The 72089-nt window shown below is 39.0% G+C and overlaps 6 protein-coding genes and 1 pseudogene across 7 annotated transcripts in view; 4 read left to right on the plus strand and 3 right to left on the minus strand.

The window, feature by feature from the left end:
• Positions 1-20862: 20862 nt before the first annotated feature.
• On the minus strand, positions 20863-23979 carry K441DRAFT_691749 (uncharacterized protein; the record flags this gene model as incomplete). Its single annotated transcript, XM_067652503.1, has 1 exon — positions 20863-23979. One exon carries the CDS (start codon positions 23977-23979, stop codon positions 20863-20865), a length of 3117 nt encoding a protein of 1038 aa, XP_067510306.1.
• Positions 23980-24979: 1000 nt separating this feature from the next.
• K441DRAFT_683356 (uncharacterized protein) lies at positions 24980-26272 on the minus strand (the record flags this gene model as incomplete). The annotated part of the gene is made up of 3 exons (XM_067651682.1): positions 24980-25012; positions 25061-25577; positions 25662-26272. 3 exons carry the CDS (start codon positions 26270-26272, stop codon positions 24980-24982), a joined length of 1161 nt encoding a protein of 386 aa, XP_067510307.1.
• A 244-nt stretch (positions 26273-26516) lies between these two features.
• Positions 26517-27683, plus strand: K441DRAFT_4054 (uncharacterized protein). The gene is made up of 3 exons (XM_067641500.1): positions 26517-26778; positions 26828-26995; positions 27086-27683. Exons 1-3 carry the CDS (start codon positions 26580-26582, stop codon positions 27523-27525), a joined length of 807 nt encoding a protein of 268 aa, XP_067510308.1. The 5' UTR covers positions 26517-26579; the 3' UTR covers positions 27526-27683.
• Positions 27684-28435: 752 nt separating this feature from the next.
• K441DRAFT_710225 (uncharacterized protein) lies at positions 28436-29837 on the plus strand. Its single transcript, XM_067653884.1, has 4 exons — positions 28436-28674; positions 28733-29113; positions 29191-29575; positions 29624-29837. The coding sequence occupies exons 2-3, from the start codon at positions 28800-28802 to the stop codon at positions 29375-29377; spliced, it is 501 nt and encodes a 166-aa protein (XP_067510309.1). The 5' UTR covers positions 28436-28674; positions 28733-28799; the 3' UTR covers positions 29378-29575; positions 29624-29837.
• Positions 29838-30549: 712 nt separating this feature from the next.
• Positions 30550-30622, plus strand: K441DRAFT_t1 (annotated as a pseudogene). The gene has a single exon. The product of its transcript is annotated as a tRNA-OTHER (tRNA).
• Positions 30623-31057: 435 nt separating this feature from the next.
• Positions 31058-33670, minus strand: K441DRAFT_599758 (general substrate transporter). Its single transcript, XM_067645160.1, has 8 exons — positions 33251-33670; positions 32956-33204; positions 32755-32900; positions 32388-32701; positions 32117-32321; positions 31971-32066; positions 31702-31895; positions 31058-31615 (listed from the first exon to the last, which is right to left on the minus strand). The coding sequence occupies exons 1-8, from the start codon at positions 33456-33458 to the stop codon at positions 31252-31254; spliced, it is 1776 nt and encodes a 591-aa protein (XP_067510310.1). The 5' UTR covers positions 33459-33670; the 3' UTR covers positions 31058-31251.
• Positions 33671-70332: 36662 nt separating this feature from the next.
• K441DRAFT_710237 (uncharacterized protein) overlaps positions 70333-72089 on the plus strand; it is a gene marked incomplete at both ends in the record, with an annotated part of 5065 nt that continues 3308 nt past the window's right edge. The window contains 3 exons of the mRNA XM_067653885.1: positions 70333-71202; positions 71255-71381; positions 71436-71959. Coding sequence (XP_067510311.1) covers positions 70333-71202; positions 71255-71381; positions 71436-71959 — 1521 coding nt within the window. The remainder of the gene's footprint in view (positions 71203-71254; positions 71382-71435; positions 71960-72089) is intronic.

Genomic DNA, 72089 nt, shown 5'->3' on the forward strand with positions numbered 1-72089 from the left:
CGCGTGGGCCCAATAGGGATCTAAATTGGACGTTAAGCAATGAATTATTATTATATATTTTCTATTACTAGATATTAAAAATATTTCTTAAAAATTTAATATCTTATAGAAATTTGCTTTTACTAAAACTCTCTCTACTTTAATTTTTATTTAAAAAGTATAAAAAATTGTTATAAGGTTATAGACTTAAAAAAGAGTAAAAAAATGCAATTTCCCATACAAATTTGAAAAANTAAGGGTTTAAAGGGTTATAATAAACTTTCATACTTTTAAAATAAAATTTTAAATAAAAAAAGTTATAGTAAAAGTGAATATCTGTAATATATTAAATTTTTAAAAATTAATTTTAATATTTAGTAGTAGAAAATATAGATTATAGATTATAGATTTTAGTAAAGAATTAATAGAATTTCTAAAGGAGTTATAGGTTTTAAATTTCAAAAAAGGGTATAATAGCTAGATTTTATATATAATATAAACTTAAAATATTTTTTATAGCTTTAGAATTAATTATGTGGTTATTATATGGTAATTTAGCAAGGTGGGTTGTCTAAAAAAGGCGCTCGCACGGAGACTTTTGACGAGGGACTGTAACGTAATCCACCCCCAAGCTGGCCACCCAACCCAAAACGCGGCGCGTTACTTAGCTACTGCGTCAATGGCTACACCACAACAACAAGAAGCCCTTTTTCGAGAGGGCAGAATTAATCTAGCTATTTAGGCGCACAAGTAGGGCCAAATTCCAAGTTTCCGAGCAGCTATTACTACCTACGATGTGCCCTAAAGCACCGCCTAACTACGCGTTAAAGGCATCAAATTAAAACGCGATTCTATACCCAAAAATTAACTCCTTGCACTCGTACAAGAAGAGGCTCTTAAGTAGTAGATTTTATTAATAGATTAACGCGGTATACTGCCCTAGATTGCAACTATAGGGTAGATAGGTGCTATTCTAGCTACCTAAAACGTATTACTAGCTACTTTATAACCTATTAGTAAGAATTAGATATAGAAATATATTAACCACTATAATAGCCTAAAATTGTAGTTTAATTGCAAGTATAACTACTAGTATATTAAGTGCGAAGATCCTATACTTATTCGAGCTTAGTTTAAGCGCGTTTAAGATATAAAGATTTAATACGGCATTCTTAATAAAGATATTTAGAATTTTAATAAAATCGGCTTCTAAATAGGCGTTATTATAACTATAAAAGTTATTATAGGAACTAATAGGGCTAGCTAGCCTTAAATAATATAGCTAGGCAATTAAGAGTGGGTTATTGACCTAAGGTACGAGTGGTCTATATTTTTGGGTCCTAGAATTCAAACTTTGCTAAGCTAGCTTCTAATTGGTTAGAAACAAAACCACGCGCGGTAAGTTATGGCAGAATTTACGTAACAAACATTAAAATATTATAAACATTAAAATATCTTAGTATTACACCTTCCTTTTTGTTAATACTTCTATTAATACTGCTATATAGTAGATCCTACTGTAATTAAGTGTAGTAAGTGCCATATCTATAAGCCCCGCCTTAACTTTATTAAAGATGGCCCTTTAAAGAAGCTTTCAAAGCTATGCCAGTTATATCGGTCAAAGGCGCGTCTTCCCTATATATTACTTCTACTTTTACTTACTTTTTTAGATCTCCAAATATAATTTAAATAAGTAAAGAGCTCTTATAGAGCTAGGTTTTGCTACTAAGACTTATCCTATAAGGCGTTAGCGAACTACTCTACCTAAAAAAGATACCGAGAACACCTTCCTACCTTATGGCCAGAATAGCTAAGATACCCCTAAAATAGCTTAACGGCGGAAAATAATTAGGGTAATATAACGGGAGCACCGTATTCTTAATCGGCGGGGTAAAGTTTATTTACCTACTCCTCCGCTATATACTATAGATAAAGCTCTATACAGTAGAAGAGGCACTCTAGATGGCCTAAATACGTCCTTACAGGAACTAGCTCCTATGCCTACTCTACTACTAATACCTACTCCAACTACGGCCACACCACTACTTATTTTAGCTATTAATTGGGAGCAAATTAAGAAGTTTAGGAGTATACTATAGGCTAAATGTATAGAGACGTGCAGTTATTATAAGGAGTAGTAGTTCTAAATAGGCCTTGCTATAAAGGGTAATAATATAGGTATATATAAAGCCTATATTAAGGACGCTAATAATCTTAAAAATCTAACCCTTTCTCCCCTATTTAGTAAAGGTAATAGGCTTAATCTAGGGCCTATTCCTAGCTTCCTACCTATACTTATCGCAGTAAAGGAGCTTCTAATTGCGCGCGTATACGTTTATCTATAAGTCGTGCGTATACGCGGCCAGCAATATCGCTATACTGGCTATATCTGCTGCTTTAGCTAGAATATATTAAAGACTTAGAAGCAGCTACTACGGCTACCTACTAAACTTAATATACTAGTCGTAAGGCCTACGGTAGTAGATAGTGACAAATACCTAAGTTGGCGGTTTACTAAACGGTATACCGTAAGGCGCTCTACTATATTACTGTAGCTTTACTTTCTAAAGGCTAATTATCCTAATTATCGCGACGTTAAAATATATAGCACTTAGCTTACTAGCTTACCCAAAAATAGCTCTATATTAAATTAGCTACATTATATTAATAAGTTAGAGTCTAATTATAGTGGCCTAACAGCTTACCCTACTGCTCCTATATAACGTCCTTCTGCTATTAATCCTCTGCCTACTAAGCTTGGCAGTAATATACTAGACGGTAAATTTAATAACGATATACTAGATACTTTGGTTCCTAATCTAGTACCTAACCTTAATAAATTAGAGCTTTTGGGTCGCGAGGTTTAACACTAATAGGACCTATAAGTAGGCCTAGAGGTTCCCACTATATAATAGACACCTCTCTCTAAGCGATTAGCTAGCTTTATTATGCGCGGCGCCTTTCCTACTCTATTTCCTTATAGTAAAGCCGATTTTAATATGCTATAAAGCCGTATAGTTACCCTAGCTGCGTACGCTAAGCATATGCTTAAGTATTAAGACGGTCGGTTTAGCTGCCACCCCTTATTTCGCTACTATGTGTTTAATCAGATTATAAGAGAGTAAGCTCTTAACGCCACCCGCTTCCTTTACGGCTAATTAAATAAAAATAGTCTATTTTTAAATAAGCTTAGTAATCTTATAAATAGTAATAGGGGTAGCTAGTTGCTAAATAAGATTATACAGCATATATGGAACCTTGAGGGCACTAGACCTTACTAGAGGTAGAAGAGAAATAATCTTATAGCTTATATTAAGAATATTAAAAGTAGGTCTCTATTCTTTATACTTAGCGCTAAGCTAGGTATAGTAAGTGTGTCTCTATAGCCTAATAATTAAGTACTAGTCTATAAGTTCCTTTAGCGTCTATATAGTAGTAAAAACTAGTAGTACGGCTCGCTACAGGTCTAGGGTAAGCTTATTAAATAGGTCTAGCATTAAATCTTCCTAGGGAATTTAAGCCTAGCCGGCTAAGTGCAGAAAGCGGGTTTAAAAGGCTAAGAAAGTCTCTATCGTTTTTATATTTAGGCTTTTATAATTAAGTTAGGCGTTTTATACTTTAAAGGGGTCCTTATAAATAGAAGATAGGTAAATAATTATCTCTTTTTTAGAGAGGAAGGAATCTACTAAGTCCTATACATATTACGGACATAGGTGCGTCTATATATCCCCGCTGGTACAGCTAAAGACATAGGCTACTTTAGCCTAAGTAACAGGGAAGTAGTCTATATTAACTTTAAGCTTATTCTATAATTAAAGCTTCTAATTATTAAATATAGGGTTGGTTCTATCTATAAGCAATAAGGGGTCTATATCCTTCGCGGACCATAACATACTAATACTATATATTAGGCTAGGGCATTAAGGACTATAGCAAGTCTCTAGGTATTTAATAACTCTTTACTAGGTATAGGGGATTCTCTAGCTTTAAGCAGCTCTTAAAGTTATTTAATTTCGGTATTGTAACGGCGCTATTGCACGTTACCTACCAAATTCTGCCATATTCTGCCAACCTATAATTGGCTTGCCCAAAGCTAGCGCCTTGGCGGCTTGCCCTATATATTTGTTTACATTAGTTCTAGTAACCCCTTTTCCTTCTCCTTAGCTTAGTATCTTTATAATACAGCATTCTACAAGCTTCGGTTTAGAGGCATTTGTATAAGCCGTGATATTATACTAGCTTACCCTACTTTACCTAGAAAGGCCTTAATAATATCCCACCCTAAAGAAACTTCGTCTGCAACAACGCATTAATATACTATACTTAAACATTAAAATAACTTTATATTACCTAGGAAGGCCTAGATAATATCCCACCTTATAAGCTAAATAGGACTAGACCTATACCCCTAGAATTAAAACCAAAGCGTATAATACTAATAAACCTTAGGAAGCTAATAATGGCACCTAAAGTAAGCTTATTTAAGAGAGCTGCCTTTACCTAAAAGGAACCTGAGATCTAATTAGGATCAGAAATCAAAGACAATGATGACGTTATAGATGTACATAAGCAGATTCGCGTCCTTGTAGCCAGCTAGGAAGCCGATCGTCTTAAAGCAAGAAATATATAAGAGACCCTATAAGAGATCCTAGAAAGCCTCGCGGCCCTATAAAATAGCCCAGCTTTCCCTTCTTAAAGCCCTAGCCGACCTGTTTACTCTACTAAATACGATACACTAGGGAGTACGGATATAATAACGAAGTAATTAAAGTCCGTTAAGCTCCCTAACCCCCTACCACTATCTAACGGGATAGACCCCACCTTTAAGAATTAGAGGATTTAAGTATAAGGAAAGCTCCACGTTAACCACAACCATTTCCTTTCTAAAGAAGCTAAAATGCTCTACCTCTTTAGTTAAACCACTAGGGACGCCTAACAATACCTTTAAGCTAAGTTTGAGGATAACTCCCCTATCTAATTTATATCTATTAACGAGATAATACGGGCACTTAGCGGCTATCTATATTAACCTAAACAAAGTACGGGACGCCTAGTATAACTATAATCGCCTAATAATAAAACTGAACTAACCCTTTGCTAAATTCTAGACTTAATTTCTATACCTTATAGGAGAAGGCCAGGTTCCCCTTAAGAACTACTAATTAGACCTATACAATAAGCTAACAATTTAGCTATAAAAGAAGATCGCTATAACCTTAAATAACCTACTAACTTATAATAGACTTATAGCTTATTACCTATTATTAGACTTAGAACTAAAGCAAATTAAAGCCCGTTCTAATCGGCAGAAGTAACTCTATAGTAATTAGAACTCACTAGCCACACCTATAGAAGCTAGAGCAGGAAGATAAGCTATAACTACTCTTACACTAAAAGCGGTTATAAATACGTACCGGCGAGCGACGCCTAACTAACTACGTACCACATTATTAACTAGTATTTACTGTAATACTCTAATCAACCCTGCCTCGGCTATATGCTATAACTATAATAAGGAGAGTTACTTTGCCTTATCTTGCCCGGAGCTAAAGGATATAGGCGATATTAAGGANATAGAGGAAGGAGAAANNTNTAATAAGTNNGGAAAAGAAGAACCCTAGGNAAAGACTCCCCCCTANNGTACCCTATTAATCTTAAAGAGATTAATCTTAGTTAGTTAATAGGTAGAAAGCATTTTACCGTTCTATATATAGTATCTTAAAATAGATATAAAGTAAATACAACCGCTCTTATTAACACTGGAGTAAATAGCTTCGCCTTTATAAATACTACCTATGCGAATAATATTACTAAGTTTCTAAATATAGAAGCTTCCGACTAGAGAAGCCTATCTAGGTAAAGGGCTATAATAGCTAAGCCGGTTAGCCTGTTACCCACGTCTTAAAGTTATATATCGCTCTTAACGGACGACGCTAATACGGTATTCCCTTTTACATTCTAGACCTAGGGTCCCACAATATAATCCTTAGACGAAAATAGATATCCTATTTTAATATTTAGTTAAACGTGTAATAAAGACAGTTTGTCTAGCTAGAGGATAGATTAAGGTTACCCTCCTTTATTAGGGAGATCTAAACCGACCATAAGACACTAGCCGTAAGGGCTAACCCTACCTACTAGTAGGATATCCAGGCCCGTGACCTAGCCTTTACCTAAGAGGACGCCCGCTATAAAGCTAGAAAGAACTCCGTACTAATAAAGATACTCTCCTAAAGCGCTATATTTAAAGAGGACTCTATATATAGAAGCGGGATAGATAGTAATATAAATAATATCTAAATTGCGTAGATCTAACTAGTATAGAAAAAAACGCATTAATAAAATATAAGGGATAACCTCCGAAAGATATAATAGGAGCTAAAAGGAGTAATAATAACGCTAGTACCCTGAAAGTCCCTAAAGTTATATACGCCCCTATTGTTAGGTAACCCCCCCGCCGTAAATATTGCCGTAATTAGCGCTATAGCGTTCCACTTTAATATATACCAGAAGGATAATAAGGTCTTTATAACGAGCCTATATAAAATTAACCAAATTATTAATAATAGGGAGGAAGAGCCAGCTAAGGAAACTAACGAGGAACTAGTTAAACGCCTCCTTTTTACTATTTATATAGATTATAAGGATATATTCTTAAAGGCGGCTTTAGATAAGTTACCTCCTTACCGGACGTATAATTATAAAATTTAATTAGAAGCTAATAACTCGCTAGGTTATAGCCCCCTCTACTAATAATTAATAGATAAGCTAAAAGTAATAAAGTAGTACTTAATTAATAATCTAGATAAAGGGTTTATTAAGCTAAGTTAAACCCCTTTTACTTCCCCTATCCTATTTGTAAAAAAGCCTAATAGAGGCCTCCGCTTTTGCATTAACTATTAAAAGCTAAACGCTATTACTTAAAAGGATTAGTATCCTATTTCTTTAATTAATAAGACCCTTATATATTTAAGCTAGGTAAAGATCTTTACCAAACTTAATATCCGTTAAGCTTTTTACTAAATTAGGATAGACCCCACATCTAAAGATTTAACTACGTTCCGTACCCGTTATGGCTCCTATAAATACAAAGTTCTTCCTTTTAGACTAATAAACGGACTAGCTACGTACCTAAGGTATATAAATTATATTCTTTTTAATTACCTAAATGAATTCTACATAGACCTAGACAATATTCTTATATACTTAGGCGACGAACTTAAGTATTAAGTTTATATTAAGAAGGTCCTAAAGAGACTACGGAACGCGGGCTTATAAGTTAATATTAAGAAATGCAAGTTTGGGGTAAAACATATAAAGTACCTCGGGTTTATTGTAATTATAAAAGGAATTAAGGTTAACTCTAAGAAGGTAGAGGTAATCCGCAACTAAAAGCCCCCTTATATAGTAAAAGGAATCTAATTCTTCCTTAGCTTTTATAACTTCTACTACCAGTTTATCTATAACTATAGAATTATAGCAAAACCTCTTATATAACTAACTAGGAAGGACACGCCTTTTACCTTTAATAATAGCTGCATAGAAGCCTTTAAAGAGATAAAGGATTTGCTTATCTCTTCCCTAATCCTTTATTACTATAACTTAGACTTTAAATTAATGCTAAAAACGGACGCCTCTAATAGGGTTATAGCAGGAATCCTATTATAGTTATATCTAGACGGTAAATAGTACCCTATTACCTTCTTCTTAAAAACAATAGACCCGGCTAAGTATAACTATGAAGTATATAATAAAGAAATGCTAGCTATTATTTAATTACTCTCCTAATAGTGCGTAGAGCTTAAAGGTATAAACTCCTAGATTAAGATATATATAGATTACAAAGCCCTAGAGTACTTTATAACTATAAAGCAGCTTACTAAATAACAGGCCCGCTAGGTTAAAATATTCTCCTAATTTTTCTTTATAATTATATATTGTTCTAGCAAGTAAAACTCCAAGGCTAATACCTTAACCCGAAGAGAATAAGATATAGGACCCTAGAATAAGCTAAAGACCTAATATTAGACGCGCGCTCTTCTCTATCTAGAGCAGCTCAACCCGCGGATCCTTAAGGAGCTAAACTCCTAGTAAAATAAGCTAGCATTAATAGAGGAGTCCTTAGATAAGCTAATAGGGCTAATTAACCGCCTCCTAGCTATAAACCGCACGGCTAACGCCCTAAGGGCCCTCTATAATTAAGCCGTAAAGGGAAACCCCAATTTTAAAACGGAGGAAGGATTGCTTCTATACTAAAAGCGACTTATAGTCCCTAATGTCGATAATCTACGGATAGAACTAATCCGCAAAGCTTATTACTAAGTCTCTATAGTATACCCCGGCAAGAATAAGACCCGTAAAATTATTAACTACCGCTACTACTGGCTAAGAATAGTTGTGGATATTAATTAATATATATGGAACTGCGAGGACTGCTAAAGAGCTATAACCCCACGAAACAAGACCCTAGGACTACTTAAGCCACTCCTAATACTAGAGCGCCCTTAGCAGCATATTTCTATAGACTTCCACGAACTACCTATAGACCGTGACGGATACGATATAGTTATAGTTATAGTTAACCGCTTTAGTAAACGCCCGTTCTCCATTCCCTATTATAAAAACATTAATACTAAAGAGGCAGCCCGGCTATATATCTACTACGTCTACTAAATTTACGGACTATTAGATACTATCGTGTCTAATTAGGGGCTATAGTTTATATCGGCCTTCTAGAACAAGTTTACCCGGATCCTAAATATTAAGCTAAAGCTTTCTATAGCTTACTACCCCCAGATAGACGGTTAAACGGAGATTATAAATTAGTACCTAGACTAGAGGCTTAGGCCCTTTATTAACTACTTCTAGAATAACTAGTTTAAACTACTACCTTTAATAGACTACGCCCAAGCAACCCAACCCTACGACTTTATAGGGTTTGCCCTGATTTAGCTAAAAATAGGATACTTACCCCGCATAAGCTTTAACTAGAAAAGGCCAGAAGAACCCTAAACTATATAAGAGAAGCTATTCTATAATAAGGCCTAACAGTACACCAAACGCTTAGAGGAAGCCTAGACGGTAGCCTATAAGAACCTAAGAAAAGCCCAAAGGTTAATAAAACAGTAGGTAAACAAACACCGTTAAGAACCCGACTTTATCCCTAGCGATATAGTCTAGGTTATAACAAAGAATTAAAAAACTAAACGACCTAGCCGTAAGTTAGATTACCAGATAGCAGGACTATATAAAGTTCTTAAGAAGTTAGGCAACTTATATAAGGTAAAGCTCCCGGATTTAATTAGGGTGCACCCTATCTTCTTACTAGATAAGTTATGGAAAGCTATAAATAACCTATTACCCGGATAAAAAAACGAGCTCCCCTGCCAATTTAAGTAAACAGTAACAACGAATAGAAAGTTAATGAAATACTAGCCTGTAAGATAGTATGGGGAATATTAAAATACTATATTTAATAGAAGGGCTATAACTTGGACCTAACCTAGTACCCTATATAGAACTTTATAGGCTGCCCCTAAAAGCTTAAAGAGTTTTATAACTAATACCCTAATATACCTAGACCCCTAAAGTACTTAGACAAGTGGATGGAATGCTAGTATAATAAAGATAATAAGTTACTAAAGGAGTATAGGGATAAGAACGCCCCAAAGCCCTAATATAGCTGTCTGCCGTTTTCTACTATATTCTGCCATTTTCTGCCAGTACCGTAAAACTTTAGATGTCTAGGAACTTCGATCGCCGGTTAAAGTTATTTAATTAGTTAGATCCTTACTAAGACTTTTAGCGGCTACTTTTCCTAGCCTAGTGCTTTTACTTAACCCACAGTCGCCTTTTTAGTACTTAGTCCGGACGTACTTATATCTTCTTTCCTCCTTATCTTATATTTTGTAATCTTACGTTTTATAAGCCTAGTGCTATTATATTTCTAACTAAGCCTAAGGGCAGGCTCTCTTTTAAAGAGGGGGGTAATGTAACGGCGCTATTGCACGTTACCTGTTACGGCACTGGCAGAACTTGGCAGAACTTCGCGGTTACGTGACTAGAGGACCGTATAAAAGAACCCTACTTCGACCGGCGCTGCTCTTCTTCTCCTTTCCTTTCTTTAGCTTTAGATCCTCGTTTATAGACTACCAATTATATAGGCTTACGCGTCCCTCTTACCGTGCTCGTGCCTTGATTAACAAGTCGCTAACATTATCTAAAGCTTAACTACCCTTTCTTCCTAAGAAGGAACTTAAATATATTTATAGATTACGAACTAGAATAGAATATAGAATTAGACCTAAAGAATATTACTAGAACTAGAAGAATAGAAAAGAATAATAAGACCTATAGAATACGCACAGACCAGAACCCCTATAGAATCCTACTAAAGGTTACCCTAATAACCGTACCACGATGCTAAGAAATATAGTAGCCGGTAAAGCAGCTGTAGGACCCTTAAATACCTCTAATAGTAAAACAGCAACTAACTCGAACTCCTAAGTAGAGCTTACAGCAGCTAATGCTAAAATTAAACGACTTCGAGAGCTGCTTAAAGCTAGAGAACCCCCTACGCTTAGTAAGGAATTATTAGACACCTAGAGACTTGCTATAGTCCTTAAGGCTCTAGCCTAATGTATAGCATTAGCATCGTCGCGGTCCGTAAAGGTCGCGGACCCCCTATTGCTTACAGACGGAACCAACCCTATATTTAATAATTGGAAGCTTTAATTATAGGATAAGCTTAAAGTTAATGCGGACCACTTCCCTACTACTTAGGCTAAAATGGCTTACGTCTTTAGCTGTACCGGTAGGGATATACAGACGCACCTATATCTGCGGTACGTATAGGACTTGGCAAAGCCCTTCCTCTCTAAAGAAGAGATAATTGTCTACCTGTCTTCTATTTATAAGGACCCCTTTAAAGTATAGAACGCCCGACTTAATTATAAAAGCCTAAATATAAAAATAATAGAGACCTTCTTGGCCTTTTAGACCCGCTTTCTACACCTAGCCAGCTAGGCCTAAATTCCCTAGGAAGATCTAATGCTAGACCTATTTAATAAGCTTACCCTAAACCTGTAGCGAGCCGTACTGCTAGTTTTTACTACTATATAGACGCTAAAGGAACTTACAGACTAGTGCTTGGCTATTAACTAAGGCCTCTACTAAATTAAGGCACGCGCCGAACGGTATAAAGCTAGAAACCCTTTAAATTAGACTATAAGTAATATAAGAACGGCCCGTAATGCCCCAGCACAATCAGCAACCCCCGCAGCACCACCCATATAGCCTACCGCCAATTTAGCAGCTAGCCGTGCGGCTAGCCCTACTATGGGTCCAGCGAATGCTCGGCCTATATATAGTAACCCCTGTATATAGGCCCTTAGTAATTAAGGAGCTTATTTCTCTTACGGATAGAAAGGTTATTATATAAAGGATTGCTTAATAAACGCGAAAGCGGACAAGGTTTTATTAATCTAGGAGGACAGCGCGGAGTCAGAAAAAGAGGAACCCTAGAGGAAGACTTCTTTTTAGGGTTAAAAGGAATTAATATATTAGATGTTAATCTAGGTTGGCTAGTTAATAGAAGAAGCTATACTATCCCTTATACTTTATTCCGTAATAGATACTAAGTTTTAACCTCTACTTTAGCTAACTCTAGAGTAAATACCTTTGCCTTAATAGATACCTAGTATACCGTAAAGCTAGCTAACTTTTTAAATGTACTTATTAAAGAACTGCCTAAACTAATTCCTATCCGTGGGTATAATAGGCGGATAGAACCACCTATTATAACTATTTTGTGGATTTACCTCTGTATTAACAAACAAAGGCAGTATAACGCCCCCTTCCTTATTATAAACCTAGGTAGCTATAATATAATCTTAGGGCGAAAATAGCTAGCCTATTTAGGCTTATAGCTCGATATATAGAGTAAACGGCTTACCTAGCCCGAAACCCTACCCCCAACCCCTTCCTTTATAAAAGAAATCAGCATTATAATAGAAAACCTCATATGGCCCTAGATTAATACTATTTACTAGGCTGATACTATGCGTAGGGACTAGGCCTTTAAGAAAGATATATAGCTTAATTCGTAATAGATCTGTATACTATGTCGCCCCCAAACTACCTATATTACGCCACCCGCATTAAAGACCTAGGAAGTTAGTAGTGACCTAAAAAAGCCCCCTATAGAGAGCTTAGACCCTATACAGCTATAAAGAATAGTAAGGGATATTAGACGTTATACTAAACTAATAGATTAGAGGGATAACCTACGGAAGATGGAATAGGAGCTAAGAAAGATTATAAACCCTAAACCGCAAAATATGGTCTGGAAAATAGCTATAAGGAAACCAGCGGACCTCCCACCAGTTAATATTTACTATATTGGTGCCGTAGGATTCTACCAGAACTTAGTTTAGCCTAATACTATCGCCTTTATAATAAGCTTATACAAAATTAATTAAATAATTAAGGAAAAGGAAAATAAGCTTAGCGGATAAGAAAGCGAGCTTATAGATAAGAAACTAGTAGAATAAAAGCTGCCCTATTAACACCAGAAATTTAAGGATATATTCTTTAAAGTAGCGTCTAATATACTTCTACCTTACCGACTATATAACTATAAGATTAAAATTAAGCAGGGCAAAGAAAATACCCTTAGCTTTAGCCCCCTTTATAAGCAGTCTATTACCGAATTATAGGCTATAAAGTAGTATTTTATTAATAACCTAAATAAGGGCTTTATTAAGCCTAGCTAAGCCCCTTTTACCTTGCCTATTCTCTTTATTAAAAAGCTAAATAGAGGACTCTGCTTCTGTATTGACTATTATAAGCTAAATAATATAACCCATAAGGATTGCTATCCGCTGCCCCTACTTAATGAGACTTTAGCCCAAATAAGTAGAGCTAAGGTTTTTATAAAGCTTAATATCCGCTAGGCCTTCTACTAAATTAGGATAGACCCCGGGTCTAAAGATTTTACTATATTTTAAACCCGTTACGGAACGTATAAATATAAAGTGCTCCCTTTTAGACTGACTAACGGACTAGCTACGTACTAGCGGTATATAAATAATGTACTCTTTAACTACCTTAACGATTTCTATACGGCCTATTTAGATAATATTATAATCTACTTTAAGAACGAGCTAGAATACGAGGAGTATATCTATAAAGTCCTATAACGGCTCCGCGAGGCTAGCCTTTAGGTTAATATTAAGAAGTTGGAGTTTAGTGTTAAGCGTATAAAGTACTTAGGTTTTATTATTAGTATAGACGGAATTAAAACCAACCTAGAGAAAACGGCCGTAATTAACTAGTGGGCACCCCTACGGACCGTAAAGGGGGTATAATTTTTTTAGGGTTTTATAACTTCTACTGACGCTTTATTAAGAACTATAGTAGGATTGCCCGGCCTCTTAACCGTCTTACTAAAAAAGACCAGCCCTTCTACTTTAACGCCATATATAGGCAGGCCTTTAATAAGCTTAAGAAATAGCTAGTATCAGCTCCCCTATTTGCCTATTTTAATCTAAAACGGCCCTTAATACTAGAAACTAATGCCTTAGACAGCGTAATAGCTAGTGTTTTTTCCTAGAAGTAACCGGACGGAGAGTAGCACCCTATTGCATACTATTTAAAGACTATAATAGATACTAAGCTAAATTACCACATCTATAATAAAGAAATGCTGGCTATTATCTCTAGCTTTTAGTACTGGTGTGTATAGCTAGAGGGGACCCCTAAGCCAATTAAGGTAGTTTTAGATTATAAGGCCCTAGAATACTTTATAATAACTAAGGCCCTTACGGCCCGGTAGGTATGCTAGGCAGATACCCTATCTTAGTTTAACTTCTTAATTATATATAGACTAGGCGCTATAAACCGTGCNGACGCTCTTATAAGGCGNNANNAAGACCTAGATAACNAGANNGNTNTNAAGATCTTANTATANACCTAGACGCTACTATAACTAGAATACCTTAACCCCTAGATATAGGCAGAACTAAGCACAGACTCCTTAGGCGCCGAGATATGTTCTATTAACTCCTCTAAACTTAACCTTATTAATAAACTACTATAGGCTAACCGATCAACCCCTTCTCTATAGGAATACTGTGAAAAGGCAAAGAATGTTATTAGCCTATGGTCCCTTAAAAACGGACTACTTAAGCACTAGGAACGGCTAGTAGTAGCTAAGGAATAGAACTTACGGACCCGGCTTATTGCCGAAGCTTATACCTAGGTCTCTACGGCCTACCCTGGAAAAAATAAGACCTGTAAGATTATTGGTGACCGCTACTACTGGCCCGGAATAGTTATAGATATTAACCGTTATATACGGAACTGCGACAGCTGCTGTAGATCTATAATTCTACGAGATAAGACCCTAGGACTATTAAAACCTCTTCTAATACCCGACTGCCCCTAGTAGCATATCTCTATAGACTTCTATAAGCTACTAATAGACCGCAACGGATATAATATAGTTATAATTTTAGTTAACCGCTTTAGTAAGCGCCCGTTTTTAATTCCCTATTATAAAAATATTTGATGCTAAGGAGGCGGCCTAACTGTATATCTACTATATCTACCGTATTTACGGACTACTAGATACTATTATATCCGATCGCGGCCTATAATTTATATCGGCCTTCTAGAATAAGTTTACCCGGATTTTAGATATTAGGCTAAAGCTCTCTATAGTATACTACCCCCAGATAAACGGCTAGACGGAGATTATAAATTAATATTTAGATTAGAGACTCCGGCTTTTTATTAACTACTTTTAGAATAACTAAGGCAAACTGCTACCCCTAATAGACTACGCCCAGGTGACCCTACCCTATAACTCTATGGGATTTGCACCTATCTAACTAGAAATAGGGTATTTACCCCAAATAAGCTTTGACTAGGATAGACTAGAAGGACCACGGACCGTACGCGAGAAACTGTCTTATAAGGAAGCCTAGCAGTACGCCAAGCGCTTAGAGGAAGCCTAGACGGTAGCCTATATAAATCTAGAAAAGGCCTAGAAATTAATGGAATAGTAGGCAAATAAGTATAGGCGCGAACCCGACTTTACCGTAGGCGATATGGTCTGGGTTATAATAAAGAACTAGAAGACGGAACGGCCTAGCCGTAAGCTAGACTATTAGATGGCGGGACCGTATAAGGTCCTTAAGAAGATAGGTAACTTATATAAAGTAAAGCTCCCGGATTTGATTAAGGTTTACCCCGTTTTCTTACCAGATAAGCTATAGAAAGCTATAAATAACCTATTGCCTAGACAAAAGAACGAACCTCCCCTACTGATTTAAGTTAATAGCGACAACGAACGGGAAATTGAAGAAGTACTGGCCTGTAAACTAGTAAGGAAAACGCTAAAGTACCGCGTTAGTTGGAAAGGCTATAACCTAGATCCTACCTAGTACCCTATATAGAACTTTATTAGCAGTCCCTATAAGCTTTAAGAATTCTATAACTACTACCCTAATAAACTAGGACCCCTAAAGTACCTAGATAAGTAGATGGAATGCTAGTATAGTAAAGACGATAAGCTACCGGAAGAATATAAAGATAAAAACGCCCTATAAGCATAATATGGACTATAAAGCCTAAGGGCAGGCTTTTACGGAGGGGGGGGTAATATTACGGCACTGGCAGAACTTGGTAGAACTTCGCGGTCACGTGACTAGAGGACCGTATAAAAGAACCCTACTTCAACCGGCGCTGCTCTTCTTCTCCTTTCCTTTCTCTAGCTTTAGATCCTCGTTTATAGACTACCAATCGTACAGGCTTGCGCGTCCCTCTTGCCGTGCTCGTGCCTCGATTGACTAAGTCGCTAACATTACCTACTAAATTCTGCCATATTCTGCCAACCTATAATTGGCTCGCCTAAAGCTAGCGCCTTGGCGGCTTGCCCTATATATTTGTTTATATTGGTCCTAGCGACCCCTTTTCCTTCTTCTTAGCTTAGTATCTTTGTAATACAGCATTCTATAAGCTTTGGTTTAGAGGCATTTATATAAGCCGTAACAGGTATTAGCTGCTATAAGCTCTACCTAAAAGTTTAAGTTAGTTACTATTTCGCCGTTAAAGGTATTTAAGGGACCTACGGCTGCTTTACCGGCCGCTGTATTTTTTAGCATAGTAGTATAGTTATTAGAGTAACTTCTAGTAGGATTCTATAAGTCTTATTTTTTTTCTTCTATTTTTTAAGTTCTAGTAATATTCTTTAGGTCTAATTCTATACTCTATTCTAGTTTATAGTCCGTAAATATATTTAAGTTCCTTCTTAGGAAAAAAGGGTAATTAAGCTTTAAATAATATTAGCGACTTAGTTAATTAAGGCATAAGCACAGCAAGAGGGACGCGTAAGCCTATATAATTAGTAGTCTATAAAAGCTAAAGAAAAAAAAGGAGATAGAGGGTGGCGCCGCTTAACGTTATATATAATCTTCTAGTCACATAACAGCAATTATCTAAAACTATATAAAACTATCTACGGCTATCTACAACTGTCCGCCATAATTTACCAATATCCACTAATATCTATTAGCTATAATCTACCAGTTCCCACTAATATCTATTAGTTTCCACCAGCGCCGTAATATTTAAAGAAGGGGCGACCTAGGGAATAGGCTTTATTAATTATATAAACCCAATTATATACGGTCTAATAGCTATAGAGAATGGCAAAACACTAGAGAAAGCCTACAACACCTATATAGAATAGGTAAGATAATATAGAGTCTAATTCTTACTAGAGAAATACTAGCTAATCTATTTTATAAGAAAACGTAACCAATTTGTAGATCTTTAGTATATAATTTATATCTAAGGCTTTAGGGGTTAACTAGTTTAAGGCCTAAGGGTATTAGGAGTATAGGTAAATAGTAAGCTTTAGTAGAGCGCATATATATTATAAGCGGCCTATAAGGGCTAAGTATAGTATATTATAATATCTAGGATTGCTAATTCTATATAGGGTCTATACTTTTAGAGGTTACGCCTACTATATATAGTAGTTATCCGGCTAACTATAACGTATAGATGTAACGATCGCCCACCGAGCTAAACAAACGCAACTGGCTAAAAAGGTACAATGTTAAACTAAATGGTTTGACGGGCTCGGTAACCAATATATATATATTCGTGCCTTTATCGTTACCTAACAATAGATCTAATATTTGGGCCATTAGAGAAACCAAAAAAGGCCCCCCTAAATTACTCCTTAAACCGCTCTAAAAGGTCTAAATAGCTTACCTTTAGAGTATTATAGGCGGGTATAAGCGAACGGCCACAGCACTGCTTAAGAAGGAAGCTAATATCCCCCCCCGTATAACTATATATTAAAGCCGCTATAATATAAAAGGCGTAAAAGGAACGCAACTCTAATATTATAAAGTATATTAAGACACGCCTAAATAAACTATAAAGGGATCTTAGGGTACCCTATAGGAGAACGAACTAATAACCCCAAAGTAGGGAAAATATATTAAAGAAACAGGTAGAGAAAGTAGAAAAAGAATAGTGCCGCGTTAGGGCCTAGGCCTATATAAAGGAGGAAGGGAAACGCATAAGAGACTAGTAAAGATAATAGTAAAAGAGAAAAAGGAGCTAAAGTAGAGTATAAAAGAGCGCTAGGAAACTAGCTACCGTAATATAATACTAGTTAGACTAATACTGAAGAGGTATATAGAAGTTAAAAATATAAAGACTAACTTAGGCAAAAGAAACCTAAGCCGTAGTATAGTTAATACTATAGGGGGTAAATATCTAAAGGCTCTAAGAAGGCCTAATAAAGGCAGAAAATATAATAGCAACACTTTTAAGAACAGGGATAATAGAACTAAAAGATTAGCTCTACTAGGTAAGTGTTATAGTAAATAGCCTAAGATGCAAATATAGCTAGCTAAGATAGATACTAAAATATATAATACTATTATCCCCCTTACGCATTAACTAAGAAGTAATATTCTTAGTAGCTAGTATAGAGAACTATAATACACTACTCTTAATATAAAAAGGTCTTAAGGCGGTTACCTAGTAGCTTATTAGCTAAAATATACTAGACCAGTTCTAGGTAGCAAAGGAAATAGTAATAAAAGGTAAAGGGGTAAGTAATAGGCACCCCCTAATAGCTCTATAGTAGTAGAGTAAGTTTACAATACTAGCGCGTCTATAAGCTTATTACGGCAGCAGTAGTTCCTAAAGAGGTTAAAAAGTAAGGTAGAAGAGCACTATAGGTAACTTATAGGCGCTAAGCTGGTAAGTCCTAAAAGGCAGGGAGATGTATTACGGGGTTTTCTTAAATAGAGTTTTCTCCCTATATATAAATAAGGAGTTGTCTATGTGGGCCTAATAGGGATCCAAATTAAAGGACTAGTTAAAGAAGTAAGAGCTCTCCGTAAGGAGGTAGCCCCTACTAAAAAAACCTATATAGGGAGATTAAAGAAGGACCTCCCTTCTTCGTCCTCCCTACCCTCCTTATTACTACTACTATCCCCTACCCCTTCTACTTCTACTAGAAGTAAGAAAAAGCAACTATATAAAAGAAAGCTAGTTTTAATTATAGACGAAAAGGACTAACCTTTAAATACCTTCTCTATACAAAACAAAGTTAATTAACTATTTATATTAAAACTGTAAGTAGAAAAGCCAGTTCTAGGGTCTATAGCTAGAACTAGAGGAAAATAAAATATTCTTCTTATAACTACAGAAGAGTATAATATAGATTTCCTAGTTAAATATAAGGAAATCTAGTATAACTGCTTTACCTTTTAAAGAAAATAAAAACTAGAACCTTAGGTTTAAATTATAGCCTATAGGGTTCCTACTCTACCCTTTCTAGGAAAGGGGGGCTCTAAGCTTCTAAAAGAAGAAATTAAGACCTTTAATCCTATAGGGATATAAGGACTACCTAGGTGGATCTTATCTAGTAAAAAAAGACATAATCTATAAACCAGATTTGGCTTTATAGTTTTTACTATAGAGAATAAGGAGAAAAGATAAGAAATTCTTAAGTAAAAAGATATTCTAATTGCGGGTACAGCTACTAAGGTGTAAGAGTATATGTATTAGATCCCGCCGCGCTTATAACAAGTTCGCAAGCACTCTTAATCTTTTTAGCCATATGGCGACGTGAGGCGGGACACGTTACATAAGGTAGTAAAATACCTAGAAGTCTCTTTTACTACGCAGTGTACTAGCTGCTAAAAATTTGGCCATATAGGAGACAGATACTCTACTAGGGCCTATAGATTTTATGCGGCTGTACATTTATCTAAAGACCATTGCTGTCCTACTTGCTTAATAATGGGCAAGCCTTGCAAACATACTACCCCCCTTTGCATTAATTATAAAGAAAAACACTTTACTAATAGTAAAGACTGCGAGACTCTTAAAGCAGCTAAACTAGTGGATACTAGCTTAGAGGATTCTATAGAAGAATAAAATTAATAGATTTTAGAAGGAGGTAACTCCTACTAGGCTTCTAGGTAAAAGATAGTAGAGAGTAAAAAAGATAAAAATTAATTGCAAAAGGACAGAGACAAGGGCTAGAATTTCTTAGAATTTTTCCTACTGTTTTCTTATTCTCTAGTAGTTATAGTAACTTGGTATTTTACTAAGGAACTATAAACTCCTAGTTTAGGGGTTTATAAACTACTAGGATATAGCTACTAGTATATATTAAGCTGCCTAGAAAGGATTTATGTATATAGAACTATAGCGCCATAGCCTAAGGCTGCATGCGCAATATTGTACGTAATATAATACAATAGATAAAAAAAAAAGGGATTTAAATCGGATGTTAAGCAATAAATAAATATTATTATTATATCTACTATAGCCGCTAGATATAGGCTGTTTCTTGGCGCTAAAGTAGGCCTATAGACGCGGCGTTAAATAGATAATAGCCGGCGGCGTTAATTATATTAATAAATACAAATTTCTGCCGCTATATAGGTAGGCTAGGCAAATAGTACTATATTAAAATAATATATAGGCAGGATTTACAGCCACTAGCCTTATTCTATATAACCCTAATCGCGTGCTAGTATAGCTATATACTAAATATTAGATACTACCGCCCTACCTACTATTAAATGCATCTTAGATAGCCGAAACACCATATAATATTACTAAATTGCAGCAGTAAATAGCCTCACTAAAGCGCTATTTTAAGCGCTATACGTATAGCCTACTAAGTCCAATAGAATAAGCCCTTAGCTAGCTTATAAAGGGGTATAAAATAGCAATATTAAGCGCTATACTACTTGCAAGCAAAAACAAGAAGCTATAGATGGAAAACTAGCGCTAAAAAAAAGAAGAGGGTATAAAAGCGCACCTATATAGCTAGGGGAGGGGTGCTATTAGGTATAGAGGGTGCCTTTTATACATCTACTACCTAGAAAGGGGCAGAGCACTTGTAAACTAGATTTCAGATGCTTATGAAAACATTAATCGAGGAACACAGATTCCTTTGAAGATCTTGAATCCCCATTTTATATTGCAGCCTTGAAAAACATGGAAGGAGTCAGAGTTCCCAGAACCACCATAATCACTAGCTTGATCTCCGCCTACCGAAGGTCAGCACTCTTGTGACATTACCATTCACATTTCAGATCTGAAGAGCTAAGACACAGAAAATTGAGTAGACTTTATATCTACGAACTTCTTTATAAAATTACTGAAATTATTCCTTGGCTCTTTTCGTCTGCCCCTCTTGGCGGTTCCAATCCGCTCTTTCAAAAACTCAGCATTTAAACCTCTCTGCAATTCCGCTTGTTACGCACGCTTTGAGCCCAAAATGGCTGGTGTATTCGGTGGTAGAGGATGTGGCTTTACTTTCCTTAGTCCTAGTCAACTTCGTTTCGATGAAAAGGATTGAGATCTGGGCTTACAGATTTTTGTAAGGATTTTTCCTTTCAATGTAGGCAGTGTCGGTTTCTCTAACTTCTTTGCCGCCGCAACTATTTTCGGTTTGACTGGCACTTTGACAGTTGATCGAGAAATCGCTGTTATTGTATCGTTCTCCGATGATTTACCCTTCACCTTTGTAGATGTTTTGGCTATCTTGCGCGTCTTCTTAACGGGTGGCATAAGCTCGATATTAGACGCATCAAGTTTAATTATATCCGCCTCGAAAGCTTTATTATCCGGCTTCTTCTTCTTAGGCAATATGAAGACTGGGACTGGCTTCGCTTTTGTACTCGAGGCGTTGGTCTTGGCAATCTTCTTCTTTGGCTTATGCAATGGAGAAACTCCATCGCTAGTCTCTGCAAGACTAACCTTGCGGATTCTGAAGGGATGATCATGCTTCTTTGGCTTATGCAATGGAGAAACTCCATCGCTAGTCTCTGCAAGACTAACCTTGCGGATTCTGAAGGGATGATCATGTGGTTTACGTTTTGGAATACGTAGGACTGGTGAGGGCGTGGTTGGCGAAGGGGAAGGTGAGTCTTCGTGGGTTGGATCGATATGCTGAGTCTTCCTGTGACCAGTCCTAGTTGTGGTTGAGCGGACTGTAGTGGTGGTAGGACTAAGTCTGTGGACTTTCGAAGATGATGTTTTTTTGGCTTTCATTGCTGGGGGAGCCATGACTTCAACAGTGGGACGACAGAGTACGGACTTTATAGGGTTTGCGGCAGCTGAGGTAGTCCTTTTGGTGTTCGACTTCGTAGACGCTATCGGTGTGTCAAGATCTCCATCTGCAGCAACATCATCGACATCGCCGACGTTGTCATTGTACGCAGTCCTCTTCTCAACGGTACTTAGAGCGAATGACACATTTACCCCAAGCCCAGCTGCCTTCTTCCCCTGAGTCGTTTTGCGAGTTGAAATACTGGTTGCTTGACCGTTGAGATCGTCGAAGGGCCGTTGCAGGGGCTGTTCGCCATCATAGCACTTGCTGTCATAGGCATCTTGATGGAATCTTAGGCGTTTGCATGGGAGGTCCTCACTGCTGCACAAAGATGTACGACGCTTGCGTTTTCGGGCCACATCATTCAAGAATCCTAATTTTTCGTCTGGAATCGGGCGTTTTCTGACAATATCCCAATACCTATCATCATTTCTTGTCCAGGGTTCGTCACCTCTCAGTGGTGAAGGAGGTTGTCCATTCTCGAGTTCTGCAATCTTCAAGGCGACAGATCCATCCCGCATCTCTTTCACGTGGACAGGAGGGGCTTCCGGAAGTTTACCGGCTGGATACAGTCTTAGTAGACGTTCTGTAAGCTGGTCCCAGTGCTCATGGTCTCCTGCATCCGCTTCATAACGTTTTCTCAACGCACCGAGTGTGTACCTCAGGCCCTTCCTTATTAGCATTTCCTCGGCCACACATATTGCTCGCTCGAGTTTGGGATCCTTAAATTTAGAATAGTACTTGAGATCTGTACTTATAGGACCCAAAGTTGTTCTGGGTTTCCTAACACGCACTCTGGTCCTGGAGAGCGGAACCGGCTGGAACCACATCATGTTAGATTCCAAGTCTTCTGCTCGACCCCATGCATCATCTGTTTCTCGCTGTACTATCTGTGAATCAAGAATGTCTTCTTCTATCTTGGCATTCTCTCTATCTTGAGCCTTCCAAATATTATATTCTGGGTTCTCCTGCGTCGGATCTTCCCAGTCGCCGGGCCTCGTCCAAAAGAAGAAGTGAGGCATCTCTTGATCAAGATAGGTTATATAAAAGAGCCTATCCAAGGTGTGTGGGAATCCGTCATCATTATCCATATCCAGGCAGGCTGGTAAGTACAAAACTGGGTTCTTGCTTCTAATTGTCGATGAAGCAGCCTCGAGAGCTAGCTGCTTTCTATTTCGTTCTGAGGTGTTTTGGCCTCGTGCAGGCTTTGATTTCAACTGTAATTTTGCTTTTGATTGTAATTTTTTCGATCTAGATCGGGATCTGGATTTGGATCTTGACACCGATTTAGACCGCGATGTAGGGCTCGTCGTCTCGGCCGCACCGGGGGATGGTGCTTCCGATAAAGACGGCTGATCAGCATCCCACTCTTTAGGGATCTGAAAATCTTCAAGAAACATGCCGCCATTCCACCATTGCAACTGGGTACGTTTGTTCCAGTCTTTCCCGCTTTCAATCTTAGTTCTTCGAAGCTGCTTGATTCGGACGCCGTTGCGCGCCGCCTGCACGGCCTCAGGGGAAGGCCTTGGCACGAAATCTGGAGACAAGTTTGGCGGCGTTTTCTTGCCGGGCAAAGCCACCCCTTCGTTTGACTTGGTCGTTTGGAGAAACATGTATTTGTATTTCATCCTTACTGGTTGGATCGGCGGAGTCGACGCTATGAGATGCATGGGTGAGTCTAGGTCATAGTGCGGCGTGGTAGGTGTTTTCGGGGGGCTTGGAGATGGCAGCTCAGGATAGGGCCACTCAAAGACGCTGAGCGTCTGATATGGGATGTTGGGATGATACGGTGATGACATGCTACTACGCGTGGCCGTCTCGGTCGTAGTAGCTGTGCCGCTAAGCGTAATAAGCTCCCCTGTTATCCCTCTGTCATATAAGTTAATGAGGTAGCCTTCGTCTGTTTCGTTCCCTCCTTCGTTGCGTTGCTGCTCCCGCTGAGCTATCCTCTCCGCCTTGTCTACTTCTTTCCTCTTCCTTTCGACTTCCTCCTGAATCTTCTGTTGTGTTTCCCGCCGCCTCTTCTCCACTGCTGCAACATCGTTTCTGGCATCATCTTCCGCTAACTGTTTAGCTAACTGTGCCTTCTTCAAGTTCCTGTGCAGAAGTCCACGTTCTCTGCACCCCCTTCTTAATGTTTCATAGTTTTCATTATCCCACTTTGTGCCAGTCCTGTCTTCACCTTTTACTTGATGAGTAGTTCCAATACGTTGTTTCTTTGGTTTCGGGGTTGCGGCACCAGCAGATAAAGCTATGTTGCCTTCTTTGGCAGACTTTTCACGCTCTCTCTTGGCCTTGCCTTTCCCAGAGGCACCCTTGGGAGTCTTTGGCGACATTTGGGGTCTTAGCAACTGTATCTTACCAGCAGTAAGCTGTACTTGACTCGAAAAATGTCATAAATTAGCGATTTCCAGCAATTCTCAGAATTCGAGATTTAAACGAATGGGACAACCCTGAAACAAGGAAGACAGGTAAAAAGCAAGTCTCTGTATTTTATAGTACTTGTCATGACTGCTGTCCACTAGACGTATCCCGCTTTTAGTTTCCGCTTCTAGATAAGGGGCACAATCGGACAATGAAATAGAGATCGGCTTCGAAACCGCAACCGGATATAACGGGTACGATGATCCTTTGTTCGCATGACGAGCACATGAGAGTTTGTTAGGGGAAGGGTTAAAATGTCTTTGAGAGATGGAATCCTACAAGCCGTAGTCGTGCCACTCGTTGATACTCGGAGGAGAAAGGCAAGCTCCAGGCGGGCTCTGTCCTCAGAAGCGAGGAATGCAGTTCCCTGAAGGCGAGCCAATCGCCATAGCCAATTGCTTCCCATATAATCTTTGCATTCCTCGCGATGTATCATCTAGCCTCATTTGAAAGTCCATATTACCGTTGCGGCCCGCTCCATTAGCTGATACACATATGCCTAACGCTACTCATAGTAGTCACCCGAGCAGCACTCCAGTAAAATGCGTTCATACGAAGCCAAATGGTTTCCAGATAGAGCAGGAGAGCCGTTGGAAATGCTTGGCTTGAAATTCTAGGCCTGCTAGAAGCTTCATAGCTGTGAAGCGAAGACTCGCGGCTGACGCTCACTTAAGATGCGTGCTGCTTGCCTGGTCCTGCATTGCATGCAATTCTTGGCCCACAAAACTAGTCCGGAACTGCCACCGATGCAACGAGGAGGCGTAAAACTTTCATCACAATCCACTATATTTGCAGCATCGGGCTCGGAAGTAATTTTGAAAGACTTGATTATCGTGGCTCAAATCTCAACCTCGAGTGTTTCACTGCCAAAAATCAACCCAGGTTCGACCTGGCACATGCATCAAAGGACACTCACAACTCAGTCCTGCTGGTGGGTTTCCTCCTCTTCTTGTCATTAGCCTCGTTCTCATTCCACTCTCCTCTTGCTATGACTTTCGCTGCATCAAAAAAACCCTCCAGCTCCATCCATTCTCCGGCAAACGCTGTAACGAGCTTCGCCCAATCCTCCACTGTATCTAAATCCAAGTGATCACCATCGTCATCCATCTCGTGCCATACCCTTGGAAAAGGAGTCGGGATAATGTGCAAGACCTCAACTCCCCTAGCCATGAATGGAATATGGTCGTCTTGCACCATCCATCCTCGGAATCTATCGTCTGACTTGTCCGCTTCCACAAGGAAGACGGGCTCTTTTCGTAGCTCGTTCTCGCGTTCTTTCAGCTTGGTAGGGTGATTTGGTGACGATTTGAACTGTTCGAGATTGCGTAAGCGGGTTTCTAGAGCAGCCATGTTTTTGTAGGCCCAATGTGTTGTTTTAAAGTATGACGGAACGGTTGGGTTGGCGGAACCGAGGAGGTCAAGGAGTAGGAAGAGGGAGATGGATGCGAGAGGGGTGCGGTAGGTCGACATTGCGGGGTGGACGGTGTGTTCCCAAGACTCTGCGAGAGCGCTGAAGAAAATTAGCGAACTCCAATCTCAAGGTTTTCGTCTGCGCTGGAAGTCAAGAGCATTTAGGGAGCTTGCAAGTACTCACCGTGCTCCATAAAGACTATCCGTATCTGTCCAGCTCAGAAATGCCTCCTCTCCATCAAGGAATATTATCTGGACTCCTTTCTGCTCCTCGAGCTCTTCCGTTCCGTCCGCAGCCATGGCCTCCCATTTCTTCGTTAGCACCTCATCAATGCTGCGCGCGGTGTGCATCAGCATCGCACACGGGGCCGCGCTATCCGTCGCCCCAATGAAGCCCGCTGGGGTGATTTTACTGTCATAATGAGCAACCAGCGCCAATCGCCCGACTTCTCCAACTTGGGTTCCGGGTGGGTCGCGGGTTGCAATTAGGTTAACAAAGGGGATTTCCTTGCCATTACTTGTAGGGGTCGTAGAGGATGAGTTCTGAAACTCCAACGTCCATTTTGGGAGATGGGTGCGGAAAAAATCGACGAAATGATTCAGCACGGCGGTCGAGCCAGGCGTACCTGAGACCCGTGTGCGCAGTATTGGCGATAATAGGGCGCCATGGTGGACATTAAAATCGTCTCCGGGGCTGGGTAAGCCTTTAAGGGTGTCGTCTGAGAGAGTACTATATGCCGATGCGAGGGAAAGGAGGAGGGCCAGGAGGCCAAGGAGAGACTGGAAGGTTGGCATTGTACAGTAAGCAATGATAGTTAGTATTGCACAAGAAGTTGTGTCATATTTGTGGAATAAGAAGCCGTACGTGCTCGAATGGAGAGCGCGCAGGTAGGTTAGTAGCAAGTAAGACGATGCGGTCTCAAGGCCTAATAAAGAAGTTGCAATATGCGATGGTTGGTCGGTCCGCCGGGCGGTCATCTTGGCAACGGCGGAACCCCCTGAGTCTATGTACCTAGCTGGAATTTAGCGTCTGTCAATCCGTAAAACTCAATGGGTGCGGTTGCTTCTTTCCACTACATGCCAGTTCATCCATCACAATAAAATGATAATTCGATCAAGAACTGTCTCTTCTATATACAGGGCATGCTCTAAGCTACGTCCTAGCCCAGTGCAGCCATGCACCATACTATATAGCTCGAGTATACCCATTCCGAGCACAGCCAGACTTCATACCTTTGCACAAACCCCAATTCGACGACAACAGCAGTTGTCTCGAACACAATATACACCATCCAAATCAGGTCAGCTGACTCCAGGTCTGTCGCTTGAAAATAAGTTGACGTTCCGCAGCATATCCTTCTCGACTTCTCATTTACAATGCCGGCACCGGAAAGACGACTTTCATTTCCTTCTGGAAAGTCACAACTATTTTCCTGTTTGGTATCTCATGCGTCTTTATGGCCCCACGGTTTTACTATGCCCCTAATGAGCCACAGCCCGTCCTAAAGACTGTTGGAGGTAAATACTCCTTTCCAGTTATTCTTTATTCTCAATTCTTACCTTCGCCTTTCCTCACCTTCATTTGTATCGACCTGACATCCCCTGCAGTCATATGCATGGGCGCGATTCCTATGATCGTCGTGGGCCTTGCTACAGCGCCTTTCGTCAACTCAGTCAATCTCTACATTCCTGAGTTCGCTCGTAGATCTCGTGATGTACTGATCCGATATTCACAAAATCTTCCCAAAGATGCGCAGCTAGAATTCGTCACTGCGCGATTGTTTGGGCTTCCAAAAACCACCGGCGTGAGGGTGTCAGAGATACGAGCCTTGCCCAGTCGCTGGGGTCGACTGGCTAACTTGGAGCGCATAAGAACTCCTCGCCTTCAGAAAGAGCTCGCACAACGATCGGCCTGGAAGAAGGCTTTAGGATTTTTAGCTGAACCCAGGTTCAAATTCTATGTCACGGATGACGTGGCAAGTATGAGAAGGAGCCGAGCCCCGGGGGTGTGGGAGAATGTTCTGAAGGAAATTCGTAAGAGCTCGTAACCCTAAACATGCACCCGTCTTTGCATAAATAGTGTATTACTACAGTTCGGCTTTCATGAATGGTGCAAACGTTCCGTGCCGCGTCTTTTGTAATATTTACTGAATTCGTTGGAACAATTGTAAAGGAGGCTCGAATCTGCCGTACGGTCAATCGTAGGGATTCAGCGGTACAGTATCTACTTGATGTATATGCAATGAGATAGCGTTCTCCACAGGGAGAAAATATCTACGCGGGATTGTGTGCTTAGGTGGGAGCGAGGGGGTGTACTGCGCAGCTGAAGAGTAAGCAATACCGACAGATCAGTGAAACTGGGCGATGGAGATCAAAAGAGAGTATAATAAAGTCAATGCAAGCCACAGCCTCAGAGATGAGAATCCCATGGGCGACAACCGATTTGTGGTGTTTGATTTCCGTTGGTCGCTAATGAGAAAAGGTAAGAGCTCCTTTAATATCTGCGAAATCTTGCAATAATGATGGGCAGAAATGCTTTGATTTCTCTCAACCAGGCCTTACATTAGTCTATATTTTATTAGTATTTGGTCAGATCTTTCATTGGAGACAAGCATTACGTGGATTGCAATCAAACTTTTCATCTACGGCGGGAAGCTAAATCGACGTCTGGTGCGGCGCCCTTGATCTGCTGGAGGCGAGGGTGTGTGGAGACACCGCAAACGGCCAACCAGATGGCGGGAAATCATTACCGGCCCCTGATGTAGGTAGGTAGCATGAAGGCCCAGCCCGAGCAGCCCATGTCAACCCTGTTCCATTCCTTTTTACCCTAAGGGATTTTTTTTTCGTGATCGGAAGACATGGTCTTTGAAATGAAACAATTTTCGCTGACAGACTAGTTCGAATGTCTCTGAAATGCTTGAGCAGACATCGCTTTTTCCACAAACATGGTCGAGATTAGTGGCAAGAATTGCACCTCCCCAATTCACACCCCTGCCTTTGCCGCATTCACATTCTACTTTCACGCTCCGTTTTCGAATCACCGCAGCTATCTCCCTATTTAAAAATCTCAAAATTTTCTCTTCTTTTCTCGCCTTCCGTTCGGTACCTCCGCCCGTTGAAAACCTCAACCCCTGCCGACCAACATTCCCCCGCTGAACCACTTTGCTTGGAACAACTCTGCTTTTCCTTTCAGATCCGTAAGGCCTACCCCTCCATCCTTTCAAAATTTCAAGTAAAGCTGACGTCCAACCCAAGCGCCCTGATCTGAATCCTCAGCCGATCGACTTCATTACCTATCACAAAGGCCTAGTCAGCCAAGAAGATGGTTACATATTTCTCTCCTCTTATACCCAAAATCCCTCTCGAATACCAGCCTGACGTCCAAGCCATCCCCCACCCCGGTGGTCTACGACATCGATGGCAATCTTGTTTGGTCGGATTACGGGGAGGAACCGCATACGCCTTCAACGTCAAAGCCGAAGACTACAATGGCGAGCCTCATATCGCTTTCTTCGCTGGAGTTCTCTTTGAATGGAGTGCTTTGGATCATGTTGGTCTTGAGGATTCCAACTCCAAGATTGACCAAGACCCTTTCACAGGAGATGGCGAGAGACTTATTACGGCCTATGATTACTTGTACGTTGCGCACCACCCCGCCGTCTCTCAACTGCACTCTCAGCTATAGTCTCAAACATTAACTGACACGCTTCCAGTCATCTAAACTCAGCTGCAAACGACCCACCTGGTAACTATCTCGTGTTCTCTCGGCACCCCTCGACTATATATCTCATCTCCGCTTATGACGGCAGCGCTCTCTGGCGCCTAAATGGCAAAAACTCTACGTTCGACTTGCAAAACTTAACATTTAGCTGCCAGCATGACCTCATCCTACACACCTGAACGGCCAACAATCTCACAATCTCAATCATGGACAATGCCTCCGGTGGTCTTCCTAGCACTAACGCGTCCGCCTGTTATCCGGTGAATTCATCTCGATCGACCCACAAAGACAGCCACGCTCCTCAGGGAATACATCTCCCCGGAACGCTTACTCTCGCCCTCGCAAGGCGACGTGCAGACGCTCTCGAGCAGGGACCAGTTCATTAGCTAGGGCGACCTCGCCTTCTCCGAGTTCATGCCCAATAGGACCTGCGTTCTGCACGCGCAGTTCGGCGCCGTGACTGACGATGCCCACACAACTACCTGCTCCTATTCAGTCCACCGCGGCAACTGGACTGGCGTGCCTGATAATGGTCCTGCTATCTTTACGGATTGGGACCAAGTTGCTAGCAAGACTGCTTTCTATACCAGTTGGAATGGCGCTACGGAGGTTGAGAGTTGGGAGATCCATTCGGTGGCCAATAATGAGAAGCGTGAGGCTACGGCTGCAGTAGATAGCATGCTGGGCACGGTGGTGAAGAAGGGGTTTGAGACTGTTCTTGATCAACCGGTTCGTGGGGCAGGGGTATGCGGTTGCGCTGGGGAAGGACGGGAATGGGTTAGGGCAGACGGTGGTGGTCGCCCCGCTCTTTGTGCCGAAGGCCTGCGGTGTTTGATGAAGAACTTGCTTGAGGTGAGGAGGTGCGCCATGCATCACAAAATTGTTGCTGTTGTCACTTGACAAAGCTGTCCAAGCTAGATCCGGATTTGGCTTTTGAGGAGCGCCAATTGGGAGTTTTTCATGGGCTTCAATAACAGGTAATGATAGGGTGACAGATAGGTATACATTTCCATTCATCATAGGGCTCTGTACCATTATCAACGTGATCCCCTCCCCTACTGACTCTGCCGCCTTGTATATCGGTCCCGTTCATGACAGCTTCATCGATATCTGACGTTCTCACCAACATTTTGTCAAACGGAAGATTAAGAATGAGAAGTCGGTCGATTAAAGGTGGCTCTAGGGCCTCTATATATACACTGGGTAGGTAGGCAGCAAGGTAGGCAACAGGATTGAAGCCTACGAAGAATTCAAATCTAGTCTTGATAGTCAAGCCACTAGGCAGACATGCTCCAACATTTCAAGCAAGCCATAGGTATATTAAGATTCTAAATATACCAGTTCCTTGAACCTCGGTGTAGTTTAGTGGGTATAATACGTGACAGCTGGTTCACGAGACGTAGGTGTGATTCCTACCATCGGGCAGCCCAATTTCTTTGAGATTGTCAGCAGAAGGTGTGAAACTACCACCCTTGCGCCGGTTTTTATTGCTTTGCATTTGATCTTTGTCCCATTGTAAAAGGCGTTGAAAGCTCAGACTGCTTCTTAATTATATGAAATGGCCATCAATATATCAATTACTTAAACTTAACGTTAACTCAACTAGAAACTCGGTGCGATTTAGTGATTTATAACAACACTCGAACGCCAATGTACTCTTTTTGGCTGCAGCTTGAGGAAACATCTACTATAGTTTCTGCATGTTGTTCCCTCCTCGCCAGCTTATTTTTTTGTGAGTGTAGTAGGAAGAAGTAGTTGACTTAGTACTAATATTAGCATTAAAGCATATTAGGATGAGAGAACAAGCGGGATGACTGAGTGGCTGGGTATTGAAGACATAAACGGTCAACTGAAGTTGTAGGGCATCAATTACTATTCAGAAATATGTTGGATTGAGAGAATGACTGATCAAATCTTCGGTATTGTGACATGCAGTCTAGTCTGAGAGAATTTCACAGAACTTTTATCCCCACCCCACACAGATCCGCCCAAATTCCATAACTCCCTCCTGCATTGCTGCTTTTTCTCAGTCTTATGCCACGACTTACTCGCTCTACTCCGCCGCCGGCTCGTAATGAGTCTCGCCATTCGTCCTCGCTGGCTTCCCGATCTCTATCTCTTTCACCTCTTCCTTCATACCTTTCTCACTTCCAACATCAATGCCTCCTAGGTCAACCAGCTGCTCCAAACCCACCTCCCGATTGACCTCTCTCCATCTCTCACGCTCCCTCTCCGCCATACCAATGCTCCCGAACAAGACGTCCATTTCCTCAAGCGAGAGCCCTTTAGTTTCGGGGACGTAAAGCCAGACGAATAGTGCACCGCCGAAGGTAAGGAGGCCAAAGAAGATATAGGTACCATACGTCATTCCGGAGAGCATGTCTGGAGTCACTTGGCCGACGATGAAATTGTTCATCCTAGTAAGAGGGGAAGTAAGACATTAGCTTCGTCCGGCACTGTAGAATTTTGAGAAGAGCGCTCATTTTGAAGGTTTACTACGTACCAGTTGCTCGATGCGCCAAGGGCGATGCCGTACGATCGATTTGACAAGGGCCAGATTTCCGAGATGACGATCCAAGCGCAAGGTCCCCATGAATATCCGAAGTGGATGACGAAAAGCCAGACCATGGCGACGGCGGCCCAACCTGCAGATTGGTGCGTAGGCCATTGATATTGGTTCTTGGCGGTGATGGCGGCCTTGAAAATGCCAGTCAGTGAGCGCAAAGACCACGGAAATTAATCAAGGATGATATGAGAAATAGAGCTTCGTACAATGATTATGTGACATGTGGCCATGCCGAGAGCACCCCAGATGAGGACTGGTTTACGGCCCCATTTATCAACCCACATGATAGCCGGTATCGTAGCCTATGGCGTAGATTAGCATAGCATTTCTGGGGTTGGAGTTCTGCCCTTACAATGAACATGGCAATTCCAACCACACCAGTAGCCAAGAGGGAAACTGCATTGGAGGAAAGACCCAAGCCATTAAAAATCTTCGGGGCATAATAAAGGATAGCGTTGATGCCAGTCCATTGCTGGAAGAACATGATTACTGTGGCTACGATCACGCGTCGGAACATTGGCATGGACTTGAAGAGAGAACCGATGGCAACGAATTGGCTAAACAAATCCATTAGTTTTGTTCTACACGTTAAACCTGAAGTTTCTGAAAATCTTGATACTTACAGTTTGAGAATATTCCAAGCCGTCTGTTCCTGCAAATGCGGGAAGTTTTCTTGGAGTGACCGTTTCTCAAACAGGGACTGGGCCTTGATCTCCATAAATTCGAGCTCTATCAATTCGTGATCTTGAGGTAGGTCTCTAAGCCTAGCAAGCACGCCGCGCGCCTCGGCTTCTCGTCCATGATGAACAAGCCAACGAGGAGAGAAGGGCATAAATAGCATTCCTAATCCAAGCAGAACCGCAGGTACAAGCTGCAAGCTTAAAGGTAGGAGCCATGCACCATTGTGCTGTCCCTTGCCTGTACCTCCAATAAAATTCTACTCTTATCAGCATCGTCGTTTCTTAGAAATAGTTTGGGGATTGAACTCACTGTGCCATAGTCGATCCAGAAACTGATCATAATTCCTAGTGTGATGGACATTTGCTGTAACCCAACCAGAGCACCGCGGACTTCAGGTGGTGCAATCTCGGCATTATACATTGGTACAATCATGGACAAAGAGCCAACACCCATACCTATGGTCATGGTAAGCCTGTAGATTCCGGTGTTGAAGATGCGAATTTGATGTACCAGTAATAAATCTACCCCCCAGGATAGAGCTGTGGCCGGATGGGGTGATTGCAGTTGTCTGAACGACGACTCCAATGACGAAGATAGTGACGTTGACCAAGATAGCGTATTTTCGAGACAGGATCTCAGCGAGAAAGCCGGAGTACATTGTCCCAAACCACGCACCCAATTCGAGGATGGATACCAGCCATCCCTGCTTGGAATCATTCCAAGTCAAAGTTGCCTCATCCTCGATATAGCTGCCCATGTCTGCATGAATTAGTTGTGATATGTGATCAAAAGGATCAAGACGAACGTTTCTTGAAAGCGGTCATGGTGAGGACACCGCTGAAAACACCCTGATTGTAGCCATATAGCAAACCTCCAAGACAAGCAAAGCAGGCTATGCCAAACACGCGTAAATTTCTGAGCAGGGCCAATGGACCAGAACCACCCGAAAGAGCTTGACGGCGTGCCAGCGCCGCAGCTTCGAATTCTGTGGCTGTCCCACCGACTGGAGCCATGATCACTGCAAAATCCGATGTTTGTAGGAAGTTTGGAGACTAGAAAGGCAATTAACGCTTCACCAGGTTTGAGAAAGGAAGACCAGGCCACTTCTATAGCCGGTAGCCCCGGTAGGGGAGAATGTCATGACTAGATTGTAGGACTAACTAACGGCGCGGCCATACGGAAATAGTAGGGACCTTTCGCACGAAAATATAACTCAATATTGCGCTATTTTGGCGCGCATAACGTAGGTGATGGGGTTATGAAGGCGACAGGGTTGTGGCGGTGGATCTACCGCCTTCTTGGTGTAGATGGAACACCGAAATACTGCCAAATGCCTCAGAAGTAGCCGTTGGGTCGTGCACGCCTAACGGCTACTTCTGAGGCATTTGGCAGTATTTTGGTGTTCCATCTACATCAAGAAGGCTATCACCCACGTTAGCCAGAGTCTAGGCCCAATTGAGGACACAGTATTGACGAATTCAATCCCTTTATGTGGCAACGAATTCTTGCACTTTTCGTATATGCACGCCTTATAAGGATCTAGGGGCTCTATACCGTATATAGCTTGGTGTTGAAGCTTGGTCAACGCAGTTACTCGGCGGCAGGGGTGCTGGCGCCTCATTGACATACATCTCATTTGACGTATACAGCACTTCTCCTTATAACCTTAACCTGGTCCTTCACCGCCTTATCCTCATCGACGTCAAGAATGTGTATAAAGCGTACAGGTGGCAGTAATTCGGCGGACTTTGATGGAGGATTTTCCTATATAATCAGCAGGAGGAAGGGTAGAAACCTACGGACATGGCATCATATATTACGACTTTTTGCTCAACTTTCTCAAAAAAAAATATATATATTGGTGTTTTTAGTGGTGGCCTTGTGCAACATTTTGTTGGTCGACGTGTTTTGGTGGGGCTTGCTAATAAAACCGCAGCATGTTAACCTAAGCAAAAACGCCAAAAGCGCCCAATACGAAAAGTGACTTCTGCCGCACGAAGAGATATAGAGTTTGACAGCTGCTTTTAGCTGCTTTTGACTAGATCTTGATAACTAAGCATGATATTTTGACGGCGTATTATTACCTCAGCGAGCTCAGACGCGATTTTTTAGCTAGCATCGGAATAACCTACGCCGTCTTCCGAATTGCAAAATCACGTCTAAGAGGGTTTGGCGAGATTTGTTAAAATTCTAAGTAAAATCCATAAAACGGAGATTACGGATATCTAATTTATTTATTTATATAACGCGTTATTATTAAACCCTATAGTTACTTTTTTTTTAAAAACTTAGGGCTTTTAAATAGTATAAATTTTATTATACGGCTACTACTTAGTCTTAATATTAATTTTATTAAAGTTAAAAAACACGTTATTAAAAGCCTAAGTATATATTATATCTTATTAAATAGTTTACTAATATAGATAAAACTATACAGATATATAGATATTTATTACTTAAAGCTATTATAACACCTAGTAGGTGCTATAGTTAGGTTCTTTCTTAAAAATATTCTCCCTTGGCCTAAAGTGCCTCTATTACTATTAGACGCTATATCCGTATAGAAAACTACTATAGCTTAGAAAAAAATACTAGTTATTAGGGTTAGAAGACTATAATTAAATAAGAACGCTAGTAGGTCTTACGGAGCTTATAGGAGCTAGATAATTATATATAGGAGGATTTTATATCCCTAGTAGAGAGGCAGTTATAGGATATATAAGATAAGCTTCTGGCCTTATAGGAGGTAAGTAAGAATAAATAGTTAAGCGCAATAGATAGAGCTATTAAGCTTCTATATCCGTATAGCGGATAACCTAGTTAAATTAAGGTATTAAGACGGGTAATATATAGGCAGAGGGACTTATTTTTAGCGGTAAAGATATTATAGGGTAAGAGTATAATAATATAGGCGATTTTATTACTAGTTTAAGCTTCTATTACTATTATTATATTACCTCTAAATATAATTAGAGAGGAGTAGCTATTAAAGATATAGGCCATTCTAAGAGTAAATCCCGTATTTATATATGTGGAGGTAATAAAAGCGTATATAGATATTTTAAAATATATTAAGGCGGGTCTGTTTATATATATTCTAGTATTGCTAAAGTTGCTATTAAGTAAACGGTTCCACTATACCCTTACTTAGCCCGCTTTTTACTTATATATTTTCTTAATTATAATTAATAAGTATTATCTAGTTGCTAACTAGGGTGAAAGCTTCTGGCCTTATTACGCACAGCTCTTTAAGGTTTAATTACTACTTAGTCTAATAGTGCCGTGGTTTATATATACTATAATACTTAATAAGGAGATATATATAAAGGTAATAAAGCTAGTAGGGTTTTATTAAAGTATAACAGATCTTAAATAAATAGATATTAATTGGCCCGACCTATTTATTATTAGGGGCTATATTAAGAGGAGGGATAAGAATAATTATAAGGTACTATTTTTTGTTATTAAAGAGGTATTTAAAAAATAGTAGTAGAGGAGGATTATATATCTATAACTGTCGGTATCACCCAGGGGGTACTGCAATTGCAATATATGGTAACTGGTTCTTTGATTTATTCGTGTCTGTCCTTCGCAGAGGATCGTAAGGATCGCAGTGCCTAAATAGGGGGGGGTTGATGAGTCACCATAAGGATAACTAATTAGGGACACATAACTACGCAACCTGTCCATACATTCCAATATATACATTCCAACACTGGCGACATTTACAAAAAGGGAAAGAAGGTAAGAAAGTATAAAGGAGAAGTATATAGGTCAACAGGTACTCAGGGCAGGAATCGCGGATATCTTAGGTGTTGTAGGCGTTGCGGATATTGTTACGGATATTGCGGATATCGCTGCGGATATTGCGGATATTACGGATATCGTAAATATTGCGGAAGGTGTTGTAGGAGTATCTAAGTATCTATAGTCCTATCCGTCGTCGTTGAAATGATAGTTAAGGAAGTCGATATTAAGAGTAAGGTTCTTAGATTTTATACTACCAGGTTCCGTACCACCAGGTTCCGTACCACCAGTAAGGCTATAGGTAAAGGCATTGTTATTTATAGACATGACCATATTCTTAGCGGTTTCAATTGGTATTAGTCCATTTAAAGTCATAAAGTGTTTAACACCATAGTCGTCATAGAAGAAATTACCGCTAGTGATAGTTGGAACTATGTCCTTGTCAAAGTCGTCGTTAATATTATTGTCCGCAAGGTACTGGTGGACACGTCTCTTAAATCCTTCTCTTACTTCGTCACATTCTTCTTTAGTGTGCTTAGTTAACTAATAGTCTCCTTTCTTACACACGAAGCACGTCCTAGCATTATTGCCGTAATGATTATTTAATAAACTTGGTCGGGATATCGGTTAGTAATAGTAACGGTTAATAAAAAACACGTCCGTAGGCTGTTCTATAGGCTATAAGAACATATTAGTAGGTTATCTTATAGTACCATTAATCTTCTTATAAGTGATAATTAATAATCGTAGGCTGTTTATAAGGCTAGTAAGTATAGTAGGTGGGTTCGAGCAAGCTACCTAGTAAGCAGCAACGTCTTAACAAGCGACGATGAGCTTATTATGTAGGAAATTGTTATTATAGAGGTTAGCGTTAAAACCATACTATAAATAACGGAGGTTGTTAAGCAGTAGCTATAGGCAGTCCTCTATAGACTTGCCCTTACTCTTTATTATTACTATCTTAAGAGTTATAGCGTTCTACTTTATTAGAACTCCACACTTATATTTTAGTCCTTTAAAGTAGTTGCGTATAGCGTTATAGATGCTATTAAAGGTGGTATAGGTTGCCTTATTCTTATAGTAGAAGTTAAAAGTAATACTATATAGCATTGTTGGAAAGCCTTTAATCTTTGCCTTTTGTGGTATACCAACTCTATTACAAAGGTCGTTAAAAATCGTAAGCTTACGGTCAAAGTTATTATCCTCTTCGCTATATTTACTTTCCTCTATGTATATCTTTACCAGGGTTGCTAAGTCTCTACCGTAGTTAATAGTGGCTATAACTTTTATAGAAGGAGCTGCGGCGTTTATAGAGGAAGCTGTAACATTTGTAGAGAGAGCTGTAGCGTTCGTAGGGGGAGCCGTGACGTTCGTTAGGGGAGCCATAACGTTCGTAGGTAAGGGGGGCTCGGCCGTAGGGAGGTCATTTAAAATAGCTAGGGTTAAGGTAGGTGACGTTAAGGGGGTTAATAAACGTAATTTAAAACGGCGGTTAATAACGTATAAATTAAAGGGTCCTTTATTATTGATATATAGCTTAATTTCTTCATCTAACCATTCCGTAGGGTTGTCCTCGTGGGCGATATTATACAGTGCTTATAGTACTGACTTACTCTTTTTGTTAAAGACCCATACTCCATTACATTGGAGTAGTTATTTAAGTTCCTTAATTACGGACCTATAAGCGTCCTTAAATATCTATACCTTAAAATTGTTAAAGTCCTCTTAGTATAATTCCTATAAGCTTTTATCCTTAAAGTTGCGCTTAGTATACTTATTAATTTTAAAGTTAATATAGTTAGTGATATCTTTTGCGGTAGTCTTATTGGTTAGGGTAATCCTATTGCCCTAGTCCGGACGTTAAATTCCTATATTGGACATAATTGACTAGCGTAGATCGTGGTGTAGGTCGTAGTGTAGGTAGGGGTGCTGCTGACGCTGCTGGGTGTACTGGCGCTCAGTAAAGAGGTCGTACTGGGTATTAATTTGCGTGGTGGACGCGAACCGAACAAAGCCTTAGCAGGAGTCGGTTCTTTGAGTTCCCAGGGCCTATGTAGGAAGGGTTCTCCTTAGCAAACGCGACGAGATTAACGGGCCTTAGTAGGAGCGATCGCGTATTATCTCTCTTCGTAATAACACCGGATTCTAATCTGTGATATCACTAATCAGTGTCGGTATCACCCGGGGGGTACTGCAATTGCAATATATGGTAACTGGTTCTTTAATTTATTCGTGTCTATCCTTCGCAGAGGATCGTAAGGATCGCAGTGCCTAAATAGGGGGGGGTTGATGAGTTACTATAAGGATGACTAATTAGGGACATACAACTACGCAACCTGTCTATATATTCCAATATATACATTCTAACAATAACCTTTAGCTAAATATCCGTAGGGTCTAAAGAAATATCTATATTATTTAGCTAAACGCCTATAGTACCTAGTAGAATATCCGCTACCTCTATTTATTAATTAGTTAGGCGGATCTAAAATTTAATAAAAGGTACTATATAGCTAAAGAGATGGAAGGTTTTAAGTCCCAAATTAATTCCTAAGATAATTATCTTTCTTTATACTAAAAATTATATCTATAAGTATATAAATACTATCTATTTATAGCTTATAACTAAGGGCTATACTATAAAGTAGGCTAAAATAGCAGTATGGAGTTATTATATAATATTATCTAAATCTAACAAGAGTAGGGAGTATCGAAATTTCTATATAGAAGACTTACTTACCTATATTCTTATTATGTTAGACGCCCTAGCCTATAGTATAGATATTTTAGATATTATCCGTTCTATTATATATAGTTACTATTCTAATAAAAGCCTAAATATAATACTATAGTAATTTAGATAGGCTATTTAACGCAATAGTATTACTGGATATATAATTATCCTTATTAAAGACTAGTATAAGGGTGCTTTTATAAATATTATACCGCTAAAGTGAAAGTCTTAAAAACCTATAGCCTCTTTGTCTACCCGACTTAGTTATAACTTTATTACTACTAGGATAGTAATATAGGAGGATAGGGTAACGGATTTCGCTAGCGATCTGGCTTTATTTATTATAATTAATAGTAATATTATCTTATAGGTATCTGCTTAGGAGGAAAAGGATTAAATACTTAATAAGAATATAATATTATTAGCCCTGCTAATTAAGAATATAGAAAAATAGAAAAGGGTAAAGACTAATATAGAGAAATAGGTGGTACTTTTAGATATATTATACGAGCTTATAAATAAAGCTACTAAATATCTATATAATATTTTACTTAAGCCGTATAAGGAGACGAGTCCATTATTTAAAGGTCTATACTATTACTTTTGTTAGTCACACAGGGTGACTCACCAATAACGACTACTCGAGTAGGGTTACAGTGATGTTGGTTAATAAAGCTTTTTGATTAGAATGAGGAAGGGCGAGGAGCTTAAGGCTCCTCGCCACGCTAGTGCCGCGGCGACACGTGACGACCGCTTGCCTCATTCCCGACACTAGCAACTCTTCTTTTATGGTTGCCCTCTATATATAAATACTGCTTGACTATCATAACAAATATGGATCCTTTTTACTTACTATTGCCATTGTAATATAAGTCTCGCTGTCCTAAAATTTGCCTCTTAGCACGTGGTGCTTTCTTGCTAAGGAGTCGTGGGTAGACATCATATTAGGGCCGTCAGGGCCGCTAAGGCGCTAGCTATAAGCGAGCCAATAGCGATTTTCCATGCTGGGCATGGAAAATCCTAATTGGCTGGTTAAAATTAGGGTCTATAGAGCGTTATACTCTTACTCCCTTTTAACCTAACCTTTAACTTATACACGTAAAGTATTTGTATTAACAAACGTTTCTAGAGCCTTATTTAGGTTTGCCTTTATTATTACATCTACTAGGTTATCTTAACCGTTAATCCATCAAATCTTAAAGAGTTCTCGCCGTTTGTAGGATTAATAAAGTGCTATAATATCAATTATAAGGCGCTTCTCCTTTATAGTACTAAGCTTAACTAAGCACTTATAGAGGGAGTATAAGTTGGTATATACGATTATAGGGATAACGGGAAGTTTAAGTTAATCTGTAATTATCTTTAGGGTAGTTCCAATTATAATTGCTATATTAACTCCGCCAACTATTCTATATATCTCTAACACTAGAACGTTTTAAGTAACGCGCTTACTCTTAATTAAGCTCTAATAAATAAGATTGCCGTGGATTATAAAGTTATTCTCTTTGGTAGATTTGTTTATAATAATAATCTTATATCCTAGCTAGGAGCTAAAATCTTTATTATTTATAAACGATCTATTAATAAATATAAAGAGCTTAGTGGTAGGAAGATTAATAGGTACGTAGAGTAGTCCCTAGTCGAGATAGTTTATTTACTAAAAGAAACGCTTATTTAGGGCAAGGACGTTATCCTTAGTTAGTTCCTAGTGTTAAGCGGCAATAAAGAGATTAAATAAAGCCTTAGGTTAATAGATAGAAGTAATATAAGCTTCATAAGCGCGTTACTCTACGTATCCTTATTTTGGAGAATTAACGTTAATAACGTTAATCTTCTTGCCTTAACCCTTTTGGTATAAAGCAATGGAATCCTCATTTAGGGAGAGAATATATCTATTAAAGAGTAATGGTGTTATTAAATTAAGCTTTTCCTTTAGCTTTGCTATAAGATTTGCCTTTACTAGCTTATCTTCTTTAAGAGCTAAGAATTGGTTATCTCCCAAGATAATTATATTATTAGTTTATATACTAACAATTCTAAATAGAGTTCCTATAGTTATAATAAGGAAGCATAGATCGAATGTAGAAGTAGTTATTAAAAGCTTCTCTTTATAGTGCTTACTGTAGGTAGCCCACTAGTGAGTTCCTACCTCTATAATTCCATATAATGGCTTAAGTATAACTATAATCGTATCTTCGGAGTATTAGTGGCGAATTTACTCTAAAAGGTATGCTAATATTAAGCGCTAAAGGTACGTCTCTAATTAGGTATAGGCCTAAGTAATATCTTACAGATAAACTGCCATTCTATTCTTTATTAGGGAGGGAGCTAGTACAATAATAACTCGCTAACTAGCTCGTTAAATTATAGGAGATTATATAAGAATTACCTCCTTACCATTATTATTATAGCCTTAAATAATAAGCCTTAATTTCTTAAATAGGGCATTAGTAGCTTTACCTTTAATCTTATTAACTATTCTTAACTTAAAGATACAAACTTTATTAAACTTAGTAGGGTCATACTTCTCGAATTTAAAGACCCCTCTTATAATAAGACCATTAATCTCCTGCTTATTAGATGCTTAAAAAGGAGCTCTTAGAGTTATAATGCGACCTTTCTTTTAGAGCTATTTTACAAGTTTAAAGTTAGCCTTCTCCTTAGCTATTATAAAGGCCATTAATAGCTTAACTCCATTCTCAATGGCGGTAATAAATTACTCTTTAAAATTAATAAGATGTTAGCGATTTCGTGATCCCTTTAGGCGACCTCTACCGCGTTATAGTTACGGCGTATCTACTATAATTATATTAAGATTGTGGTCGCCTTCTAGAGTATATTAATTATGGCTTTCCTTTAGGGCATCTTTTATAGTATTCTGCAAAGGCTTGGAACTGTTATCTTTATAGTAAGGCTTAATAATAGTTAAACGGAATTAAGTGGGTCTGTAAGGCATCTAAATAGTATAAGTTTAATTATTAATTATAATAAGTTAATATAGGCCTAACTATTCTCCCTTTTTACGCTATACGCGTATCTTAGACTAAAGTGGCAGATTAAACATAATTAAGGTATTTGGGCCATTTCTTATTCCTAGTGCGTTATTAACTTAGCGTATAGCGTAGAGATATTATACCTCCTTCATTACCTTATAAATAGCCTCAGCTCATTATATAACGGAGGGAGATAGTAGAGAATTATTAGTTATTTAAGGGTAGGCGCTAAAGACTAGTAACGTAGGTACGAGTCCATCTAGGCCAGCGGAATTATTAATAGCTTTAACAGCCATTTATAAGGTAAGTTTTTTACTAGCGTCCTCTAGTTCTAAAGAGATAATCTTATATACGCGGCGTAATGGCGTGTAATATTATTCTACTTTTCTAACACTATTATATGCCTTAATAGGGACTTCCTTAACCTTAATTACTATTGCCTTTATCTATTATTAAAACTCTATAGATAAGAAGTTCTTTCCTATATTATGGATGATTTAATTAGGGGGTCCTAGGTAGACATTAATCTAGTATAATTAAAGGGTATCCTATACGTTCCTAGCTAATATATCCTTTAAGAATCGTGCGGCTTAGAAGGAGGTTAAGAAGTTAATAACTTAGAGTACTAGCTTGCCGCTAAGATATATAACGTTAACAATAATATAGAAGTTAAAGTTGTAGTTATCTTTAAGGGTGAACTTAAATCGGCTAGGGGACTTCTAGTTTATTTAGTATTAATAGTAGTACTTTATAAGATGCTTAATTACCTTAACCTTAACTTTATAGCCTACCTACTAAAGAACCCTAAGCAATTGGTGAACGGATAGGTGGCCAAAACGACGGTGTAGTTGACGTAACTCTAACTTAGTTAAATAGCTCTAAGCAACACTCTTTTTTAGTTAATAAAGGAGTAACTAGGGGTAACCCCACTTGCGTACAATAGGCACCTAATTATCTCCCTAAATAAGTACATTCTTAAGGTTATTAAGCTTAACGCCTAATTTATCTATATCTTTAATGCAAAATAGAAACGGGGTGTTTATAGAAATGACGTAAAAGGTAATATACCCTAAGGGGTTTAGACCCTAATTGTGCTAATAGAGATTATAGTACCCTTACTAAAACGAATCGTATATTGGCCTACCGTTAAATGGTTAATCTAAACAGAGCTATTAAGCTACTAAAGGGCTTAAACTTAAGGTTCTCCTACTATAGATACTTCTGCGGCTCTAGTATCTGGTATAATACCATAGAAGACATTCGCCGAGTATCTGTCATTAAAGGAGAACGCAGAACTCTCCCTTGGCTCGTTAAAGATATCTAACTTTATAGTAAAATAGAGCGTAGATTAGTTATTAAGAATAGTAACAGTTTATATACCATCTACCTTACCATACTTAGTGAAGTATTAGTTAGGTAAGTACTCCTCAATTTCCATATCTATAAGAAGCTATTCGGCCTTATTAACCTTACCCTTAAGATCTTCTACGCCTTTATATTAAACTAGGAAGCTTTAGAAGTAGGCTGTAGTAACCTTACAATTTCTAACGTTTCTTATACTCTGGCGGAACTTATTATATGCTTCCTTTTGTTTATTAAGAGAATGCCTAGTTAACTAGCAATTCAGTTTCTTATAAACGTAGCACTTTTTCTAGCAATTACTTTAAAATGAACCTCTATAAGGACCTCCACCTTTACCTTATAGTCGTTAATTATACCCTCTGCCGTATTACCTACTGTCACGGCACTGACCTAACGCGTTGTTATGGCTCGTGTACGCGTATGCATGAGCACGGACCTGACCCCTGAGCGACGTGTATATATACCGCCTCACCTCCTACATAGATCCTCACACGACATCGTTTGTCAATCATACAGTCACCTCGTACATTGTACCTTGACAGTCCGCACGTACTGTAACACCTACCCCGGCCACTATATGTTTAATTAGTCCAGTTATAATTATATTAGTTAGGCAGGTTAATTAAAGTAGGTTAGAGTTAGGCGTTAAATTGCTATACTTTTTAAGAGCGTAAAGCGGTGCTAATAGAAGATCTTAATTAAGCATATACTCCTTCGTAAGTATTTACAGGATTAAAGAGAGTAAGGTTATATTCTTTAATACCTTAATATACGCTAATAACTTGATTACGTAGGCTAAAGTCCTCTTAATATGATTTGGATAAACCACGCTAAATTATTTAAAGTTAATTAAAGAGCTTTTAAAGATAATTAAGCCAAGGGACACCTGGGTTTATAGCAATGATCCTTAAAAAGGTAGTCTCTCTCTATTCTAACATATACTGCTACTTATTCTCTTCTATTTTAAAGTAGTATCTTAACTTATATATTATACGGTTAAAATTATATCCTTTTCCTGCCAAATAATTATAATAGAAGGTACTAGCTTAGCCCTTAAGCATAACGGAATAGGCGTTATAGTATTAATTAGACTCTATTCCTACCTTCTAGTAATAGTTATAGAAGATATATAGTTTTAAATTAAGAATATCGTATAATTCCCTACTAAACTTCTTCTCTTAATCTAAATAGAGCTTCATAAGCTCTGTAAGCAATTTTAAACTGCCTCTGATTTAAGATTAAAATAGAGGAGGTAGGAGTTATATTATAGGCTGTAGTGGGGACGTAGGTCTAGTTAGTAGAGTTTAAAGGTTAGTAGATCGCGAAGTAAGGGGATCTTGTACTTACTTGTGTTAAGAGGTAGTAGTTAAAGTTATAGGTTAAATTAGTGAATTTTAGGGAACTAAAGATAGAGGTAGAGGCGATGGATATAGAACGGAAGAACTCGTGCCTAGAGTAATAGAATTAGAACGCGTCTCTTGTGGTATATTACTTGGATTTTATTATAAGTTAAGCTTCCTTATAGTGCGTAGTTAGTGCTTAATCTCTTATACAGTCTATTCGTGCTCTTCTTTTGCGTTAAAAACCTGCTCCTAAATATTATCTCTAATAGTACCCCCATTCTTAGGGACAAATACTCCATTCTCCTAAAGGAAGTTACGGAAGTCCTATACAATATCCTTATTTACGGGGGCCTATATTTCCTTTATCCATTTAACAAAGTCCTCCTTTATACATTCCTATAGCGCGGTATTATTATATTCACTATCCTTATAATATGCCATACAGTGTAATAAAAATCCATTTAAGTCTTATTCATTAGCGTTTGCAAGGTCAATTATAGCTTTATTCTATATCTTTAGGTTAATATCTTCCTTATACTTCTTTAGGTAGGTTAACGCCATAATAGGTATAAAATTAACGGGGTATTATACGTTAAAGGTAGGTAGGATTTTCGGTTTTATAGGATCTTATAGGTTTGCTGTTAAGAGGTAGGCAATTTAAGATGTTATTTAACGCGTTTTAGACGTTAACTTAGGACCTTAGGTTTAGTAATACTTCTGACCTAAAGTACTTAACTAAATCTTCGTAAACGCGGTTGTTTTGCATAATAGACGCAACTTAGTATCTCCTAGTACTTAGTAACACTTCTATTACTAGTTTTCCGCAAGTCTAAGGTAGTACGGTATCGCCGGGATCCATTCCATATAAGCGCATATAGCACCCCTATATAAGACTATCTCTTCTATTTAAAAACCTAGCTGCTCTATAGTTAACTATATATTTAACCACTAATCAGTGTTAGTCACATAGGGTAACTCACCAATAACGACTACTTAAGTAGGGTTACAGTGATGTTGGTTAATAAAGCTTTTTGATTGGAATGAGGAAGGGCGAGGAGCTTAAGGCTCCTCGCCACGCTAGTGCCGCGGCGACACGTGACGACCGCTTGCCTCATTCCCGACAACTTTAATTATAATAATTTATTATAGGCTTATAAGGAGTATAATATTATTATATTATATATTAGGAATATTATAAAGAGTAAGTATTTAAAGGATCTATTTATAAGTGTTAAGAAGTAGATTAAAGAATGGCTTAATATAATATACTAGGATGCAGTTTAGAGTCTAATTTCCAGTTATATTATATCCGATAATTAAATTTATATACTCTATATTTAACCTTTACTAACTTATAAGGGCCTTAAGCAGATATTACCTAAATAGAATTACAGCTTTTAAGGAGATAAAGTAGACGTACTTATTTACTTTATTTATAAGAAAGAAATGTAATACTTTAGTACTAGTGTTTTATAGGCTGCGTTATAATCTAGTAGATATATTACTGTATTTAGAAGCTCATTATAAACGCCTTTACTATTAGTAGGTTAATAGGGATCTATTAGTGTATTAACTATAAAGAGTGCTAGTCTTAATTAACCGTTATAAACTAAAGTATTACCGCCCTTATAGCTGTTATTAGTATTTAGCTTATAAACGGATAACACTAAGTTTTAAATATTTTAGCTTATATTAACCTAAGACTTATAGGTAAACTGGTCCTAAATTACGTATACTACTCTATTACAGTTCGTTAGGAAAAAATTTACCAGCATTTTTGCAGCATTTGGCAGCATTTGGCGGCCAAATGCGCATTTCGCGCATTGTAATGTGTAGCGTATGGTATCAACTAAGCTGCGGCACACTGCCGCATTTAACAACGTAGTGCAGCTAATTGCGCATTTGTAGCCACTTAGGCCCCTACCCTATTAAGCACTTAATGCGCAATTAATATATAATGCCCTCCTTGCGCATTCTGTATATAATGCCGTAAAAATCTTCGACACCAAAAAACTGGAGCTCTTGCTGCACCCGGCCCAAAAAAGACCAAAACCAACCAAAAGAACCCTGAAAAAACACCTAGAGAATCCCCCTAAGATGCACGCATCGCAGGGGAGGCACACGTCGAACGACGGTGGTTCGCACTCGCGCGCGTCCACCAGAACCACGCCTAGCAATGGCTCTCCACAATAAGAACGGGCGAATACCACACTATAAAGCGGAAAGACCTCTATTAAGAAGGCATCTAATAAAATATAAAGCCTATTAGACGCGTCTAGTATCTGTAATTGTAGGGAAGTAACCGTTAGCTATAATAAACTAATATAGCTAGCAAAATGGCTCCGCTAGTCTAGCGAACCTTAGGCGCCTCTTTAGTAACCCCTTAATTAAATCCTCTAATAGCTAAGTAAAATTAAAAATAAATAAAACCCTTTCTTACTAGTAAACCGCACCTAAGCTACTATAGCTGTGCTTTTATAATATAGGGAACCTACCCCCCTAAAGATAATATCTAGGTATATAATTATAATATAACTAAATATAGAAAAAGTAGAGGGGCTTAGGGGATAATTAGAAATAAAAGTCCTTATAGAGATTCGTAAAGAGGTTTATAACGCTATTATAGTCTAATACCTTAGGAGCGGAGATATTAGAGTTACCCTAAGGGACTAATAGGTAAAGAAANNAGCNNTAAGGGNAGGNNATAGGCTAGGANAANGTATTNGTATAANNGTGCNCCGCGAAGATTACCTAGTTAAAGTCTTAGCAGTTCCCCTAAGCCTTAGGGTAGAAAAGGGACGCTAGGCGGATAATATAGCAACTATATATAAGATAGTAAAATAAACGGAACGCCTTATACTAGGACTTAAGATTACCTAAATCTAATGGCTATAATAGGAAAATATAAACTAAGTATATAATAAGAATAATAAAAGAATATAAGGGTCGCCAGAGACTCGCTAGGGAGGCACTAGTTAAACGCATAGCTCCCTTATTATTAGTATATATACACTAGGAATATAAAAACTCCTTATCTAAAAAGGTATTATTATAAATAGCCTTATATACGACATAAGGCTTTATAACTACAGACTCTGCCTAAAATAATATTATTACTATATATAATAGGGACACACCCAATCTATATACGCAGTATAGGTATACTACGGCCACTATATAGGCCCCTATAATATAAGACATTACTTAAATTAAGACTAAATAAAATACGTAAACTGCTACTAAAGCACATATAAGGTATAGGAGAGAGAAGACTGCATTAAATATAGGAGATAAAAGGTAAGGGCTTAATAGCTACGGGAATAACTGTACACTAGGTTATATAAATGGAAATAATAGGTAATAAGCTAGGGGGGCGCAGGTGCCTTTCTAGCGTTTCCTACCTTTAATACTGGGGGGCTAGGCTAGCTATCCTAAGCCTTAACGGGCTAGAAGCAACGCCGCGCGATATTATTAGACTGTATAGGGATATAAGGGTTATAGGGAATATAAGGGAGAGGACGCCTTATAGGAAGACCCTTATAGACAGCTATAGCAAGCTTAAGACCAGGATAATTAAGAATTAGACTTAACGCGGTAAATATAATATTTATAGCTAACTCTTAAAGGGTATATAGCCAACTAGTAAGAATAGGGGAAGAACTGGAGATAATAATAGATTTAGATATAGAAGCGCTAGTAAAAACATAAGATATGGGAATAGAAAGCTCTATATAAAATAAGTAGTAACTAGGGTATAGATATAAGAGATAGAAGTTTTAAATGTCCTAGAGAAAGTAGAAATAAAAAAAGCGAGGAATAAAGGAGAGGCGAAGGACCCTCGCTGGGGGTCCGCCACCTATCTATTATATAGTATAACTACGGCAATATAAACCACTGTCTTATAAGGCCCTTACTAGATAGCCTAGACCTAGAGAAATACTATATTCTTACTATATAAGAGCTGTATTATAATGCCTATATATAATTAACATACTACCCCTAAGGATTCTAGCTCCTATATAAACTAAAAGCAGCTATACGCGTATGCTTTATAATTAGTAAGGCTATTAGCCTATCCTTATAGTTATAGTAGGTAGTTAACTTAGATATTATAGTAATAACAATCTAGATATATAGGGGACCGGTATAGATTATTAATATATATAACCCTAGGGTCGAAGGGGTCCTATAAATAGAGAATATTATATTAGTAATAAGCTTACTAGAAACTAAAGGCATAGAGTTTATCCTATTAGGAGATATAAACCTCCACTACCTGCGGTAGGGGGGTATCTATATTACTGCTAAATAACAGATAGAGTGCCTACTAAGAGCTATAGACACTAGGGGCCTTAAGCTAGCTACCCCCCTAGGAGCAATTATATGGCAATAAGGCACCGCTAGAAGTATAATTGACCTTATATTTATAGACGAAGGCCTATACTAGAGACTTAAAAGGTATAAACCTAAAGAAGAATAGGCACTCGCCTTAGACCATATCCCTATCTAGATATAGCTAGATCTAGATATTAAGGTGTAACTAAATAGCAAAAGATACGTAATAAGAAAGCTTAAGATAGACAGTTTCCTTAATATAGTTAAATAATAACTTTAAGACCTAGAAGAAATCCACCTAATACTAAACAAGTAAGGCTTATTAGCTACCCTTAAGGAAATTAACTAAAGACTAGAAAGAATCTAGGCAGTAATTAAAAATAGGCTAGAAGAGCACTGCCCGGTCTTAAAACCGGGCCCCTATATATAATACGTATAGTCCCTACAATACGCAATTCTTATTACCAGCCAATAATGAGCAAGAAGAAAATATATAAGTAGCTATAATCCTAAAGATAAGAGATAATATAAAGACATAAGAAACTAGCTAAAGAATACCCTAAAAAAAGAAGTAAAGAATAGCTAGAGATGGTTTATAAATAAGTATACTATTAACCCAAGCCTCCCCCATAATAAAGGTCTTTAGAGGATAGCGAAATAGGTAAAGAAAAAGGCAGGACGTCTAGTAGAAGACTTATACCTTCCGCCCCTATAAAGACTAGGTGAATTACTAGCTATAAGCGATAATAATAAGAAGGCAAAGATCCTTATAAAAAGATTTTTTCCTTAACTAGCTTTAGCAGACCTTAGCGATATTATAGGCGAAGCACTAGTGACTTACCTAAGAGTTAACAGTAATATAATAACTAAAGAAATAGCTAGAACTATTAGCCGCCTTTTAAATAATATAGCACTAGGACTAGATAGGATCCTAAATAAAGCCCTAAGGACCTACGGACCACTAATAGCACCTTAGCTTGCGGATATAGCTAGAGTATGCTTTATAATAGGCTACTACCCAAGACTTAGAAGAGCTATAATAACGTTTATCCTACGTAAAGAAGGTAAAGCAGACTACTTACTTCTAGGAAGCTACCGCCCTACTACCTTAGAGAATACCCTTAGTAAGATCTTAAAAAGGGTAATAGCGGACCATATAGCAAATACGGCTAAGGAATACGCCCTACTACTATAAAGCTAAATAGGGGCAAGAAAGAACCGCTTAACACTATTAGCACTTACGCTACTCGCTATTACTATTAAATCTATATAGGCGATGCGAAGGAACTTTGTAGTATTAATACTCAGCCTAGATATTAGTGGCGCCTACAATAATATACTCCACAAGCGTCTCCTATATATCCTTAGGGCAAAAGGCTTTCTAGAATAGATTATATAATTTATTTAAGGGTTTATAGGTTAAAAAGAAATATTACTAGTCTTTAGCGGATACTAAAGCCCCCCTATTGCAGTTGCAATAGGAATACCATAAGGATTACCCCTCTCGCCTATACTCTNCCTTTTCTTTATAAGCAACCTGCTTAACTCCTTTAAGAAAGGGGCGACCTAGGGGATAGGCTTTATTAATGATATAAACCTAATTATATACGGGCTAATAGCCGTAAAGAATTATAGAATACTAGAGAAAGTATATAACACCTATATAGAATAGGTAAGATGATATAGAGTCTAATTCTTACTAGAGAAATACCAGCTAATCTATTTTATAAGAAAACGCAACTAATCTACAGATCTCTAGCATATAATTCGCATCTAAGGCTTTAGGGGTTAACTAGTTTAGGGCCTAAGAGTATTAGGAGTATGGGTAGATAGTAAGCTCTAGTAGAGCGTATATACGGTATAAGCGGCCTATAAGGGCTAAGTATAGTACATCGCATTATCTAGGATCGTTAATTCTATATAGGGTCTATACTTCTAGAGGTCACGCCTACTATATATAGCAGTTATCTGGCTAACTATAACGTATAGGTCTAGTATCTGGGCCATTAGAGAATCTAAGAAAGGCCCCCCTAAATTGCTCCTTAAACTACTCTAAAAGGTCTAAATAGCCTACCTCTAGAGTATAATAGGCGGATATAAGCGAACGGCTACAGCTCTACTTGAGAAGGAAGCTAATATTCCCCCCCTATAACTATATATTAAAGCCACTGCCATATAAAGGGCGTAAAAGGAATATAACTCTAATATTATAAAGTATATTAAGACACGCCTAAATAAACTATGGAGGGACCTTAGGGCGCCTTATAGGAGAACAAACTAACAACCCCAAAGTAGGGAAGATATATTGAAGAAATAGGTAAAAAAAGCAGAAGAAGAATAGTGCTGCTTTAGGGCCCAGGCCTATATAGAGAAGGAAGGGAGACGTACAAGAGGCCAGCAAGGATAATAGTAAGAGAGAGAAAGAAGCTAAAGTAGAGTATAAAAGAACGCCGGGAAACCATCTACTGTAATGTAATACTGGCTAGACTAACGCTAAAGAGGCGTATAGGAGTTGAAGGTATAGAGGCTAACTAAGGCAAGAGGAACCTAAGCTATAGCATAGTTAACGCCATAGGGGGTAGATACCCTAGGGCTCTAAAAAGGCCTAATAAAGGCAGAAAATATAATAGTAACGCTCTTAAGAATAGGAATAATAGGACTAAAAGACTGGCTCTACTAGGTGGGTGTTCTAGTAGGTAGCTTAAGATATAAATATAGCTAGCTAAGACAGATACTAAAATATATAATATTATTATGCCCCTTACGCACTAACTAAGAAGTAATGCTTTTAGTAGCTAGTATAGAGAACTATAAGACACTACTCTTAATATAAAAAGGCCTTAAGGCGGTTACCTAGTGGCTTATTAGCTAAAATATATTAAACTAGTTCTGGGTTATAAAGGAAATAATAATAAAGGGCGGGGGGGCGAGTAACGGGCGCCCCCTAATAACTCTATAGTAGTAGAGTAAAGTATACAATACTAGCGCGTCTATAGGCTAGTTACAGTAGTAGTAGTTCCCAAAGAGGTTAAAAAGTAAAGTAGTAGGAGCACTATAGGTAACTTGTAGGTGCCTTATAGGCGCCTTATAGGCGAGTCCTAAGAGGCGGGGAGATAGATTACGGGGTTTTCTCAAGTTAAGTCTTTCTTAAGTTGAGTTTTCTCCCCATATGTAAATAAGGAGTAGTCCGCGTGGGCCCAATAGGGATCCAAATCGGACGTTAAGCAATGAATTATTATTATATAATGCCGTCCTTACGCATTCTATATATCTTGCTCTTCCTATACACTTAATAATATTTGCTTAGTTTACGCGGTTAGTGTAAAATAAATTATATTTTAGATAATTTAATATATAGCAACGGTTCTCTTTTACTTACCTACCTACCGACCTAACTACCTGCCTACCTGTCTACCTACTAACCTACCTGCCTACCTGCCTATCTGCCTACCTGCCTGCCTATCTGCCTATCTATTTGTCTATCTATCTGTTCATTTGTTTATCTATTTACCTGCCTACCTGCCTACCTGCCTGCTATCTATCTGTCTGTCTGTCTATCTGTCTGTCTATCTGTCTGTCTGTCTGTCTGTCTATCTATCTATCTGCCTGCCTACCTGCCTGCCTGCCTGCCTGCCTGCCTGTGTTAGCTCTGGTTTAATTCGATCGATCAATTGATTGAATCGTTCGTAGTGTTCGCTGGCTGGTTGTTTGAACGGTCGTCGTCTGGTTCTGGTAACGGTCGTCTGGTTCTGGCGACGGTCGTCTGGTTCTGGCGACGGTCGTCTAGTTCTGGCGACGGTCCTCTACTAGCTGCTGCTCTGGTGCCTCCTTAGTAGGGAGGATGTAAGGAAGGAAGGATGGGTAAAAAAAAAATAAGGTGGCTATATAGGGGTATACTTGGCAGAGGCACGTGCAGACGGGAATATAGCGGGGACCCGATGCAGAGCTTCGTGTAGAGCCTCCGTACGCAGAGCCGTACGCAGAGCTTCGCCTCGTGCAGAGCCTCTGTACGCAGAGCTTCTGCAGAGCTTCTGCAGAGCTTCTGCAGAGCTTTATGCAGAGCTTCGTGCAGAGCTTCGTGCAGAGCTTCTATTAAATTTATAAAATTATACTTTTATATATGCTTAGTAATCTTATAGTTAGTACTTAGCAGCTAAATGCTGGGAAATGCTGGGAAATGCTAGGAAATGCTAGGAAATGCTAAAATAGCTAAAAACAAAAATTAAATGCTGGTAAATTTTTTCCTGACGTTATTTTAATAGCTAGATATTTAATATCTATATACTTTAAATATATAGCTACCCGTTTAAAAATTGTCTAGTATATATCTATAGAACCCTTAACTTAACCTTTAGCATCCTAATAACTCCCTATAACGCCTCTATTATTTTTAATAGCTTTTTAATATAGCTCCGCACTATCCTTATAATTCTCTACTACTTTAGTTTATATTTTAAAACAACCTAGGTATTAGTCTGCAGTATAGCCTTTAAGCTCTATAGTAGAAGTTTGATAGTATTATTAGCTTAAATATATATAGCGCTAGTTTATAACGTGGTGTTTAATCTCTATAGCAATCTCTACGTATAGTTATTATAAATTAACGTAGCCTTATTGATAATCCTACTAGTAATAGTCTATTATTAGTAGCAATCTATATTAATCTAGTATTAACGGCAACGGCAAACTGCTGTATTATAGCACCCTCTATAGTAACTTAGCAGTAGAATACTAGAAGGGAATTAGCCTATATAATAGGTGTGGACAGATATCTATAGGGTTAGTATAGTGGTTTAGTAGCTTATCTATTAACCTAGGCTTGCCACTTATAGCAGCTTTTAAATAGTTTATTTAATTAATCGTATATTAGTGCCTAATAATCGTATACTTTACCTAGTAGCTTACTAATATAGTTAAAGAGCTTATCCTAATGCGTAGACTTATAGACTAATATATTAGTTATTATAGAGTTAGCTCCCTTATAGCCGGTAGAATTAACTATAGGTGTTAGCGACTTAGTCAATCGAGGTATAAGCACGGTATAAGGGACGTGCAAGCCTATATAATTAGATTGTCTATAAACGAGAATCTAAAGCTAAAGAAAAGGAAAGGAAAGGATAAGTAGCAACGTGAGGAGTTATATACGATCCCTAGTCACGTAAGAGTCACATAAGCCCTACGTCTACTATAACGTTTACCATAGCTGCCGCTTTCTGCTAGTGCCGTAACATTACCCCCCCCCTCTACAAAAGCCTGCCCTTAGGCTTTATATATCCGTATTATACCTATAGGGCGTTCTTATCTTTACACTCTTCCGGTAGCTTATTATCTTTATTATACTAGCATTTTATCTATTTATCTAGGTACTTTAGCGGTCCTAGTTTATTAGGGTAACGGCTATAGAATTCTTAAAGCTTATAGGGACTGCCAATAAAGTTCTATATAGGGTACTAGGTAGGATCTAAGTTATAGCCTTTCCAACTAACGCAGTACTTTAGCGTTTTCCTTACTAGCTTATAGGCCAGTATCTTTTTAATTTCCTATTTGTTATTACCACTAACTTAAATTAGTAGGGGGGGTTCGTTTTTTTATCCGGGTAATAGGTTGTTTATAGCCTTCTATAGCTTATCCAGTAAGAAAATAGGGTAAACCTTAATTAAATCTAGGAGCTCTACTTTATATAAGTTGCCTATTTTCTTAAGAACCTTATACGGTCCTGCTATCTAATAATTAAGCTTATAGCTAGGCCGTTCCGTTTTCTAGTTCTTTGTTATAACCTAAACCATATCACTTATAGTAAAGTTAGGCTCGCGCCTATGCTTATTTACCTACTGTTTTATTAATTTCTAGGCCTTTTCTAGGTTTATATAGGCTACTATCTAGGCTTCCTTTATGCGCTTAGCGTACTGCTAGGCTTCCTTATAAGATAGTTTCTCGCGTACAGTCTATGGTCCTTTTAGCCTATCCTAGTTAAAGCTTATTTAGGGTAGATACCCTATTTCTAGTTAAATAGGTGCAAATCCCGTAGAGTTATAAGGTAGGGTCGCCTGGGTGTAGTCTTTTAGAGGTAATAGTTTGCCCTAGTTATCTTAGAAGTAGTTAATAAAGGGCTAGAGTCTCTGGTCTAAGTATTAATTTATAATCTCTATCTAACTATCTATTTAGGGGTAGTACGCCGTAGAAAGCTTTAGCCTAATTCCTAAGATCCGGGTAAACTTATTCTAGAAAGCCGATATAAACTACGGTCTATAGTCCAATATAATAGTATCTAGTAGTCCGTAAATTTAGTAGATATAATAGATATATAGTTGGGCCGCCTCTTTATTATTAATATTCTTATAATAGGGGATTAAGAAAGGGCGTTTACTAAATTAGTTAACTAAGATTATAACTATATTATACCCGTTACGGTCTACTAGTAGTTTATAAAAGTCTATAAAGATATACTGCTAGGGGCGCTCTGGTATTAGAAGTGGCTTTAATAGTCCTAGGGTTTTATCTCGTGGAATTATAAACCTATAGCAGTTGTTGCAGTTCCTTATATAACGGTTAATATCTATAACTATTCTAGGCCAGTAGTAACGGTCACCAATAATCTTATAAGTCTTATTTTTTCTAGGGTGGGCCGTAGAGACCTAGGTATATGCTTTAGTAATAAGCCGGGTTAATAAGTTCTTTTCTTTTACTACTACTAGCCGTTCCTAGTGCCTAAGTAGTCCATTTTTAAGGGACTATAGGCTAGTAATATCCTTTACCTTTTTGCAGTACTCCTGTAGAGAAGGGTCCGTACAATTTGCTTACAGTAGTTTATTAATAAGGTTAAATTCCATAGGGTTAATGGGACATATCTTAGCGCTTAAAGATTTAGTACTTAGTTCTTCCTATATCTAAGGGTTAAGGTACTTTAGTTATAGTAGCGTCTAGGTCTATAATAAGACCTTTATAGCCATCTAGTTATCTAGGTCTTGTTTACGCCTTATAAGAGCGTCCATATAGTTAGTGGCGCCTAGCCTATATATAATTAGGAAGTTAAACTAAGATAGGACATCCGCCTAGCGCGCCTGCCGGGCCGTAAGGGCTTTTATTATTATAAAATATTCTATGGCCTTATAATCTAAAACCACTTAAATAGGTTTAGGGGTTCCTTCTAGCTATACTCGCCAGTGCTAAAAGCTATAGATAATAGCCAATATTTCTTTATTATAAATTAGGTAGTTTAGCTTAGCATTTATTATAGTCTTTAAGTAGTAAGCAATAGGGTGCTATTCCCCGTCCGTCTGCTTCTAGGAATAAACGCCAGCAATAACACTATCTAAGGCATCCGTTTTTAGCATTAAGGGCCGTTTTAGGTTAAAGTAGGCGAGTAAAGGAGCGGAGACTAGCCGTTTCTTAAGTTCATTAAAAGCCTGCCTATATACGATATTAAAGTAAAAGGGCTAGTTCTTTATTATAAGGCGGCTAAGGGGCTAAGTAATCCTATTATAGTTCTTAATAAAGCGTTAGTAGAAGTTATAAAAGCCTAGAAATAACTATATCCCTTTTATAGTCCGTAGTAGTTCCCATTAATTAATTACAGCTATCTTTTCTAGGTCTGCCTTAATTCCATCTATACTAATAATAAACCTTAGGTACTTTATTCGCTTTATACTAAACTCTAACTTCTTAATATTGGCCTAAAGGCTAGTATTATGGAGCCGTTATAGGACCTTATAAACGTGCTCCTTATATTCTAACTTATTTTTAGAGTAAATTATAATATTATCCAGGTAGGCTATATAGAAGTCATTAAGGTAGTTAAAGAGTACATTATTTATATATTGTTAGTACGTAGTAGGTCCGTTAGTCAGTCTAAAGGAAAGTACTTTATATTTATATAATCCGTATTAAGTCTAAAATATAGTAAGGTCTATAAATCCGGGGTCCATTCTAATTTGGTAGAAGGCCTAGCGGATATTAAGCTTTATAAATACCTTAGCTCTATTTATTTAAGCTAGCGTCTTATCTAGTAAGGGTAGCGGATAACGGTCTTTGCAGGTTATATTATTAAGCTTATAGTAGTTAATACAGAAACAAAGTCCTCTATTTAGCTTTTTTATAAAGAGAATAGGGGAGGTAAATAGGGCCTAACTAGGCTTAATAAACCCCTTTACTAGGTTGTCTATAATGTACTACTTAGTAGCCTATAATTCGGCAATAAATTATTTACAAAGGGGGGTATAGCTGAGGACGTTTTCCTTATCTAGTTTAATCTTAATCTTATAGTTATATAATTAGTAGGGTAGAAGCATGTTAAATGCTGCCTTAGAAAATATATCCTTAAACTCTTAGTACTAATAGGGTAGTTTCTGTTCTACTAGCTCCTTATCTATAAGCTTATCCTCCTCTTAGGCTAGGGTCTCTTTTTCTTTAATTATTTAATTAATTTTATATAAGCTAGTTATAAAGGCAACGGTATCTAGCTAAACTAAGTTCTGGTAGAATTCTATAGCGTTAATATAGTAGATATTAACTAGTGGGAGGTCCGTAGGTTTCTTTACGGATATTTATTAGGCCGTATTTTGCGGTATAGGGTTTATAGTCTTCCTTAGCTCGCGTTTTATTTTCCGTAAATTATTCTTCCAGTCTATTAGTTTAGTATACCGTCTAATATTTCTAGCCTTCCATTATAGCTGCGTAAGGCCTAGGTTCTCTACTAGGGACTTAGGTAGGTTACTATTAACTTCCTAAATCTATAGTGCGGGTAGCGTAATATAGGTAGCCTAGGGGCGGCGTAGTATACGGATCCGTTACGGGTTAAGCTATATATCCTTCTTAAAGGCCTAGTCTTTACGTATGGCATTGGCCTAGTAGATAGTATTAATCTAGGGTTATGCTAGGTTTTCTATTATAATGCTAATTTCTTTTATAAAAGAAGGGGTTAGGGGTAGGGTTTTAGGCTAAATAAGCCGTCTGCTTTGTATATTAAGCTATAAGCCTAAATAGGCTAGCCATTTCCTCTCTAAGATTATATTATAGCTTCTAAGGTCCGTAATTAGAAAGGGGATATTATACTACCTTCGCCTATTAACGCGGAGGTATATTCGTAAAATACTTATTATAGGTTGCCCTACCCGTCCATTATACCCGCAATTAGGAATTAGTTTAGGCAGGTCTTCTATAGGTGTATTAAGAAAGTTAGCCAGCTTTATAGCACACTAAATATTAATTAGGGTAAAGGTATTTGCTCTAAAGTTAGCTAAGGCAAAGGTTAAAACTTAATATTTATTACGGAATAAGGTATAAGGGATAGTATAGCTTCTTTCACTAATTAGCCGACCTAGATTAATATATAATATATTAATCCCTTTTAACCCTAGAGAGGAGTTTTTCTCTAGGGTTCCTCTTTTTCTAACTCTATATTATCCTCCTAGATTAACAGAACCTTATCCGCTTTTACCTTTATTAGGCAGTTCCTTATAGGATAGCCCTTTTAACCGTATAAGAAGCAAGCCCCTTAATCGCTAAGGGCCTATATATAGGGGTCGCTATAGGTAGGCCGAGTAAGCGCTTGGCCCACGGTAGGGCTAGCTATACGGCTAGTCGCTAGGTTAGTAGCCGGCGTAGTAAACGTTATAGGTTATACTAGGGTATTACAGGCCATTCTTATATTACTTATAGCTTAATTTAGGGGATTCCTAGCCTTTATCCGGTTAGCTCGTGCCTTAATTTAATAGAGGCCTTAGTTAATAGCTAGGCAATAGTCTATAAGTTTTTTTAACGTCTATATAGTAGTAAAAGCTAGTAGTACGGCCCGCTGTAGGTCTAAGGTGAGCTTATTAAAGAGGTCTAGAAGTAGGTCTTCCTAAGAAATCCAGGCTTATCTAGCTAGGTATAAGAAGCGGGTCTAAAAGGCTAAAAAGGTCTCCGTTATTTTTATGTTTAGACTTTTATAGCTAAGGCAGGCGTTTTATACCCTAAAAGGGTCCTTATAGATAGAAGATAGGTAGTTAATTATTTTTTCTTTAAAGAGGAAGGGCTTTACTAAGTCCTAGGCGTATCGCGGACGTAGATACGTCTATATATCTCCACCGGTACGGCCGAAAACGTAGGCCATTTTAGCTTAAGTAGTAGGGAAGTAATCCGCATTAACTTTAAGCTTATCCTATAATTAAAGCTTCCAATTATTAAATATAGGGTCGGCTCCGTCTATAAGCAATAGGGGGTCTATAACCTTCGTGGACTGCAACAATCCTAATGCTGTACGTTAGGCTAGGGCCTTAAGGACTATAGCAAGTCTGTTTAATAGGTCCTCGCTAGATATAGGGGTACTTTTAGTTTTAAGCAGTTCTCGTAGCCGTTTAATTTTAGTATTAGCTGCTGCGAGCTCTGCTTAAGGGGTTAAGATATTAATTATTTCTTCGTCTAAGGCATTTATGGGTCCTATAGCTGCTTTGCCTACTGCTGTGTTTTATAGTATAGTGCTAGGGTATTAGGTAATTCCGGGTAATTTCTTTAAGGGTTCTGGTCTGTGTATATCTTATAGGTCCTTTCCTTAGGGTTTTATTCTTTTCCTTTAGGTTCTATCCTTATAGTCCTAGTAATATCCTTAGGGTCCTATTCTATATCCTTATCCTATTTGTGGTCCTATAGATATATTTAAGTTCCTTCTTAGGAAGAAAGGGTGGTTTAAGCTTTAGGTAATGTTAGCGACTTAGTTAATCGAGGTATAAACACGGTATAAAGGACGTGCAAGCCTATATAATTAGATTGTCTATAAACGAGAATCTAAAGCTAAAGAAAAGGAAAGGAAAGGATAAGTAGCAACGCGAGGAGTTATATACGATCCCTAGTCACGTAAGAGTCACGTGAGCCCTGCGTCTACCATAACGTCTACTATAGCTGCCGCTTTCTGCCAGTGCCGTAATAATAGGTAAATTTAGCATTTCCCGCCGCTTTACTTAAGTAAGAAGTACTACCTTTACTTATATAGCTAGTGCTAATATAACTCTAAGCCAGTCTCTTTAGCTAATTCTCCCCTCTCGTACTATATTAGCTAGTAGTATCACCTTAAAAAAGACGCAGAGACATCTATTTACTAATATTAGTAGCAATATAAGTATAAATAGGCCGCAGCTAAAGCGCCAGATAGCGCAGTATTAGGTCTTAGCCCTTAGAGTAATCTGGATATTAAACCTTATAGTATAGTATTAAATCTAAATCCTTAAGGCAGTTTAAGTATAAGAGCTTATAGTATAACACTAAGTCTTAACTTTTAGATAAGCCTAAGGTTAATATTTATAATATAGTACTAGATCTCCGATTATAAAAAATTTTAAAGTTTAAGATTTATAGTGTAGCACTAGTTCCTAGGTAGTAGGAAATCTAGAAATTTAGAATTTAGAATATAGTATTAAATCTCCGCTCCTCTTAAATCCTAAGGCTTAGGATTTAAGTTATAATACTAGATCTCCGCTTCTAGGAAACTCTAAGACTTAGGGTTTACAGGCTAATACTTAATCTCCGCCCTCTAAACTAGGCGTAGTTAAGAATTCGCATACTAATACTTAATCTCCACCTTCTAAATTAGGTGCAAATAAATTATTAACTCTAAATACTTTAGTAAAGGCAGAGGACAATGGCTCTACTACAGAGCTATCTACATAGGATTTAACATAGATTAGCCAAAATAGCAACTATAAGAAGACTTTAAAAATGCAAAGGACCTAATTAGCAACTTCTACTACGCGAACCTACAGAAACCGGGCTTAAGTAGAGATTTTATACCTAATCCTCTATAGGAGCCCTTATAGAGTTAAACTGTTATATATTACCACGTAAGGGCAAATTGCCGTTAGATTACCGCAAGTTGCTATTATATAACGGCAAAGTACGATTACGTAACCAAAATATCGTTAAGATATCCAGAAACTTTAACCAGCGGTTAAAGTTATCTAATTAGTTGGATTTCTAGGTGCCAAGCCTTATTACATAACGTTGTTTTAAGCCTTTAGCGATACCCCCTTTTTTCTTTTCTATACCCTAAGCATTCCTTCTATATATATATAGTAACCATAGCGTCGCCGAAGCTCCGCCTCTATAAAAGGGGGGGTAGTGTTACGGAACCCTACCGCAGGGGCCTCTATAGGAGAGCCCCGTACTCTTATATACACCTTACGTACAGCTTACGTCAGCTACGCGTAGGTATATCACCTCCTTACGCCCTCAACCCTTACAATCGATCGCGTAACGTCTTATAGACTCCTAATATATACGCTTTGTAGCCACTGCCCCCGTCCCGTAACGTTGGGCTTTTGTGATTAAGTCGAGCGTTTTATACTTTAAAGGGGTCCTTATAGATAGAAGATAGGTAGACAATTATCTCTTCTTTAGAGAGGAAGGGATTTACTAAGTCCTATACGTATCGCGGACGTAGGTGCATCTATGCGTCCCCGCCGGTGCGGCCAAAAACATAGGCTATTTTAGCCTAAGTAGTAGGAAAGTAGTCCGTATTAACTTTAAGCTTATCCTATAATTAAAGCTTCTAATTATTAAATATAGGTCGGTTCCGTCTATAAGTAATAGGGGGTCCGCGACCTTCGCGGACCGTAATAATACTAATGCTATACATTAGGCTAGGGCCTTAAGGACTATAGCAAGTCTCTAGGTATCTAATAACTCTTTATTAAGTGTATAGGGTTCTCTAGCTTTAAGCAGCTCTTAAAGTTATTTAATTTTAGTATTAGCTGCTATAAGCTCTACCTAGGAGTTTAAGTTAGTTGCTGTTTTACTATTAGAGGTATTTAAGGGTCCTACGGCTACTTTGCCGGCCGCTGTAGTTCTTAATATAGTAATATGGTTATTAGGGTAACTTTTAGTAGGATTCTGTAGGGGTTCTAGTCTATACGTGTTCTATAGGTCTTATTATTCTTTTTTATTTTTCTAGTTCTGTTTTATTCTTTAAGTTTTAGTAATAGTCTTTAGGTCTACTTCTATGTTCTATTCCTGTTTATAGTCTATAAATATTTTTAAGTTCCTTTTTAGGAAGAAGAGTAGACGAGCTTTAGATAATGTTAGTGACTTAGTTAATTAAGGCACGAGTACGGCAAAAAGGACGCGCAAGCCTATATAATTGGTAGTCTATAAATAAGGATCTAAAGCTAGAGAAAGGAAAGGAGATAAAAAGTAGCGCCGCTTAACGTTATATATAATCCTTTAGTTACATAATAACAACTGTCTAAAACTGTATAAAACTGTCTATAACTATCTGCGACTGTTTACTATAATCTACCAATATCTATTAGCCACAATCTACTAGTTTCCACTAGCGCCGTAATAGCCTACCTAGATAATATTATAATCTGCTTTAAGAATAAGCTAAAATATAAGGAGTATATCTATAAGGTCCTATAATAGCTCCATAAGGCTAGCCTTTAGGCTAATATTAGGAAATTGGAGTTTAGTGTTAAACATATAAAGTACCTAGGATTTATTATTAATATAGATAGAATTAAGGTAGACCTAAAAAGGACGGCCGTAATTAACTGGTGGGTACCCCTAAGGGCTATAAAGGGGGTATAATTTTTTTAGGTTTCTATAACTTCTACTAACGCTTTATTAAGAACTATAGTAGGATTACTTAGCCCCTTAGCCACCTTACTATAAAGAACTAGCCGTTTTACTTTAACACCGTATATAGACAGGCTTTTAATAAGCTTAAGAAATAACTAGTCTCCGCTCCCTTACTTACCTACTTTAACTTAAAACGGCCCTTAATACTAAAAACTAACGCTATAGACAGTATTATAGCTAGCGTTTATTTCTAAAAGTAGACGGATAAAGAATATTATCCTATTACTTACTATTTAAAGACTATAGTAGATACTAAGCTAAACTACCCAATTTATAATAAAGAAATGCTAGCTATTATCTCTAGCTTTTAGCACTAGCGAGTATAGTTAAAAGGGACCTCTAAGCCTATTTAGGTAGTTTCTAATTATAAGGCCTTAGAATATTTTATAATAATAAAGGCCCTTACAGCATAGTAGGCGTACTAGGCGGATATTTTATCTTAGTTTAACTTTCTAATTATATATAGGCTAGGCGCTATAAGCCGTACGGATATACTTATAAGATAGGAATAGGACCTAGATAAATAAATAGCCGCAAAGATCTTATTACAGACCTATATGCTACTATAACTAGAGCACCTTAACCCTTAAATATAGGCAGAACTAAATATAGAATCCTTAAAAGCCAAGATATACCCTATTAACTCTATAGAACTTAACCTTATTAATAAACTACTATAGGTAAACCGTACGGCCCCTTCTCTATAGAAGTACCGTAAAAAGGCAAAGGACGCTACTAGCCTATAGTTATAGATTTTAACCATTACGTACGGAACTATAACGGCTACTATAGGTTTATAATTCCGCAATATAAGACCCTAGGGCTATTAAAACCTCTCCTAATACTAGAACACCCCTAGCAGCATATTTCTATAGATTTCTATAAACTACCTCTAGACCGTAACGGATATAATATAGTTATAATTTTAGTTAACCGGTTTAGCAAGCGTCCATTTTTAATTCCCTATTATAAAAATATTTATACTAAAAAGGCGGCCTAACTATATATCTACTACGTCTACTAAATCTACGGACTACTAAATACTATAATATATAATCGCAGGCCGTAATTTATATTAGCCTTTTAGAACGAGTTTATCTAAATCCTAGGTATTAGGCTAAAGCTTTTTATAGTATACTACCTTTAAATAAACGATTAGATAGAGATTATAAATTAATACTTAGACTAGAGACTCCGGCCCTATATTAACTACTTCTAGAATAACTAGGCTAAACTACTACCTTTAATAGACTATACCTAAGTAACCTTACCCCATAACTCTACTAGATTTGCCCCTATCTAACTAGAAATAGACTACTTAACCCATATAAGCTTTAACTAGAAAAGACTGAAAGGACCCTAAACTATCCCTTAACCCGCCAGCGTCCTACGAGAAGTTAGTCCGTGCTTGAACACCAGAATCAAAACTACGCGTATGACCTATATAGATTTGATCAATTAATTACCATCAACTATGCCTTCCAATCGTACTTCTAATGATATATATCTTGTTCAACCGACTTAGTATAACGTATAGCCAAATTGGCGCGCTAAAAAACCACCACCGAAGCCATAGCGTCGCCTAATTTTACTCCTATGCATATTAACGATTTTAACGACTATAGCGCGCTAAATTTACCTACCAATGTTAATTAACACAATCTATTCGCTATATTCAATTAATTCTTTATGCGACGACTGTTGGATACCTTATATCAAGCGACTCAACTCTAAGAATTAAGCCTCTATATCAATTTTAAATAGCGATCAACATATCACCAGCTTTGTATTCTTGATCATGATGATTCGACTTAGTTAATCTAATTGGCCAGTTCTTATCGATAACGGTAGGACGCATTCCGGCGGGTTAAGGGATACGTGAAAAGCTATCTTATAAGAAAGCCTAGTACTACGCTAAGCGCTTAGAAGAAGCCTAGATAGTAACCTGTATAAATTTAGAAAAGGCCTAAAAATTAATATAATAGTAGGTAAATAAGTATAGGCGAGAGCCTAACTTTACTAAGGGGGGGGGATATTATAGCACTGGTAGAAAACGGCAGAACTTAGTAGAACTTTACGGTTATATAACTAGGGGGCCGCATAAAAGAGCCATACTTTAACCAACGCTGCTCTTCTTCTTTCCTTTCTCTAGCTTTAGATCCTCGTTTATAGACAATCCGGTTATATAGGCTTACGCGTCTTTCTTAATGTGTCCGTGCCTTAATTAACTAAGTCACTAATATCTATAAGGAAAGTATATCTAGAAGCGTTATAAATATATTTATAACATACCCCACAACTCTTATCTAAGTCTCCCAGCTAAGCCCTATAAAAGATTTTACTATACTTAATAATAACTCTAATAAGCTCTACGCTGTTCTATAATTAGAATATATTAAAAAGTATTTACTTTATTTATTATCTTATTCCCAGTCTTTTTAAAGAAAGGGTAGCCTATAAGCTTACCTAGTTTAAGGTATCTCTTAGAGGAGCCCCATTATAATTAGAATATATTAGAATAATGTTTAAATCTCACTTTAAAACCCTGTTTAAAGTTTATTTAAAGTTTACCTACACTATCTTTTAATACTTTTATCGCAGCTATATTACTTTCGCAATGTGTTTAGATAATAAAGATTAATTAAATGTATTTAAAACGTATTTTAATCGTAGGTGTTAATTTAAAAGCCGTTGCGAAATAGTTGTAAAGGTGAGAGGAGTGACGGGTAAGGTTAACATATTTGGTGGTGGGCCAAATTAAGCGAGTGAAGTGCGACCTCTACCCATCAAGTCCAAAGGACCCCGCGGCTGGTCCCCAGTTCCTCCTTTTCATTACCTATTATATACGTTTCGAGGTAGGAGGAAGGATAGGTCGTAGCGATAGTAATATTGCTATTAAAGGTGCGTTTTCGCTGTGCCAAATATAAGGTAGCTTGTGTGATTCGTGTACTTATTCTTTAACTAGTTATCGCGTTCGAGCTCATGACGGAAGAAATCTGCGAGATGGAAGGGTTGGCTGGAATGTGATACTGATGTGAACTGGCCCCTGGCCCTCGGAAAATCGTTTATGAAGGCTGTTGTGAAGCTGATCTAACGTGCAGGCCGCTGTGAAGGCAACATGATCAATTCGTCTCCGTCTAAACGGCCGTTACCGTGCCGGGGCTAGAACGCCTCCTTCGTCTAATTGGCTGTTGATGCTCAAATAACGCATCGCGCGTTTGCTAGCGAGCAGCAGTCTCAACTCACCAGCTCACACCTGAGTGTGACGAGTGCCTCGCAGCTTCAAAACACGATCGACGGTTTAGCTTATGGACCACAACACTCAATTATACCTTCATCGACTTGTTAAACCCGCCGCCTTCACATGCAATCGCTGTAGTCTGGGGAAAATATCGAAACTGGTGGCTTTCGCCAAAGATAAATGGGACGAACCTATGTGCAATGGCTGCTATGGTTATCTACTTGCCGCTTCGGAGATCAACGGCGATGCGAATGGTACACAAGATAATTCGGTCGGCTTCACGGCTTGCACAGACTCTCAGCGATCACTCAAGCGTCGCAGGGCCAGAAAGTCTCGTCGAAATCGGAAGTCTAATTGTAAACATGGAGCCTAATAAGAAGAGCGATGAGAACAATGAAAACAAACACGAGAACATTGTCGAGACTAGAATTTTGTTACTTGGATGCGTAAGGCAGTAGAATTAGAAATCTTTATAATTGTGAATTATCAGACGAGGGGCCTTCAAGACCAGGACTGCTCCGAGTTGCCACAAAGTATGTTCGGAAAGGTATGCATATAATGATTATAAGAGGCTGTAAGCTTTGCAGTGTATGGGAATTGACCAAGCGACTTGATTGTAAATCTATGGAAATCAAGTGGAATATATACATGAAAGTAGAGTCCTGACCGAAGAGTCCATGACTTAATCTTTGACTATATCCGAGACATACGAGGGTAGTGCTGACGCTGTCTCGGAGCCTTCCAGGCTGCAGTCTTGTGTCTCGGCATAACGCCGGTAATCGGTTACAGAGGCCGTGGCCTTATTCCCGAGATATGCTGTGATGCGGTAGTTGACGACCTTATGAGGTAGTACGAGATTATTGAGGTAGCATGCGATTTCGCAATTATCTCGTACTGGCATGTATTCGATAATACAGCAGAAATAATCGTCATGGTTCCCAGCTGTCTCTCGTCTTCGTACGGAGGTGCGTTGCAAAAGTCTTTGCCGGCCCTACCTAGGTTGAGCCTAAAAAGCCCGCATATAGCCGAAAATTGGGCGCATTCTAAGACGGTTCTGGGGGACCTTAGGCGCCATTGGGCGGCTTCTAACCCGTTGCCCTACCAACCTTAAGGCAGCCACCGCCCATAAGACCGCCTAATAAGGGGCGGCGAAGACTTTTGCAACGCACCTCCGTAACAAAGACAGGAATCTCCTTGCGGGTAACGGATATGCAGTGGTCTGCCGGGGATCCTGCATCGGTCACACTAGCCGTTTCCTATCCTGACCTTTAATTCAATACTCGTATGCAGGTGCTTGTCTCACACGGCCAATGTGACATACTTGCAGGGACACAGGGGCCGTTCGGTTGCAACTTCATATTCAATATGGAGGCTCCATATTTAACCGAAATGGAGCTCAAATCCGAATATGAGGTGGTCGTTCGGTGGTCGTTCGGTGGATCTGACGACTTTTGAATATGGAGCTCTTCTATATCGGTAAGCGCGTCAAATTTGCAAGCTATACTACATATAGTAGTTGAAATGAGGTTCTTGGCACCGTTTCAATATGTTGCCTTCGAGCCTCCGTTCCATATTTCATACCAATATGGAGCTCTCATATACGCGCCAAAGTAACGACTTTTGTGATATGGCGACTCCACACACCCCGATCGCGATACTACTGTCGCATTTGCAAGCCTTATCTGATGTTATTATTTTGACCTTTGTAATCGCACTAAGCTTATTTCGTCGCGGCGGTCGCGGGCGTCGCTGTGGCTCTGCTACGGCTCATACGGGAGACGGGCGAAGGTGTAGAAAGCGTTAATCGCAGAGAGGGCGTTGGCCGAGGAGGAGACTCTATTACTACACCAAAGTAAGGAGTCGCGATAGAGGCCTGGTGGCAGAGGGCCTCACTCGAATCGCTTACCGACGTTAATCACGCATTGTGCGAAGCCAGATCTGGAGCCTTATATGGAAGCTTACCGAACGATCGACTCAGTTACAGATTCAAATAAGCCACGGTAGTAGCCGCCACTAATTACAAAACAGGCGACACTAAAATACGCACAGATTGAACAAATATGATATGGAGCCGATTTGCAACCGAACGTACCCAAAGTCATGAAGACGCCCAGTCAGCTTGCAAGCTTCCGAACGCTTTGAGTATGTCTTACCAGAATCCACACCTCCTCTATTTACGGCTGATAATTTCATCATATGTGGCTGATTTAGGAAGGTGTAACTGCATCAGCGAATTTCCAGGCGCTTCCAGCGTGCCTCACTAGAATCTGCACCCCCTTTCTACTATGTTGCATACATATACAGCTGATAAATGTGGAGCGAAGTAAGACCCTCTTTCGCACCACTCACGCAAGTCAATCCTTGAGTGTATGTGCTCATCTGAGTGGCCAAACTTGGGAAAACGCTGGACGCGTGGACTTGCATAGAAAGGGAATGACACACGACAGTACGACAACTATGGCCGAGACCTAAGCGCTGATCCTAAAGGAGTAGAAGCAAATGCGCTGTGCAAGACTGACATACTAAAGGACGTGTTCCCACCGGTGGCGAAGAGATCAAGACTAGATGATGAAATGGGTACTAAACCTGTACAGGTAAAAAGGCAGAGGTCTGGCCATAAGAGAGATCTAAATGTGGACGGTGCAGCTCCTGTTAAGGTAGAATACGGTTGTATCTACGAGACAGTATGATATCCCTGAGAGGATTGATCCTCAGCCTTCTGTCAACTAGTTGTGCCATCTACTACAGAGACGACGGCGTCGGTCTAATGAGGTGATCGATGTAGTGGATCTCACAGGCGCCGATGACGGGCATAGTCATCTCTCTGTATATCATCTCTCTGTATAGGGAGATTCTGCACATAACGCAGATTCGTCTTCCAGTACACCACTCTGGCGCATCCGGTTGAAAGCGCGTGTTGATCACGCTAATCAAAATGCGTAGATTTATACCTAAAAAAGGTAAAAATACGTTAAAGTGGCCGTGCGTATTACCCCAAAAGGTATAAACTCTGCCGTTTGATCACCAAGATCAACATGCGCTTTCAACCGGATGCGCCAGGGTGGTGTACATAAATCACTAATGCTTCAGGTAGCCACCTCTGACTCTAGCATAGAAGATCCTATACGTACGTAGGAGCACGCAATCTGGTTCTGCAGAAGAAACAAAACATCAGTATTCTATTCTGGTGTACACTACTTCAAAGTTTCGGCGGTAGCAACACACTATAGGAGCTAAGTAATATGCGTTGTCACTTACTCATAGGATGGCGTTTTCAGATCAGCGGCGCCACACGGCACGGCTACGCCCGCCCACTTTAGATTTACCCCGTCTTATCTTCCGTTCATGCAATCTTCGATAACTTTAGCAAAATTGACTTCTCAACCTCTAGTCGATTGCCGACGGTTAATCGATATGTGTCTCAAGACCATTCCGGAGGCCACGAGCGTGAAAAGCGGTGTGAGAGAGAGAGCATTAGTTCCATGATTTCGATTCCTCAATGTCCTGCTGTTAAGTAGTGCTTGTGAACCCGTTCAATCTAAAGTTTCCAAAGCAACACACGAGTCACTGTATTCAGATCAATTGTGATACTTAAATTCTTCCCCAGCTTTAGAGTGGCTCTTAACGAGCTATCGTTATGTCCCACAAATCCGAAAAGCCTGAGGCCTTCTTTCCGGGTCTCGGTATCGACCCAGGCAGTGCAGCGCTTCTTCCGGGAGATACAATTGAAAAGGAGCTAGATAACATCGAATTCGAAGAACTCCAGCTTGAGGCTCTCATTGACGCCGCTCATCTCGACTACCGCAGTAATGTCGAGGTTAATATTAACCACTACTTTCCTGAACCGTCTGCCGATGACTTAGATTCCGACCAATCAGGCGGATTCCTAACTGGTTACCCTCCCTCGGGTCCTGAAGAGCCTCACTTGACATACAGCTACAGTGATGGCCATGATTGGAATACCGCCAAGATTGGCGGCGCAGCCATCTGCAATCTCTGTCTTGTCGTCCCGGACAAAGAAAACAAGCGTTTTGCCGATCTTCCTGTCGCAGTTATACAGGGAAGTATGGGAATGAAGGCCCAACTTTTGGCTGCTAACCCGAAGGGCACAGGCCAGGGGAAGCACCACGAACTTCCCATTTTGCTGTTGCCCGAGGAGGAGAAGGTTTCTTCGAGTCTCCAAGACTGGAAGTTATCCGACCTGACGAAATTTCCCTCGTTTGCCACTATCACCACCGGCCTGGCACTCGCATCCGATTCCGATCCAAGTGTCGTTGCCAAAGAGGCAGGATGGCTCACAGCCAAAGAGACAGCTTATGCAATTGATGACGGCAAGACAGTCGGAAAGGCTAAACTTGAAAACTATGTGGTTTCTGGAGATATCAAGAATTTCTTCGGGATCAAAGGTCTGAAAGCAAAGCTATACAAGTTCAAGGGTAAGTAGTCTATGAGTTATTTCCAAATCATTGCAGTGATGGAAATGGCGGAAAGCGGAATACACGGGCTAGATCTAACCGTTTCAAAGGCCCCGAGAATGAGACGGACAAAAGCGAAGATGAGAACGATGACAAAAAGACGGAACCTGCCCGCGAGAAAGTCATGTTAGATCCAAAGAGCTTTCAATTCGCGGGAGAACCCCTCGGAACGCTATTCCCATTCCTTGAGAGCTCCATCATCAAGAATCTACCAATCGAGAGCTTGGAGTTCACCTATTCCGAGGAGGAGGAGGAGAACTCCTTTTATCCTCCTGGTTTGCGCCTCGAGGTTGACGTTTTGTTCAAGGATGGCCTTCAGTGGGCAGGTGATTTGTTGAAGAACTTGTTCGGTGATCACAAGCTACCGACTTCAATTCATCTCAGCGCGCACCTTTCCAAAGAGAGAGATTGGTCCAAGCGGCCAAAGATCAACGAGCTGGTCCTCAAAGGCGAGTTCAGAAACTTGGGCCTGAAGCCCTGGGACTTCCTGGAATTCAATACCATAGGCATCGAACTCACCGCTACGCAAGCGGCTGGCAAGGATAAAGAAAAGAAGTCATGGAACTTCGGCTTTGGATTATTTGGAACCTTGCGGATCACTAAGATACCTCATGCCAATGCCCCGTTGGAGATGAAGTATAGGATCGCCAGAGATTTTGTGCCTGGGATGGGTAAAGACGAGAATGAAGATGACGAGGACGCCAACAAGAGTGACGATGAAGACGATGAAGATTCTGACAAGAGCGACGACAAGGTGTCCGTATTGGAGGCCGGCAAAAAAATAGTCAAGAAGGATTCCGGGAAATTGGATAAAAAGGGCTCCAAGAAAGCTGGAAATGCTGGGGATTCCAAGCGACTCTGGAACCTCGTCATTACAAGTGACAAGTGGGAGGACATTTATGGCATCAAGAACGTAACGGTGAGTCAAGTAATCCTCGGGCTGTCTGCATTACTAACCATTCCATTGCCAGATAACCAAGGCCCAGCTCAAGACGTCATTCAAAGAAGGAGATTTCAAAAAGAGTCTGAAACTGGAGCTCTCGGCAGACTTGACGCTAGGAGACGGGTCATTCAAAGTCACGGGACAAATCTCTAACGGTACGTTGTAGTTGTTCTCGTTCATTCTTAGCAATCCATTAACTTTTTGCGTAGACAATAACTTCTTAAAGGCTGAAATAGGTGATCTCAAGCTCAACGAAATCAAAAGAATCTACCAACAAATTTCTGGCCAAAAATCTCCAGTAGAAGACAGCAAACCAAGTTCTAAGGACGAAGATGAGACTGCGGGCAACGATCTGATCTTCGAGAAACTTAGCCTCGAATTGTCCAGTAAGAAGATCGAAGAGGACAAAACGACCTTAAGAGCCCTACAATTAGACGGACGCGTAACCTTCAACAGCAGTGCAAGCGCCAACGCAAAGCTTAGGATCGCGAGCGACGGTCTGACGATCGAAGGAGGCATTGATGACTACAAAATCCCCGATACAGAGGTCACTATCAAGCAGGCAGGGCTGAGCATCTTCATTGGGTTCAAGCAGAAGGGCAACAAAGCTGGAGACGATGCCGAGTCTGATAACGAAGACGCTTCATCTACAACCTCTAAAAATGGTGAATACAGAGACTTCAATTTAGATGATTTGAGCACATATAACTCAAATCAGGCTATTTACGATAAAGTAAAATCCCGCTATTTCAAGAGGATTGGCATTGAAAATTGCACGGAGAACGTCATACAACATTCCGAGAAGATTTCTAAGGAGATAGACGAAGAGATTGCCAAGATGAAATCCAAGCGGAAGAAGTCTA

This window comes from Cenococcum geophilum (assembly GCF_001692895.1).
Source record: "Cenococcum geophilum 1.58 unplaced genomic scaffold K441scaffold_1, whole genome shotgun sequence".
Taxonomy (NCBI): domain Eukaryota; kingdom Fungi; phylum Ascomycota; class Dothideomycetes; order Gloniales; family Gloniaceae; genus Cenococcum; species Cenococcum geophilum.

What these genes read in the sequence shown, in the direction of transcription:
- K441DRAFT_4054 (XM_067641500.1), top strand. Translation starts at nt 26,580, where the DNA reads ATGATAATTCGATCAAGAACTGTCTCTTCTATATACAGGGCATGCTCT. An exon ending in ATATACACCATCCAAATCAG is followed by an intron (nt 26,779 to 26,827) that starts GTCAGCTGACTC and finishes GACGTTCCGCAG; the next exon opens with CATATCCTTCTCGACTTCTC. An exon ending in CGTCCTAAAGACTGTTGGAG is followed by an intron (nt 26,996 to 27,085) that starts GTAAATACTCCT and finishes CATCCCCTGCAG; the next exon opens with TCATATGCATGGGCGCGATT.
- K441DRAFT_710225 (XM_067653884.1), top strand. Translation starts at nt 28,800, where the DNA reads ATGGTTACATATTTCTCTCCTCTTATACCCAAAATCCCTCTCGAATAC. An exon ending in ATTACGGCCTATGATTACTT is followed by an intron (nt 29,114 to 29,190) that starts GTACGTTGCGCA and finishes ACACGCTTCCAG; the next exon opens with TCATCTAAACTCAGCTGCAA.
- K441DRAFT_599758 (XM_067645160.1), bottom strand. Translation starts at nt 33,458, where the DNA reads ATGGCTCCAGTCGGTGGGACAGCCACAGAATTCGAAGCTGCGGCGCTG. An exon ending in CATGACCGCTTTCAAGAAAC is followed by an intron (nt 33,205 to 33,250) that starts GTTCGTCTTGAT and finishes TAATTCATGCAG; the next exon opens with ACATGGGCAGCTATATCGAG. An exon ending in TTGGAATTGCCATGTTCATT is followed by an intron (nt 32,067 to 32,116) that starts GTAAGGGCAGAA and finishes TCTACGCCATAG; the next exon opens with GCTACGATACCGGCTATCAT.